The following is a 72,089-nucleotide window of genomic DNA, read 5'->3' as shown; positions in this document are numbered from 1 at the left end:
ATGTGGCACTCTATATTTCATAAGTTACAACTATATTGTAAATGTATCTTATTTAGAAGAATATTTCGAGCGTTCTTCAATGATACAAAAATTACAATATTCTAAATTATGTAGCAAAAGTTATACAAAATTTACCTAATATGATAATTTAGGTTGTTCAATCAAAATCAAATTCTAATTTTCGCTTATCTAAAATTCTTTATATGTATTTAAATATATGTATTTTTTTTTTTAAAAAAGTAAACATACAAAATTATGAGGTGATAATCCTGTGTGGCACGCTCTATCAGCTTAAAATCTCGAGGAGCTCTCTCTCTCTCTCTCTCTCTCTCTCTCTCTCTCTCTCTCTCTCTCTCTCTCTCTCTCTCTCTCTCTCTCTCTCTGATCTCTCTCTTCTATATATATTGATTGAACTATGAGGCTTTGATCAGTTTACCTTATTTTTCTTACTTTAGATCAGATTATATCAGATCAGAGAAATTAAGTTCAGATCATGCTTATATTTAAAAACTTAATATTATTTTCATTATTATTTTTGTTATCATTGTCATTGGAATGATTATTATTATTATTATTATTATTATTATTATTATTATTATTATTATTATTATTATTATTATTAATTTTATTATGCTTATTAAAATATTGTTAATGTTTTTATTATGGTTATTATTATTATTATTATTGTTATTGTTATTAGCATTACTTTATACGATCATTATTACTATTAATAATATTATCTACTAGTACATTTGTTCAAAAGAACTATTTTTTGTTGTTGTAATTATTAATTACTAATATTCACAATTATTATTAATGTCGTTGTGATCAGTATAAATATCATATATGTCGAGCTATTTTGTTGTTATAAAATATTGAAAAATAAAAGTGATCGTTAATATTTCAAGCTATTCTTTTATAACTATACTAGGTTTTTGGCCTGTGCAAAATGCACAAAATTTTTTAATTTATAAATTTTATTATTTTATGATGTTTCTCCCGAAATCATAGTGTGAATATTATATCGTGATTTAAACTTTTTATAATCATATCGTTTATTAGGAATATTTTAAAACTAATTTATAATCCGTGCGTTCAATGACTGATGCAGTTAATATTATAATGTGACGTTGACTGAAAAATTCTTTGCTCTACCATTGTTACACTTTGGGGATTAAATAAAATCACAATTCGTTCAACTATTGGAATTCAATCATGCAACCAATTCATCTCCCACTTTCTGTAGTCCCTACTTTCCACGGTTCCGCTCACCCCCACTCTTTTGTTGTCTTGAGATCCCATGATCATTATCACTAATTAAAATTTCAAACCCTAATGTTGGTAACTCTTGATATGGATAATTGAACCCGTGTAAATTGCAAACCAAAAATGGACATAACTAAAAAATATTATATTTAATTGAATCTTCTCCTGAATTTGGGCAATATTATTTTTTGATATCCAATTTTGGGCAATATAATATTTAAATAAAATGGAGATTTATTCAAAAAATTGCTACATTCAATCAATTGAATATTCTATTATTAAAGAAAAAAGTTCCCATTCAATACCAGATTCATTCAAAAAAAGTTATCCAAATATTTTTACCACAAATTCATCGAACACACTTGATATTGTGAAAATGGAGAAAAAATGAATATGATTTTATTTTTTATCCATTGACATTGGGTGTGTGAGTTTCAGATGTTATTTACACGAATTTATTATATGAAAATGATGATTCACTCTATATGTTCAAATTGAGATGGAAAAAGGCAGAATTCTTATGGCAGTAAAGACGGAGAGTTCTAAGTACGGATTTGTTATATTTTGGAACTTTATTAGCAAACTTAGATTTTGCTAAGATTATATTCGGCTTCTAGGTAGAAGTATTATTCTACGCACCTCTCTTAGAATTTAAAGCTTGTAAGTTTCATACTATTTGACCCATTTATTTATTTATTTTTGGAAAGTAAAATATAGAAGAAACTGTATTGTCAATTATTTGTTACATGCACAATTCAACCTTTTGTTCATTTTTATTGTGAGTTTGTGATTAGCTCACTAACTCAGGTTAACAATACTTGTTCCAAATGAACGATAATATATAGAAAGAAAAGTTAATTTATATCTGGAAATATATTATATGACATTTTATCTTTTCTTTTAGATGAACACCTAGAAATTATGAGATCCCAAATTCATATGTATGGTAATATTTTTTTTTAGTTATGATTTGGTTGTTGTGAATAAACTGAACAATATATATGACTTATAAATTTCACAAAGATACAACTACACGAAAATTATGGACAATAAATTTCACATAAGTTCTATATGTAATTTTAATCTTTAACCTTACATAGAGATGACATACAGTTAATAGTTAAGATAGCATATTCTTAGCGGACTTTATACTAAACTTTAAGACATCTCATGCTTGTTGTTACAATTAGACTACTCTCCTTTAAGTTTTACAAAACTCATGAGCCAAGTAATATTTACCTTTTGTTGAGAATTTATTATCTTTCCTTATTTATGTGTTTCGGGGATTTTTTATCGTATATAATTGGTATCTTTCATCGAAATGAAATTTGTATATTGGCTAATCCGTTAATATCAGGTGTTAGTACATAAGATGTTTATACTTTTGTGTAAATGTTAGTACATAAGATATTTATTCTTTTGTGCAAGCTAAGTGTTAGTACATAAGATGTATATTTTTTGTGTTATACATGAGGTGCTAATATCAATATTGATTTTATCGTGGATCGCGTTTTATATTGCTAATCACATTGCAACTCATTAATTATTATCATCGTTTTATAGGATACACCGTATAGTCTTTGTAATATGACGACCCACGATCTTATAGTTTGCAATGAACTTATAATTTTGATGGTGTCGATATGTGGTCAATGATCTTATAGTTTGAACTTGTTAAAGAAAACTTATAATACAACTTATTGTATGATTAATACGTTCCTTTGTAAAGTTAATTTTTTTTTTTGTTTAAGAAGATAGTACAACATGTTTATTTAAATAGTTGTAATACCTTAAGTAGTGCCTAAAGTATCAGTTTCTTGCTATAAATTTATTTCTTAATTAGTGCCAATATATATGATTAGTATGTAAAATATCAAATATAGGGGATATGAATTTTAATTAGTTCCTAAAATACCGTATTCTAGGGAATATGTTTTTTTAATTATTGCCTAAAATATCTAATTTAGGAGATATATTTTTTTTGGCAGTTTTATGATGCATAAGTAATTCCTAATTCATAGCAATCGATTCATAAAATTTAGTTGATTTACATTCCATAACAGTGCCATTTTCCTAAATAGCTTTTTAATTATATGTCTAAAAAAATTGCATAACAGAAATATTTAGAGACAAATAGAAATGGCAAAAAGTTGTAAAAGATTTTACAAAGGATTGACACATCAGCAATTCAATATGCTCTTGACACATAAGCAAATTCTTATTGCTTTATAGTATTATATAAATGCTCCTTTAATTTAAAAGGTATATTCTTTTGAATTCAAAAGGTATGTGCTTTTTTATATAAAAGGTATGTTCTTCTAGTTATTTTATGTTCTTTTTAATTAAAAAGGTTTTCGTATCTGTGATCACAAGAACCAAACCCACATGTTCTCATGAACCCTTGACCCAAGTTCTTATGTAAACAGAATATATTAGCTTTGAACTTAACTTTTTCAAATTTATTAATTCAATAAATTTATTACATTATATGATTTTATTGATCCTGAGCACTCATTAAATAATTTATTTAGATCCATTTTCCTAAAATAAAAGGCAATATATAAGATTTGAAGAACCAGCCTTAATTTTAGGATATATACCCCTATTATCATATGTAGATAAAATGCATATATTTATTTTGTGGAATTTTAATATTGGTGACTAGTACTTACTAAATTTGGAATAAAATATGAATCTATATAATACCATAAAGCAATAAGGATTTGCTTATGTATCAAGAGCAAATTGAATTGCTGCTGTGTCAATCCTTTATAAAATATTTTACAATTTTTTGCCACGTGTATTTGTCTCTAAATATTTCTGTTATGCATTACTTTTATTTGGGCATATAATTGGAAAGCTATTTAAGAAAGTTCTCTATTATGGAATGTAAATCAACTAAATTTTACGAATCGATTGCTATTAATTAGTAATTACTTATGCATCATAAAACTGCCAAAAAAATATATCTCCTAAATCCGATATTTTAGACAATAATTAAAAAAAATCATATCCCCTAAATACGGTATTTTAGGAACTAATTAAAAATTCATATTTCCTAAATTCGGTATTTTAGTTACTAATCATATATTTTGGCACTAATTAAGAAATAAATTTATAGCAAGAAGCTGATATTTTAGGCACTACTTAAGGTATTACAACTATTTAAATGAACATCTTGTACTCTCTTCTTAAACCCAAAAACAAAAGTCTTAACAGATTATAATATTAAACTTAAAGTTTACCAAGGGACGTATTAATTATACAATAAGTTGTATTAGAGGTTTTTTTAAAAAGTTCAATTTATAAGATCATTGACCACATATCCATACCATCAAAATTATAAGTTTATTACAAACTATAAAATTGTGGGCCATCATATTACAAAGACTATTGTATATCCCATAAAACGATGATAATTATTAGTGAGTTACAATGTGATTAGCAATACAAAACACGATCCACGATAAAACCTGTTGTATAATATGAGCACTATAAGAGGGATGGGTGAATTATAGTGAGAGAATAAGCTATACTTTTTGCGGAATTAAAAGTAAACTTGGGAACAAACAATGGGAACACAAGAGATTTTAGCGAGGAAAAACTTCCTAGGCCTAGTAGGAAGAAACAACCTCGACCACAAGGGATTTTAAACAACTTTCCACTATAATAGGCCAAAACAACTCTGATTACAACCTATTACTTTTCTCTCGATTCTCAACTTAAGTCACTCAACTCAAGTTCCCAACGACAGTTCCCACAACTGACGTTCCTCTCAAACTTCACTAGAAGTTCCTTTCTCTTTCTCTTTCTCTTGCTTCACTCAAAGCTTCTCACACTTACAAGAGTTCACTCAAACCCTTTTCTCAAAAATACACTTTGTAAAACAATGGAAGAGTAATAAACTCGAATAATGTAACTATGAATTCTCTTAAGGAAAAGGCACTGACTCTTTTAGACAGTTAAGACAAATTAGCTAAGTCAGACACAAATTATTCTAAGGTTTTAGGCGCCTATTTATAGACAATTAAGACAAGATATTTTATCCACTAATTAATCCATTAACCCATGATCTCCATGACTTTAATTAATTTAATCAATTTAAATTAAATATTCTTTGATAATATAAGTAATTAACCCACTAATCCACTACTTCACTAAATAAAAGAAGCAGTAACAAGTTACGTGGTTTTACAAATTTGGGGAATAATTAAACTCGTTTAAAATAATTAAATACTTGGGAGATAATTATCCAAGCCACTAAACCCAGTAACTACATAACCATGTAGCGATAACTTTAGGCGTGTAATCTCATTTTAGGAAATAAATAAAACAATTACTTTTAGTTAGATTTTAGGAAAATATCTTTTCAAAATAACTTTAATAAAATCGAAAACCACTTTTATATGTTAAAACGAAATCCTCATTTTAAAAACCGGAAAGATATTTTACTTTGAAAACAAAATCTTTTACATAAAATATAAAAGATAACATGTTAGATATTTTTCTAAATAAAATCCGAAAATCAGTTTTAAAATCTTTTCCTAACAAACTAAAAACAAATTCCCTAAAATAGTGGATCTTAATTAAAACAACCCTAAAAACTCTAACTAACATATTGGGCGCATACTTAGAGTTAGGCGCATAACTTTAGAGACTCTTAGGTGTTCCGAAACTAGTTTTAAGTCTTGTTCCCTAACAGTGTCAGGTTTGTTCCTATCATGGGAGCAGAACCAAGTTCCTTTGAGAATTCACCACGAACTTAATTGAGCTTACACTCAACCTTAACATGAAGATAATAAATACACCCTAATGTATTCTAGTCTTCATTCCATGCTTGATTCTTCATCACTCGAACATGTTTACTTCGATCTTTGATTAATTCTCCATTTTAATCTTCAATTAAGAATTCTCTTTGCTCGAGAATGAATTACCTTGCAACAACATAAATAAAATACACTATGTCTTTTGTGGTTAAGTCATCTTCAAAACTCAAGGGTCAACCATTTCCCCCTTTTTGAAGATGGCAACAAAAGGCATATAATATAATAATATGTAATGCACATAAGTCATATAAAACTATTTTAACAAAGTATGCAACCAAGTTAAATTAATTATTATAGACTCGTTATTTTTATTTTTGTAAAGCAACATGAGATCATAAACCATAACTATAAAAAAATTCACTCTGATTGCCTTTCTCTTTCCCCCCTTTGGCATCTTCAAAAACATTAGTCCACGATTTCAAAAAGATGAAATCATCTACTAAAACACATCACACCACCAAACTTGTGAGAAACAATTTGGTTAGTATAAGTAAAGAAAGCATTCAACTCTCAAAACCGCAATCCAAGAATATTAGCCATTCAAGAGACGCACACATGCAAAAAGATTAACCATAGAATTATCAAATTAACAAGGTTCCATTGTAGCATGATTAAGAGAGAAGGATAGAAAAGACAAAGATTAAAAAGTTCAAGTTCCCACAAAAACTAAACTAAGAAAGGTTTTAAGGTTTAGGAAAGGAAGGTTGCTCTATAACTTCTTCCACCACATCATTTAGCTTAGCCATCACCTCCTTATGATTTTCGGCCATGGTGTGATCAATCTTGAGCACATCATCCTCCAACTTCATCAATCTTGAGTTCATCATTTGGAGAGATGTAGACATTTCACCAAGTCGTTCCATAATCACTTGTTGACCTTCCAAAGCTTTGTCAACTTTGTTCATCACCCCTTGTACTAACCCATTCAAATCCTTAGCTTCGGTTGTAAACTCCATCATAGTTTCCGAATGACCCATAACCAAAGTAAACAAATAATCCAACCTTTTAGCATGAGCTAGAGAATAGGTAGAACCAATGGTAGGATTTTTAGAAGAAGAGGGTGTATTTGGAGAAGGATTTAGTGCGGCAGTGTGTTCCTTAGATTTGGGAAAAGCAGGTTGTTCCTCTGGGATGGGAACAACAACTGTTTTCTGTTCTTTGGGAACAGAACATGAAGGCATTGAGCTATAGGGAGGGATAAGATTATTTTGTGGTGCAATGGGAGATGGAGAGGCAGATTTTTGTGGAGATAAAGGAAAAGGAGGAATTGTTTCCAAAGGAACAGGAGTCTGTCCCCTAGAATGAGGAAGGCAAGACTCACATGGTTCCTCAGCAATCACCCTTACTTCATCTTCATCAATATTCTCTTCCTCATCATGAGAAGGAGAGTTAAGCACTTTCAAATTTCTTACTCTTTGACTAGTTCGAGTGCTTTTTGTAACCGGTTTCATCACCTCTTCAACCACCTTCTTCCCCTTCTTTTTTGCTTCTTGTTTTTCTTTTTCATTTTTCTTTCCTTTTTCTTTTTCTAAATTTTCTGTTTTCGTTTGTTCCATTTCTTTTTCAACTCCAATTTCCATCTCTTTTTCTTCTTCTTCCACATCATCACGTTCATAATCATCCTCATCATCATCAATGTTAGCCCTTCCCTTGATTACTTCCCCATTCACAACACACACATTTAAATTATTCAATGCACGCACATTCAACATATTCCCAGTAGATACACCAATGGTTTGAGCCCCCGAAATCTTCACATTAAACTCAATCAATATTTCGGTTATTAGAGCCCCATAACCAACTACAAATCCATTTTCCATACAGTGACTGATATGTTGAATCATTAAGGACGGAAAGTTTATGTGTTTATGAGAAGCTAAGCAATGGATATAGATCAAGTCCAACATGCTTACTTGAGCACGTTTTGAGAGACGAGGTAATATAGCTTTCTTTAGAATGTGGAACAGAATTTTGTGGTAGGGAGAAAGAAGATTGTGATCAAGAAATGTTTTACCCTTTTGACCACCATATTTCACAATCAATTCGTCAAAAGTGATATCAGAAAAAGGATGGGAACCTCTTTGTTTCTTAAAGTATACATCGGTTCCTCTCAAGAAATGTTTTGTGGTAGGGAGAAAGAAGATTGTGATCAAGAAATGTTTTGCCCTTTTGACCACCATATTTCACAATCAATTCGTCAAAAGTGATATTAGAAAAAGGATGGGAACCTCTTTGTTTCTTAAAGTATACATCGGTTCCTCTCACAGGAACACCGAGTAATTTACCCAAAGTTTCAGAATTAAAAGTTAATTTGGGTTCCCTTCACAAGTGTAGAACAATTCCCTTCTTCATCAATGGAAAAATTCTCACAAAATTCATCCATAAGTTTAGGAATTAAACTTTGACTATAACAATTCACAAAAAGATGTTCCCAACCTTGAAACTTGATCATGTTAAGCAATTGACGAAAATTCACTCTCTTACACCAAGAGATATTAATGCAAAGACCATGAACATACCTAGTTGTCGTGGTATTCTTTCGCGCAACTCTCTTGTTGTTCCTTTCTCAAGAACATCGGATTCCCCCTCACTTGTTGCATGTTGTTCCTCTACTTCCATCTCCATAGTTTCTTCAATTTTCTTCCTTTTCCTTAGGATCCTTGTTGACGGATTGGGAGAAATGTCCATGGGAGTAGGTGATTCGATGTTAATGGAGGAAGGAGAGGGGTTTTCGGATTTTTGGGAGGAGAGAGAGTGAGAAGTGTGTTTGGGCTTCATGATTTTGTGGAGGTGTTTTCGGGTTTAATGAAAAATAAAACAAAAGAGTTATTTTTTGGTTTAAAGAAAGCTAGGAAATAAAAGAAAAAAAATAAGATAACCGTGTATAGTACACGTTTTAAGGAAAGGAAAAATAAAAAATCTTCCAACTAATTTGAGAGAAAATATCTTCCAAGTAACTTGAAAGATATTGGGAAAAAATATCAGATTTTTAGGAGAAAAAAAATCTGAATAGAATATTTTTGGATTTTTGAATTTTGTAAGAAAGAAAAAAATCTAAACACGCTAGGAACAGCATTTGGGAACAACGAATGGAAACAAAGAAATTTTGCTACTTTGGAACACCATTAATTCTTTTAATCCTTTGTCATCACTTAAGGCATAGAATTGTCTTATGAACAATAAGGGGAATATTATTGGACATTGGTGAGCAGTTTTCAGACATTTTTACTCATACACATGAAATAATCATATAAGGATTGTGATGTATTTAAGCAAATAAAAACATCAAATATGCCTCATCCATACATAATGCCAAAGAATTCAACACAAAGGGAAAAATTGTAGCAATCATTTCAACTTGATAAGCCAAGTTCAAGTCTCAATTTTCAAACCTATCTCTATTTAAGGGCTTTGTCAAAATATCAGTAATTTGACGTTCAGTCTCACAGAATTCCATTTTAATAAGACCCTTTTCAACATTTCTTTAGAAATGATGTCCTAATATGGATGTGTTTGACTCTTGAATGATGCACGAGATCTTTAGAAATACTAATAGCACTAGTATTATCACAATAGATGGGAACACATTCAAAGTAAATTCCGTAGTCACGTAGTTGTTGTTTTATCCATAGCATTTGGGAACAACATGCTGCTGCTGCAACATATTCAGCCTCAGCAGTAGATAAAGCAACTGTGTTTTGCTTCTTGGTGCTCTAAGAAACTAAACTATGACTAAGGAACTGAACCATACCTGATGTACTCTTTCTATTGACCAGATCTCCTGCATAGTCAGCATCTGCAAATCCTTTTAATTCAAAGGTATCACTTCCTGAATAGAATAGGCTTAAATCGTCTGTTCCCTTGAGGTATCTAGGATTCTCTTCACAGTTGTGAGATGAGATTCCTTGGATTGGCTTGAAACCTCACAACATAACCCTACACTGAAAGCAATATCAGGACGACTTGCAGTTAATATATAGTGAGCCAATCATACCTCGATACTTGGTTTGTCCACACTTGTTCCTATAGAATCTTCATCCAATCTGGTTGAAGTTCCCATAGGTGTATGATTACTTTGGATGCTCCAAACCATACTTTTTCAATAGTTCCTTTATGTACTTTTGTTGATGGATGAGATTCCTTCTTCTTTTGCTTGATTTGCAACCCCAAGAAGAAGTTGAGTACCCATTTCTCATTTCGAATTCTTTACTCATGAGATTAGCAAAGTCCTTGCACAAAGATTCATTAGTGGCACCAAATATAATATCATCAACATATATTTGAACAACTAATAAATGTTTTCCTTTTGATTTTAAAAACAAGGTTCGATCCAATTTTCCTCTTTTAAACTCATTTTCAAGAAGGAACTTAGAAAGTCTTTCATACCATGCTCTTGGAGCTTGCTTTAACCCATAAAGAGCTTTGTCAAGCTTGAAGACATGATTAGGAAAGCTTTATTTTCAAAACCTGGAGGTTGTTCTACGAAAACCTCTCATTTAGATAACCATTTAGAAAAGCACATTTCACATCCATTTGATACAATTTAAAACCCATGAAAGCAGCAAAAGCAACAAAAATTCTAATTGCTTCCAATCTTGCAACAAGTGCAAAAGTTTCTTCATAATCTATACCTTGCTATTGATGTATCCTTTTACAACTAACCAAGCTTTGTTTCTTACTATGGTTCCAAACTCATCCAACTTGTTTCTAAACATCCATTTTAAACCAATAACCTTATTGTGTTTAGGTTTAGGTTCAAGGTGCCAAACTTTGTTTATTTCAAATTGATGAAGTTCATCTTGCTTGAGTTCCCTTGTTAATATCACTGATTATGAGTTCCACTGGATGGGAACGATGAGTTTTCCAAGGCTTTGGTTGGAAATCCTGGATGGAAACTTGATTTCTTTGATTATCTTCACTTCCCTGTTCTTGGGAACCAGGTTCAACAATAGTGGATTCATTCACTTGTGTTTCCTCACCTAGTTCTTCTTCTTCTTCATTGGGAACAGGAACATGATGTTGTTCCTTAGGCTTTGTTCCCATGACTTCTTCTTCCAAAGTCTCCTCAACAAGACTTTGATCTTTTTCCAAACCTATTTCGAAGTCATCATCAACCTGGGTGCTTACAACAAATTTATCTGTTTCATCAAAGATAACATGCACATTTTCTTCTACACATATAGACCTTTTATTATAAACTCTATAAGCTTTGCTACTAGAAGAGTATCCTAAAAATACAGCTTCATCACTTCTAGCATCAAATTTTCCAAGATTTTGTTTCCCATTATTATGAACAAAACATTTACATCCAAATGTTCTGAAATATGTAATATTGGGCTTTTTACCAAAATACAACTCATAAGGAGTTTTATTTAATAAAGGTCTCACCATGGCACGATTTATAATATGACAGACAGTATTCACAGCTTCGGCCCAAAAATTCATAGGAAGACCACTAGCTATCAACATAGTCCTAGCCATTTCCTCTAGTGTTCTATCACTACTACAAAAAAGGGCAAACATAACACCCCTAAATTAACTCTTATTTAAGCAAACGTTATGTAAAGTCTAAATTTAACATTTTACCCGTGTAACTGTTATCTTAAATTGTATTGAGAATATATCACTTAACACTTATTTTGATGTCTGTTATCTTTGCTTGTGATGTTTCAATTTTTTTTGATGAGAATAATAGAAAATGTTATCTTTGTTTTATTATTATTAATAATAAATTTGTCAAAATAATTAAATTGAAAAAAAAACTACCCACCAACTAAAAATTAGGAGCACTTATACGTATCTTTTTCAAGTTCAGTTGCCAGTTGCTGTGTTCCCCTCACCATTGCTACCTCCGGTTCCCCTTTCTACCTTCGGCTCTCATCTCCGACGACAATTCCCGTGTCAACTTCCATTGCAGCAGACAAATTCATTCGGCCCGTGACAAATTCCATTACAGCAGACTTCGCAATTCGCAATTTCTACCTAGCAAACTGTTTTGGGAGAAATCAACTACTATAATCGCCTTTGTTGCCAGCAATTTATAGGTAATTCTTAATTTTCAAGTCCTAGTTTATTCCTAATACATAAAGAAATTGATTTTGGTGGCTTTATTGTTCAAATTTTGTTAATTGAATCAATTTTCTTGTTTCTTGGATTGGTAATTTAAAATTGAATTATTTATTTACTATATTGATTGTCTGAACTTGCGAAATCTGTATATAAAATGTCGTATATAGATTTATGGACTTTTGAAAGAGTAGAGTGGGGAAAAAATTCAACTTTAGGTGCTAGTGATGTTCTACTGTATAATTGATTTTTTTTATGACGCTTTGTTTATTTGGTATTGGAGAAATCACCAGTGTAAACTTGTTTGTTATTTTTGGGAGAGATTTGGGCTGGATTTTACCATCTCTATTATACAATTAAAGGGATTAGATGGCAGAAAGTTGCAGACATGAGTGATAATATGGGAAGGAGGAGAGAGAAATTAGAAATCATTAAATAATGACTTGTTTGTAAGCAGATCTCTGTCCATCTACACATCGTAAAAGCTAAGGGCCTCTTAGAAGATTGTTAGATAACACCAGATTGTTCAAAGTTTGAAATGGTGGATGTGCAAGGATTCATTATTTTTAGTCTGTGAAACTATATATGGGTATTCAGTGACTTGAGTATTGGAATTCGAGTAAATAGTTGGGAATCTGCCATTGGCTTTTGCGAGCTCATTGAAGGTAGGTGGGCATTGGCAACTAGTTATGAGATCAATGGAGAGTGGATAGGTAAAGCTTTAAAAACTCCAATATGCTTGCAATAAATAATTATTTTATAGACATTGGTATACCGGTTCAAAATTTAATTTCTTGTTTGTTTGAACCTCATCATATGTAGAAGTGATATCTTCTACATTTTAGTAACCGAAATCTAGTCATATTCAGTTGTTGCCAATAACTTGTATACAAATGGGAGTATCTATAACTTGTAAGACAGAAAAGTCACCCATATACTCATAAGAGTCGTCCTTTCCCCTTAAGCTGCCTCAAAAAAATTACCCGAGTCATAGCGTACAGTAGTACACCCCACCTTATGCAAGACTTGCTTTTCAAGAGTCATCCAGCCATGCCTGTACTAGGTCTGAATTTAATTATTCGAGTAATTACATGTGTTAATGTACATAGTTTGTGTTCTAATTATGCCATAGAGATATTCCTCAACTTGATTATGGCTCTTTCTATTATTGGTATCTATAACTACCTCTTGTATCTTTTGCAATTATTTTCAAGGTTTATGACTGAGATGGTAATGGAAAGGTGACTTTCAATGACATCTTAGAAGTGCTAGAGGACATGACTGGTTCATTTATGTCTAAGGAGCAAAGAGAGGTATTTATAGTTTTACCAAATACCACTTGATTCGATGTTTACATTTATATAGTGAGATCATTTGGCAACTAATTAGAAGACTCTTGTTTTAATTTTTCCATTATGGTTAAAATATGTAGATAATTGAAGGAACTCCTTTCTGCTTTATTCTGTATTAGTTGCTTCTTTCATCTCACAATGACCATTGTAGTCAAAAGACGCATCCTAAGAATAGTTAAATTAACAAAAGTCATTGATGATTGCCATCAGTTGAGCTGAGTAATAAATGCACCTACGGCATTAGGTGTGTTTGTGGAGCAGAGGGCATAGTTCATAGTGAAATCTTTACAGTATGGTGAAACGGTCTGTTTGATGGCAGGTGGGAGAGCAAAAGATTTAGAAGCAAAGCAACCCTCACCCAGGTGAAAAACTGGGGCAGAGATTGCTTTACCCCTACCAAGCCTTTTTCTCTTTGACTATATATGATTGCCATACTGGCTTGGGGCTCGTCGTACACTCCAAGTCCTCCAGGGCAATTAAATAACGTGTAAATACAATTAATTATAATACTGCCTTCATTTCTATCATAGCAGAAGGGCTTTACTAAGGCCTTTTGTAGGAAATAGAAAGGCATGGTCTTTTTGCTGCTTTACAACTAATATAGTGGCACATACTTTATTGTGGCATTTGATTTTCTTGAAAACAGACAAGAGAGATGTCATTGATGGGTTCTCTTATAAGAACAAGTTTTGTTATCACTGGTGTGTTCTCTTATACTGTGGTCATTAGTTTCTGAAACTCATAGCTTATTAATTTTTTGGATCATCCATGAGATTTGATGAATTCTGAAGTTGTTCTCTTTGAACTTTCTTTGGAATTGTTTTTTTTTTTTTTGCGTGGCTTTGTTGAGTTTAGTGCGCAACTGGCCACATATTATATATAATCTTTCTGCACTGGCCTTTTCCTTTTCCTTATACCATAATGTCTTCCCTTACAACTCTCTAATATCAAGGTACTGAAATACCATCCTTTAGCTCTTCTCCACCATGATCTATAAGACAGCAAAAAGAAAAACGAAAAAAAAAGTTGCTTCCTTGGACATAGGCTTTAGTCCTGCCTGTGATGTCCCTATTGTTTACCTCATTTTGTAGAATCGTACTTCCGATTGAGCCATCCTTGATATAGTCAATTTGAAATGAGCTATATGGCTTTTAGTGCCACTATTAGGTCCATCTGGTACGTGCTAAGGCAGCTGTTTGATGGAAGGTGGGAGAGCAAGAGATTTAAAAGCAAAGCCACCCTCACCCAGGTGAAAAACTGGGGCAGAGGCTGCTTGGTGTGCAACGTAAAAGAGATATTAGTAGTAGTAATTAACAACAATGTTCTAAGTCCTTTGACACCAACGACAACAGAAAAAGGAGATCCACGATCTGATTATTTCGCTTGTACCTTCGCAGCTAATGATGGCAAAAATATCAATCAACTCTTTTTTTTGCACCATATAATGAGAAGTAAGTGTTGTGTTTAGTCTATATGAATTATTATTTGAGTACAAAAGTTATGGTGTTATTTATATTTATAATGATTTTGTTTTCTTCATCTTAACTTATTCAATTATATTATATAGTAAACATTGGATGTTAGCTGTTATTAGTGCTTGGAGCGGATTGGTGTATTGGTTAGATCCAGCAGGAGCAGAAAATGAAGTTCGACCATTTGCTAAAAAGATCATCAATGAGTAAGTCTTAAATGACTATCTAATGTTTTATTATTAATATACGATTTTTTTTATTTGCCTAAACTTGTTATGAACACATAGGAAAATTATCAAATTTAGCACGTACCATCGAAAAGATATCAAGAAGATCCAAAATAATCCCGAAATGAGATGGAATCAAATAGAGGTATCTGACTTTCATTTCATTATTTTGATAACACAAAAATATTTTTCATTGTATATATTAAAGTATTTGTGATTTCTTGTGTATAGCGCCCTCGTCAACCGCTTGGTACTCTAGACTGTGGATATTATGTGTGTCGCTACATGCTTGAGACGGTACAGTTGAGACGACTAGTTATTCTTGATAAGGTACTTGAACATTAGTTATAATTTGGCTTTTTTTAATTTCTATATAATTATGAATCTTTTAGACGGTAGATTTGTATCTATATTATATTAGAGATATGAAGAGCAGTTTGGATAAATTGGTTGAAAATACTTGATTATTATTTTATATCTGAATGATCTTGCCAACAACTATGATAAATTAATTTGTGCATGATTAATTATAAAGTTTAATTACTTTTCAAGTTTTTGTATATGAGTACTTATTTTGTAATTACCTTTATTGTAGTACTATCAAGGCATTGGTCCAAACTATTCTCAGGAGAAAATTGATGAACTCAAGGAGTTGTGGATTACATATGGCGGAGATCAAGACGAAGCACAAATGATGAATGAGTTATAACTTTCCCCTAATTTTTTTAACCTTAAACCACTTTTGGACATACATTATATTTTTGGATTTGAATATTGATATCATGTGGATGTGGCTATAGGATAGATTTGATCTTGTTTATGATTTAGATTAATATTGATATGTATATATAGTAGTTTTTTTTAGAAGTTTAGATTTATGAATATTAGTTGAAATATTTTGTAATATAAAGAATTTTGGAAGTTTGGAATATCAATTCAATTTATTGGTTAAGATTTTATGAGTTGAGTATTAATTATACAACAGATACAGGTATTGTATTGTCAATGTCTATGTGCTTCCTACGGCCAATAATATATGCGTGAAATGATAATTTCATTATTTAAAAAAAAAATCATAGATAACAGTTATAGGTAATATATGTTATATATATTATAGGAAAACATAACAGTTATTCAAGATAAGTGTTATATATAAATAGAAAACATAACACTTATTTTAAAATATGTTATCTAATGACATAACATGTATTATAAATAACTGTTATGTTTTCTCTGGTAAACATAACACTTTCGTCAGGTGTTATATTTACTTTACATTACATTGACTTGGATAACACCTCAAAACTGTTATGTAAAGCCTTATTTAACAGTTATCTTTGCCCTTTTTTGTAGTAGTGTATTCTTCCTTTCAACAACACCATTTTGTTGAGGTGTTCTAGGGGCGGAGAAATTATGATCTAAGCCATTGTCTCTACTAAAGTCATCAAACTTAAAGTTCTCAAATTCTTTGCCATGATCGGATCTAAGGTGTAGCAAATTTTGACCACTCAAATTTTGAACTTTCTTTGCAAAGACAAGGAACTCATCAGAAGTCTCGTCCTTGCTAGAAAGAAAAATAACCCATGTAAATCTAGAGAAGTCATCTACAATAACCAATACATATTTCTTGCCACTCCTACTTTGAATCCTCATAGGTCCATATAAATCCATATGATTCAATTCTTGGATTTGAAGGAGGATCTAACATGCTTACCTTTAGCGCACGCATCACAAACATGATCCAAATGAAACTTAATTGAAGGTAAACCTAAAACTAGTTCTTTAGAACGAAGTTTGTCAAGCAAAGAAAAACTAGCATGACCTAGACGCATATGCCATAAAAAGGAATCATCATCAATAACACTAAGGCATGTAAATTTGTTTTTGGGAACAAGGTTGAGATCCACAACATATGTGTTCCCTTTTCTGGTTCCTTCCAAAACGACATCCTTTGTGCTATTGTTGACAATTAGACATTTTTCACTATTAAATTTCACATTGTTCCCTTTATCACAGAATTGGGAAATACTCAACAAATTATGCTTCAAACCATCAACTAGAAAAACGTTATCTATGGAATGTGACGATGACTTACCAACTTTGCCCATGACAACTATGTTACCTTTCTTGTTGTCACCAAAAGTCACACTTCCACCATCATAGGCTGAGAGTGAGAGAAATCTTGATTTATCTCCAGTCATATGCTTAGAAAAACCACTGTCTAGGTACCATGTGTTGTTTCCCATCACTCCAACCTGCAAGAAAACTAATTGTTGGAGTTAGGAACCCAATCTCTCTTGGGTTCCTTTCCTTCAGGAACAATAGATTTATTTTTCCAAGTTACTCTACTTGTTTCCATGTTCTCGTTAATGCGACCAAGTCTTTTAGGACAAGAGTTCCTATAGTTACCAGTGTTCCCACAAAACATACAAACTTTATCACTTGGTAAATCAACTCTCTTTTTAGGGTTTTCAAATTTCTTTTTGTGATTAAAGGCAAGACCTTCGGTTCGTTTTGTTTAAGGGTTCTTAATCCAATTTTGGTATAGGTAGCATTTTCTTTTCATTCCTCATTAGGTGCAGTTCCCCTACAAGTTCATTGTTTTCTATTTCCAAAAATGAAACATGATTTTTCAGTTCGTTTATTTCAGATTTGAAACTTTGCAAGGGAACTAACTTAATGTCGAAGGAACTCACTTTAGGAACAAACTCTTTTAATTGTGACAATTCAAGGCTTAACAAGTAGTTCTCATTTTTAAGATTTTCGAAATCCTCTTTTAATTTAAGAAATCTGTCAAACAACTCAAAAAATCTTTTCTCAATATCTATATATGCGTATACTTTTAAGCCAAGAGGTATGTTCCTTCGCAATAGTTAAAGCATGTTGACATTGTTTTAGTTTAATGGACTCATCTTTGCAATCATTTACAGCATCAACAATAAACTCAAATAACTTCTTTACTTAAAGAATTAAGACGAGTTTTAAGTGTCTAGACTTGCCTCAAGAGATTCAATCTCTTCATCAGATTCGGAATTGTAAGAGCCATAGACAGAAGTTTGCAGTCTCCTCATTATTTGAGGATCATCTTCTTCTTCGAGTCGAGTCTCCCCATGCAGCAACCATAGCTTTCTTCATATCAGATCGAGTATAGGAACTTTTGTATTCCTTGTTCCTATCTTTGCTTCGTTCCCTTCCTTTGCCTTTTTCTTGTTCCCATTGGGGACATTCCTTGATAAAGTGCTCGGAACTGCCACACTTATGACAAACAAGTTTGTTAGAATATTTCTTATTCTTACCTTTGTAGTCTCCATTCTTCATGTTCCTAAACATTCTTTTGAATTTTCGGACCATGAGAGCGGATTCTTCTTCTCAGTTTCTGAGTCTCCACTTTCATCAGCTTTTAAGGCAATCGATTTTGTTTGACATGTCTCCATTTCATTGTCCAATTGCAACTCATGAGTCATAAGGGAACCAACAAGTTGTTCCAGATTGAACTTCGTAAAGTCCTTAGTTTCCTGTAAGGCAGTTACCTTAGCCATTTATCGATCCCTAGGAAGGCTCCTTAGGACCTTTCGTACCTGTTCCTCAGATGTAATCACTTTTCCAAGAGATGTTAGCTCATTAATAATATTAGTAAAGCGTGTAAATATGTCTTGGATAGATCTTTTGATTTCATTTGAAAAAGTTCATATTGGTTCATCAAAAGATCTATTTTTGATCTCTTAACTTCACTCGTACCTTCATGAGTGACTTCAAGAAGATCCCAAATTTGTTTTGCGGTTTTGCATCCCATGACACGATTGTGTTCATGAGGTCCAAGACCACAATGAAGAGTTTTATAGCAAGAGCATTAATTTCCATCTTTTCGAAATCTCGCTTTATCAAAATCAGATATAGATTTAGGAATTACCTCATTCTTGTCATTAGTGGTAGTGACTTCAAAATCACCTACCTCTATGACTCTCCATACCTGGTAATTGTCGGCTTTGATAAAGATCTCCATTCTGTTCTTCCAGTAAGTGTAAACTTACCATTGAACATTGGTGGCCTCTGCGTAGAGTACCCTTCTTCCAGTTTCTCTCTAGTATTCATATTTTTCAAGATCTTGAACTCAACAGGGTTTCCTGATTTTTAGAGTTCCCGCTCTGATACCAATTGTTGTATAATATGAGCACTATAAGAGGGGGGTGAATTATAGTGAGAGAATAAGCTATACTTTTTGCGGAATTAAAAGTAAACTTGGGAACAAACAATGGGAACACGAGAGATTTTACGAGGAAAAACTTCCTAGGCCTAGTAGGAAGAAACAACCTCGACCACAAGGGATTTTAAACAACTTTCCACTATAATAGGCCAAAACAACTCTGATTACAACCTATTTTTCTCTCGATTCTCAACTTAAGTCACTCAACTCAAGTTCCCAACGACAGTTCCCAAAACTGACGTTTCTCTCAAACTTCACTCGAAGTTCCTCTTCTCTTTCTCTTTCTCTTGCTTCACTCAAAGCTTTCTCACACTTACAAGAGTTCACTCAAACCCTTTTTCTCAAAAATACACTTGTAAAAACAATGGAAGAGTAATAAACTCGAATAATGTAAGTATGAATTCTCTTAAGGAAAAGGCACTGACTCTTTTAGACAACTAAGACAAATTAGCTAAGTCAGACAGAAATTATCCTAAGGTTTTAGACGCCTATTTATAGACAATTAAGACAAGACATTTTATCCACTAATTAATCCACTAACCCATGATCTCCATGACTTTAATTAATTTAATCAATTTAAATTAAATATTCCTTGATAATATAAGTAATTAACCCACTAATCCACTACTTCACTAAGTAAGAGAAGCAGTAACAAGTTACGTGGTTTTACAAACTTGGGGAATAATTAAACTCATTTAAAATAATTAAATACTTGGGAGATAATTATCCAAGCCACTAAACCCAGTAACTACATAACCATGTAGCGATAACTTTAGGCGTGTAATCTCATTTTAGGAAATAAATAAAACAATTACTTTTAGCTAGATTTTAGGAAAATATCTTTTCAAAATAACTTTAATAAAATCGAAAACAGTTTTATATGTTAAAACGAAATCCTCATTTTAAAAACCAGAAAGATATTTTACTTTGAAAACAAAATCTTTTACATAAAATATAAAAGATAACATGTTAGATATTTTTCTAAATAAAATCCGAAAATCAGTTTTAAAATCTTTTCCTAACAAACTAAAAATAAATTCCCTAAAATAGTGGATCTTAATTAAAACAACCCTAAAAACTCTAACTAACATATTGGGCGCATACTTAGAGTTAGGCGCACAACTTTAGAGACTCTTAGGTTTTCATAAACCAGTTTTAAGTCTTGTTCCCTAACCTTGTTCCTAACAGTGCCAGGTCTGTTCCTGTCATGGGAACAAAACCAAGTTCCTTTGAGAATTCACCACGAACTTAAATGAGCTTACACTCAACCTTAACATGAAGATAATAAATACACCCTAATGTATTCTAGTCTTCATTCCATGCTTGATTCTTCATCTCTCGAACATCTTTACTTCGATCTTTGATTAATTCTCCATTTTAATCTTCAATCAAGAATTCTCTTTGCTCGAGAATGAATTACCTTGCAACAACATAAATACAATACACTATGTCTTTTGTGGCTAAGTCATCTTCAAAACTCAAGGGTCAACAAAACCAATAATAATTGATATTAGCACCTCATGTATAACAAAAAATAAATAAACATCTTATGTATTAACACTTAGTTTGCATAAAAGAATAAACATCTTATGTACTAACACTTAGCTTGCACAAAAGAATAAACATCTTATATACTAATACTTGCACAAAAGTCTTAACATCTTATGTACTAAAACCTAATATTAAACTATCAACTAAACAACGGATTAGCCAATATATAAATAGATAAGGAAAGATGACAAAGTCTCAACAAAAGTTAACTTTTACTTGGCTCATGAGGTTTGTAAAACTTAGTTTAATATTATATTCTACTTTTATAATTAAATTAAATTGTAAGTAATTAATTTGTAATTCGAGTTAATTAGTAACTAATTAAGTTGTATAATTAGTTTAACTATTAATCTGATTTATATTGTGAATCTGGTTTTAGGATTGTAATTAAGTAAGATGGAAAGTAAAGAAATTATATTATTGTTATTAGTTGGAAGTACAATTTTTTATGCGAACCTGATTTTGGACATAAGACTTGGTTGGACATAAGACTTGGTTGGACATATGACTTGATTGGATTTGGTAAGGGTAGTGGACTATTACACAAACTAAAATCAGTTTTCTCACTAACATTGACTCCTAAAAAACGCTAAACCCATTGGAATAGAAAAGAAAAGGAAGTTCATGAACAATAAGTTTAGCTATCGTTTATATTTCGAATTACTAAGTCGTTATAGTTAGTTACGTATTAGTTGATAATATTATCAAGGACGTAGCACTAAAGTATTTACTTAATCGTTTAGGTCCCAATTTCATAAGCGACACGTTTGGTTAATACAACGAAAATTCTCCGTTACAAGGTACGTACGCGTACCAGTTTAGTTGCAAGTACTAGTATCGTGATTAAGTTGCGATTTATTCTTTTGGAACCTAGAATCATGATACGGAACGTTTTGTTTGTTGAGATTGTTTGGTAGCATGTTTATGAATGGAAATTGATATGTTGCATTGGAATGCGAAATTCTATCGTATTATGAACATGAGCATTGTATTCATATTAATCTGATCCATAGTGTAACAAGAGTGTTACAAGAGAAAAGATTTGAGTACTGTAACTAAGAGAACATGTTAAATGATTCTATGTTGTTGTGGTATGAATGTACAATATTTAAAAGGGAAATTTTATACGGTGACCCTCAATTTTTTTAATTTCTATTTGGTAGACAACTTTTATCTTTCCTCTATTTGGTAACCCTCTAATTTATTTTTTGTATTTTCTTTGACCTTTTTACATTTTGAAATTATTTTTTTAATAAAAACTAATTTTTTAATTGCAAAAAATTGATTTTAAAATGAAAAAAAAAAACTCAAACCTTCCCCACCCACCATAACCACCCATCCTACCACCCCCTCTCCTCCTCTAGCCAGCATCACCCCCTTCCCCCTTCACGGCTAGCCACCATCACCCCATTTCCCCTTCACTGTCACTGCCAGACCACCCTCTTCGTCAGCGTCGAGGCTTCCTCCCTTGCCGCCAACCATAACCCAGGACCCACGAACCCTTCTCGGCCCTCTTTCCTCCCACCGACCAGCCGCCGTACCTCCCTCTCTGTCCTCTGACAAAACCGAAACCCACTACCTTCCACACCATTTCCAATCCTTTATCTCCTCTAGCGCATAACCTGTTGCAATTTAGGTTCGGATGGGTGGTAGAAATCGAAGGGGATAGGTGGGTGCTGGAAATAGGAGGGCTAGAGGTTGGGGGTCTGAAATGGTGTGGAAGGTGGTGGGTTTCAATTTTGTTAGAGGAGAGAAAGGTAGGTGCGGCGGTTTGTCGGGGTGCGTGGGAAATAGGGTCAGGGTGGGTTCGTGGAAGTTGGGTTACAGTCGGCGGTACAGGAGGAAGCCTCGGCACCGGGGGAAAGGGTGGTCCGGCGGTGGCAGTGAAGGGGGGAGGGGGTGATGGTGGCTGGCAGTGAAGGGGAAGGGGGTGATGGTGGTTAGGGGAGGAGAGGGGGTGGTAGGATGGGTGATTATGGTGGGGGAGGGTTTGGGGTTTTTTTAATTTCAAAATGAGTTTTTTGTAATTGAAAAATCAATTTTTTAATTAGAAAATAATTTTAAAATGTAATAAGGTTAAAGAATATAAAAAAAATAGAGTAGAGGGTTACCAAATAGAGGAAATATAAAAATTGTTTACCAACTAGAATTTAAAAAAGTTGAGGGTCACCACATAGAATTTCCCTATTTAAAAATGAACTATGGCAATAAGCTTGTAGTTGGACTCCCTACAAGTGATGAACAATGGGGGAAGTGTGGGACTTGTTCTACACTCCTACGCAGGCCTACTGTGACGATAGTAGTGTCCTTATAAATTTTGATAACTCAAGTAGGCGGAAGGTTCTGTACGATCTTGGGGGTATGCATACTAAGGTGATGGGTGTGAGACAGAACGAAACCGTATTTGCATTTCATCTAATAGACCATGTTGTCTATTAAGGATTAAGTAGCTCGTATGATTCTATAATATGACGGTACCCGTTCGGTGCCAACTAAATAAAGAGTAAAGGATGTAACGTTATTGTAGTATGATGCTTAGAATTGTTTATTATTGCTTTGTTTATGTTTATATGCATTCAATGGTTTATTATGTAGTCAACATAGCTGCTTGTGTGTTATTATGTGTTTGTTGATCTGTGATGAACCATTGATGCCACAATGGAGAGCAGACTAGGTATACAAGTGTTGTTGCATGATACCGAGCATACAGGGGATACTCATTAATCTTTGAACTTTAAAACATTTTAATTAAGTATTATGAGATTACTATGATTTACTTAATTGGTTTGTGGTTTGAATAAAAGGGGTCGTTGATGATTCCCGAGTTGTAGTTGTATTCTTATTTCCACTGCATTTCAGTCTTCGATACAATGATTTGAGTTAACGTTCTTTCTTATTAAGCCTTGCGTTTCATCGCGGCGGTAACACTCCCAAAGTCGATGCGACGTAGGTGTATACGTGTATGGATTTTGGGGGGTGTTAAAGCAACAATCTAACAGTCATTGCATTTACTTTCATTTTTTCAAAATCAGCTTTGTCATATTCAGAGAAGGGTTTTAGAATTAACTCATTTTTATAATTAGTAGTTATGACCTCGAAATCACCAACTTCAATGACTCTCCATACCTGGTAGTTTTCAGCCTTGATGAATATCTCCATTCTCTTCTTCCAGTAGGAATAGAATTTCCCATTGAACATGGGAAGTCTTTGCGTGGAGTAACCTTCCTCAAGTTTCCCGGTGGTATTCATTGTTCCTTGGATGTTTTTCTCAATAGGGTTTCCTATCTTTTGTGAGTTCTAGCTCTGATACCAATTGTTATTTCACTAGGAACAATACAAGAGGGGGTGAATTGTATGTGTAGAAATAAATGTAACTTTTGCGGATTTTAAACTTGAACAAAGAAACAAGCTAAAGGAACACAAGGGATTTTTACGAGGAAAAACTTCTTGGGCCCAACAAGAAGAAACAACCTCGACCACTAAGGATTATAAACTCAACTCTTTCACTAGTTAGGCCAAACGAATTTGTTACAACCTAATTCTACTCACAGGCCACACCTTGAGTTCCTAAACTCAAGTTCCTGAACAACTGTTCCCTTAACAATTGTTCCTCTCAACTTCACTTGAAGTTTTCTCACTTTAACTCGCTTTACTGAAAGCTTCTCTCTTACAGAACTTCATTCAAAGTCCCCTTACCCCCAAAAACCAAAATACGATTGATCAAATAAACTTAGAGGAATTAGAGTAAGAAGGCAAAGAACAAATGGCTTTTATGAGAGAATGAAGGCACCGCCACTTTACTTAGTTAAACTCACTAAATCACTTAGTCAGACACAAATTGGAACTTAATTAGACATTAGTATTTATAGTGGTAATAATTTAGAACTTGGGATTAAAACATGTATTAGTGGTAGAACCATTATCCCATGATGTTCCTTACCTGGAGGAACGCGTTCCTCAATCATCCCATGATCTCCATGATCACTGTTAGTGGGAGAGAATTAAGTTACTGCTCCTTAATTTTATCAACCACTTTAAGCATTAATTCGAAAATCTGATTTAATTTAAAAAAAATTAATTATTAATACAAAAATAAAATCCTTTTACCAAAAATATTATCTTTAAAATATTTCGATAAAAACCGAAAAGATTTTTTATTATCTTTAGAAAAATAAAATCTTTTCCTTGAAAAGATTTTCCTTAAAATCATATTTTTCCTCAAATAAAAATATTACCTAGAATCTAGGCATAATTAACTCAACTGACATAAATGAACTATTGTAATGCTTCATCCTGAGTGTAGTTCCTTTTAATAGTTAGTTCCTTTAACTTTTTAGTTCAGCGTTAGTTCGTCTGTTCCTTACAAAGGAACAAACGAGCATTCTCATTCTAAATTGCCATAGTTTCTTACCATTCTTACTCGTTGCTTTACAATAGAACTAGAAACAAAAAGCCTCGCTTTAGTCTTCTTGCTTCAATGCTGCTCCAGTACCAAATATTGAGTGATCTTTACTTAGTCTTCAAAATCCATACTTGATTTCTGTTGAACCCTAGTTTTGATGATGACAAAGGAACAAAGATGCAAACTAAGTATTGGACTAACAAGTTGTTTAAGTGAGTGAATTTCAAGGTATCAGTGAAAGGAACAAAAAGAATACTAAGTCAAGGAAGAGATCAAGTTTGGATTTTGAAGACTGAGTGAAGATGCTTCTATATTTGGTACTAGAGTAGTATTGGAGCAAGAAGACTAAAGCAAAGCTTTTTGTTTCTAGTTCCATTGTAAAGGAACGAGTGAGAATGGTAAGGAATTATGACAATTTAGAATGAGAATTATCGTTTGTTCCTTTGTAAGGAATAGACGATCTGGCGCTGAATTTATAATGTTAAAGGAACTAATAATTAAAAGGAACTAGACTTAGGATGAAGCATTACAACGGTATATTTATGTCAGTTGAGTAAATTATGCCTATAATCTAGGTATCCGTTTTATTTAAGGAAAAATTTGATTTTAAGGGAAATTTTTTTAAGGAAAAGATTTTATTTTTCCAAAGATAATAAAAATTCTTTTTGGTTTTTATGAAAATATTTTAAAGATAATATTTTTAGTAAAAGGATTTTATTTCGGTTTTATTAATTAAAATGTTTTTAATTAAATTAGATTTTCGAATTAATGCTTAAAGTGGTTGCTAAAATAAAAGGAGCAATATTTGAATTCTCTCCCTCGTTTAACAGTGATATTGGAGATCATGGGATGATTGAGGAACGTGTTCCTCCGGGTAAGGAACATCATGGGATAATGGTTCTACCACTAATACATGTTTTAATCCCACGTTCTAAGTTATTACCACTATAAATACTAATGTCTAATGAAGTTCCATTAAGTCTGTCTGACAAAGTGATTTAGTGAGTTTAACTAAGTAAAGTATTAGTGCCTTCATTCTCTCATAAAAGCCATTTGTTCTTTGCCTCCTTGTTCTAATTCTACTAGTTTATTTGATCGATTGTATTTTGGTTTTTGGGGTAAGGGGACTTTGAGTGAAGTTCTGTAACAGAGAAGCTTTGAGTAAAGCAAGTTAAAGTGAGAAAACTTCAAGTGAAGTTGAGAGGAACAACTGTTAAGGGAACAATTGTTCAGGAATTTGAGTTTAGGAACTCAAGGTGTGGCTTGTGAGTAGAATTAAGTTGTAACAAAGTTGTTTGGCCTAATTAGTGAAAGAGTTGAGTTTGAAATCCCTAGTGGTCGAGGTTGTTTCTTCTTGTTGGGCCCAAGAAGTTTTTCCTCGTAAACATCCCTTGTGTTCCTTTAGCTTGTTTATTTGTTTAAGTTTAATATTTCGCAAAAAGTTACGTTTATTTCTACACATACAATTCACCACATCCCTCTTGTATTATTCCTAGTGAAATAACAATTTCTTCCTTGACTTAGTCTTCTCTTTGTTCCTTTCACTGATACCTTGAAATTCACTCACTTAAACAACATTAGTCCACTACTTAGTTTGCATCTTTGTTCCTTTGTCATCATCAAAACTAAGGGTTCAACATAATAGAAGAAAAATAAAAAGAAAAGGTAAAAATAATTTAAAAGAAAAAGAAAACAAAAAAATAGAGAAGATTAATCTAATTGAGCGCACGAGCAGAGCTCGAGCCGCAAATTATAATCACGAGCTCAAGCTGAGATCGGCTCCCCCAAGCGCGGTGAGCTCACGAGGCGAGCCGAGCCCATGAAAAGTTAAACGAGTTCGAGCCGAGCTTAGTGCTATTCGGGCTCGGCTCGCTCGATAAGCACCCCTAATCTCGGCGCAACTCTGATGTTTACAACAGAAGCTTCAACAAAGCTTTAACTCGATCAACCGCATCTGGACTCCCTCTGGCAGATAACACCACATCATCCAAGACATCATCCCTCCTACAACATTCTCTAGTTGGAGCATAAACCATATCAACCGTGAATCAAAGAAGCTAGTTGATTAGATCGCCAACATAGGTCATCTAGTACAAGCTAGCTTCATTGAAGATTAATTTGGCACATAGTGTCATCCTTGTAAATAATAATGTAGAGGTTCTCGCTAATACGAAGCTCTACTTGTAACATCCCGTCCAATGCAAAGAATAGTAGAGACTAAAATAAAAGAAATAGTGCAAATAGCGCCAGCGGAAATACCAATATGACGGAGATGCTACTCTAAGGAGTAGAATATGAATCTATAATAAGTAAAATCCTTCAAAGACAATATTCAATCTCCAAAATCATATATATAAAAAGGGAAAATGAGGTCCCATACCCTCATTCCAACAAGTCTCAAAACATCATATGATTTCCAAATGAAACCTCAAAATAGAGAATATCCAAACCAAAAGACCACTAAAATCCGTAGTTCAAAACATGTGACAAAACAAAAGAGACATCTACTTAAGACCAACTAGTTCTAATTCCTGTCTGAAAGTGCTCGTCCACTATGACTAGCACCACTTTCTTGCTCACATGGTTATAACGCACAACCCCGGTCCAAACCGTGACGATCCTAAATAGCATCACCATCTCCATAATAAATCAACAACTTCCACAATTAGTGGGGAGTAACTAGCAGTTCTCCCATCTCAAATAGAAACAGATAATGAACTAAAAAGTAATTAGAAGCAACATCAAAGAACACATTAACGAGTTACCAATCTCACCAAGAGGTACAAATAATCACAAGTAACCAATGAGGAAAATCCAATATCACACCAAGTCCCAATCAACCATGCAACAAATGCGGTCAACAAGCTCAAACATAACAGACCATACCATCTGTGAGTAGACTCATTGGAACATGCCGCCCAAGGCCTAAATTGCATATTCGAGGAACCATACCACCCTTTTCGAATAGCTATAATCTACGGATCATACCACCTGTAAGTGGACCAATGGACCATACCGCCCAAGGTTAAGTCACCAAGTTCCTAGGACCATACCACCCTTAGGATAATCAAACTCAAGTTCCTAAGACCATGCCGCTCTTAGGATCATCAAACCCAAATTCCTAGAACCATACCGTTCTTAGAATCATCTAACACAAATTCCTAGAACCATACCGTTCTTAGGATCAATCAAACTCAACCAACACAAGGTATACACGACAAGGTATACCCAAATCCATCTAATCCACCCCTTCCAAGGTATACGCAACAAGGTATACATCCAACAACGTTCTCATGTAAGTATACAAATCAAGGCACAAGCCCTCCTCACATTCCAACCAAATAACCATAAGCTACCCAAACAAATGGGCCCATACCCTTAATATAATAACTTAAACCAACCAAAACTTACTCTAACATACTTACCATACATGCCTAAGACCAACCAAGCAAAGATATTTATGCTGTAAGTCAAAAAGGAAATTAAACCAAGGTTACACAATCGAGGGGACAGGCCCTCGTCGCGAGCTGCGTCTGCTCATGGCTTTCGTACGCCAACCGAAAGTCCAACGATTCTTACACCTAAACTCCCACGTCCATACCAACTCCATTTCATGCCAAACACAACACCAATCACCCTCACATGAGGCTAAACTTCATCAACAACAACAACTACTCAAATCCAAAGATAATTAAAGTGAACCAAAGAATCAATCCAACCCAACAACAACAAGAAGACAACTAATCACCAAGACTCAACAAGATGATCATAGTAACAATTCAAGATGTGAAAACAACACTAACAATCAAGAAACTACATGTAACTTCAATCATACAATCCTCTAAGTTCCACCTAGCATGATACTACGTTCTCTAACGCAACTTCTAACAACCTAAGTTCAAAATCTATAGTCTACCGAACTAGAATAACGCTAGTTACCTTTTTCTTGAAGAGAGAAGTAGTAGAACGCTTCGAAAGTACTCTAATTGCCCTGTGTAATATCACCACCTTCGTCTCCTACGAACACAAATGCAACGAACTCAACACGTGCTTGAAAACCGGTGCAACAACGGCTTGAAATCAAGGAACAAATGACTGATTTTTGTGTGAGAAATGTGAATGAAGAACAAAACTTTTCCTCTCCCGTTTTTCTTTGAAGTAGGCGTGAGAAATGAAGGTGACAAGGGAGGTATTTTTCTGATTTTATTTTCAGAAAAAGAATGTGAAGAGATGGTGATCAAAAGGGGTATTAAGAGAGGTAAGTGAAGAGATGACTCTTGGTTAACTTAACGTTACAAGAGTTTAATAAGGTTGTCCAAAAACCGTTCATATACGACCAATAAAAATCAGAAATTAACGCAGATATAAGTACTATACATCTATCAAACAATGCCACACATAAAACACATTATAAACACATTAAAACAAAATCGATAAAAAGAATGTAGGTGTAAAAGTATATATATATATATTTATACTTTTCGAAAATATATTAGTAAAATATAATTTAACACTCAAATAATAATAATTAACGCACGAAAATTTCAGAGAAATTTTTGGGTGTTACAATCTCCCCTCCTTAATAGAAGTTTCGTCCTCGAAACTTAAAATAACAAGAAAATACTTGGGACAAAAAGCTCGGGATACTTAAGCATCATTGACTCTTCCGTTTACCAAGTGGCTTCCTCGTACTTTTGGCTTCTCCAAAGTACCTTAACCAAGGGTATCACCTTTCTTCTCAGGGCACGATTTTGACGGTCCAAGATCTGGACAGGTCGCTCTTCGGAATTCATATTCGGCTCAATAGAGACCGACTCTATAGGAATGACATGAGACGGATCACTGCGATATCTTCGCAACTGCGACACATGGAACACATCGTGCACCCTCGATAACTCGGGTGGCATAGCCAATCTGTAAGCTACCTCCCCAATCCTCTCGAGAATTTCATAGGGACTAACATACTTCGGGCTTAACTTGCCTTTTTGCCCAAATCTCGCCACACCCTTCATCGGAGACACTTTCAACAGCACCCTATCTCCAATGGCGTAAGAAATAGGCTTCCGACACAAGTCTGCATAAGACTTTTGCCTATCTTGAGCAGCCTTTATTCTAGCCTGAATCACCTTTACTTGCTCAACGGTATCTTGGATCAAGTCTAGTCCCAATACCAAAGAGTCACTTATGTCGCTCCAACAAGTGGGACTACGACACTTTCGCTCATATAAGGCTTCATAAGGAGCCATCTGAATGCTAGCATGATAACTGTTGTTGTAAGAGAACTCTACTAAATTCAACGACTTCAACCAGGACTCTTGAAATTCCAAAGCACAAGCACGAAGCATATCCTCCAAAGTCTGAATAGTCCTCTCAGTTTGCCCATCAGTTGCAGCATGGAAAGCGGTACTCAACTTCAACTTAGTACCAAAAGCTTCTTGCAGAGCAACCCAAAAATGAGACAAAAACCTAGGGTCACGATCTGAGACTATATCCTTCGAAACACCATGCAATCGAATGATTTCATTAGCGTAAGCTTCCGCTAACTCTTCCATAGACCAAGTATTCTTCATCGGAATAAACCGAGCCACCTTAGTCAACCGGTCTACGATCACCCATATGACATTCTTACCACCAACAGCTCTCGGAAGACCCATAACAAAGTCCATCGAGATAGAATCAAACTTCCATGCGAGAATAGGTAATGATTGTAGCAAACCACCTGGTCTTTGATGCTCGATCTTGACCTTTTGACACACCAGACACCTAGCCACAAATTCGGCCACTTCCCTTTTCATACAAGGCCACCAGAAATTAGCCTTTGAGATCTTTGTAAAGCTTATCACCCCCAAGATGAACAGAATAGGGAGTGCAATAAGCTTCTTCGAGAATCTTCTTCTTAAGCTCTAGGTCATTAGGTACACACCAACGACCCATAAATTTCAGTACTCCCTCAGAATCCACTTCAAAATTTTCAGCTCGACCCTGAACCTTAGCTTCACGGATCTTCTCCAACTTAGGATCATTCTTCTGCTTCTCTCGCAATTCTTGGAATAAGACAGGCTCGACACTCATAGCACAAAGAGTTTCCACCGAACCCTGAGGTACAACCTCGATTTCTAGCTTCCGAAATTCATCACACAAGTCCCTCGGCGGGGTCCTAACCGCATTAAGAGAGTGCTTCGACTTACGAATGAGGGCATCCGCAACCACATTAGCTTTACCCTCATGGTAATCCAGCTGCAAATCGTAATCCTTGATCAATTTCAACCATCGCCTCTGTCTCAGATTCAAATCTCGCTGAATGAAGATATACTTAAGGCTTTTGTGATCAGTAAACACTCTACATGAGACTCCATACAAATAATGTCGCCAGATTTTAAGGGCAAACACCACAACAGCCAATTCTAGATCATGAGTAGGGTAGTTCCTTTCATGCACCTTCAACTGTCTAGAGGCGTAAGCCACCACCTTTCCTTGTTGCATAAGGACACAACCCAAACCGTGCTTCGATGCGTCACTATAAACTTCAAACTCAACCCCTTCAATAGGTAAGGTCAGAACAAGAGCAGTAGTGAGGCACTTCTTCAATCCTTGGAATGCCTTTTCGCACTCTTCGGACCACAAAAACTTGCTCTCCTTTCTCATCAATTTGGTCAACGGCTAAGCTATCTTTGAGAAATCCTTAACAAACCTCCGATAGTAACCAACAAGACCTAGGAAACTTCGTATCTCAGAAATATTTTTAGGACTTTCCCAATCCACCATAGCTCTAATCTTGGAAGAGTCTACCATAACACCATCCTTGCTGATGACGTGGCCTAGAAACGACACTTTCTTAAGCCAGAACTCACACTTGGAGAACTTCCCAAACCACTTTTGTTGCCTTAAAATACCCAAAATCAACCTTAGATGCTTCTCATGCTCTTCTTCATTCTTAGAGTACACCAGGATATCGTCAATGAAGACAACCACACACGTATCCAGGAACTCATGGAAAGAGCGGTTCGTCTGGTCCATGAACACAGCAGGAGCATTTGTAAGACCAAAGGGCATAACCACGAACTCATAATGCACATATCTTGTACGGAAGGCGGTCTTAGGAATATCCTCCTTCTTCACCAGAATCTGGTGATATACTGACCTCAAATCTATCTTAGAGAAAACTCCAGCACCCTTTAACTGATCAAACAGATCCTCAATGTGGGGCAAAGGATACCTATTCTTGATAGTCACCCTGTTCAATTCACGATAGTCGATGCAAAGCCGCATACTCCCATCCTTCTTCTTGACAAACAGAATCGGAGCACCCTACGGTGAAACACTCGGCCTAATGAATCCCTTATCAATCAGTTCTTACAACTGAGTCTTCAACTCTTACAATTCAGCAGGCGCCATTCTATACGGGGCCTTAGATAGAGGAGCAGTACCAGGAGCGAGGTCAATGCTAAACTCGACCTCTCTTTCGGGAGGGATACCTGGTAACTCATCAGCGAAGACGTCCGGATACTCACGAACCACGGGGATGTCCTCTAACCTCACCTCTTGAGTCAAATCTTTAACCATGTAGAGGAACACTTGCTCTCCTTTCTGACGAAGCTTTTGCATTTTGAGAGCAGACACGAACTTTATCCCTTTCTTCAACACCACTCCACTATAGGAGATACGCTTGCCACATGGACTACGAAGAGTCACCTTTTGATCGCGGCAATGAATCTGAGCACGATACTTAAACAACCAATCCATACCCAGGATGACATCAAACTCAATGATGGAGAATTCCTTGAGATCGGCAGAAAGATTAGTACTCAACATGAAAATAGGCACATCACGATACTCGGCAAAACAAGGGTAGTTCTCACCAAAAGGCAAAGATATAAGAGTTCGAAGAGGAGAACTCGAAGACAGGTTAGCTTTCTTGGCAAAAGAGTTAGACACACATGACACGGAAGCACCAGAATCAAACAACACAAAAGCAGGGACTGAATTAACAAGAAAGGTACCAGAGATGATGTCAGGATGAACATCGGCGTCATAATGAGTCATGCTGTAAACTCGATTCTTCGGTGGAGTAGAAAGACTAGAAGTAGCAGGACGTTTAGCTATAGCCCTTGGATTCTTAGGACACTCATAACTCTTGTGACCCGCTTCCCTACAGTAGAAGCAAACGATAGCAGATCCATCACAATCCTTCCCCGGATGATTAGGCTTCTCACACCTCCGACACTTGGACAGATCAAAACTCGGCCTAGAACTGGAACCTTGATATCCACCACGGAAATTTGGTTCAAACCTCGGCTTCTTAGCCGGACCAGGAGCAACAGATGGGACAGGCTTCCTCACAGATGCAACCTTAACAACTTCTTCTTCCTTTACTGACGCATGGACACTCAGGTCATTTCATACGCAGCTTAGAAAGTGGTAACTCCCGAACACAGCACAAGGGTCCTTACCCTAGGATCCATCTTCTTTATGTATCTCTTAACCCTCTCAGCTTCTGTGGGACTGACAGTACCAGCAAACTTAGACAGCTCGGTGAAGCGGTCGGTGTACTTTTGGATATCCATATTCCCGTGAGTTAGAGATAGAAACTCTTCCTGCTTTTGCCAGCGCAACTCATCAGGGTAGAACCTCTCCTTCAGCTTGGCGGAGAACTGAGTCCACCCAAATCCAGCAGTAGCCATACATGCAGCCTTCACCGTACCCCACCAATTATCAGCCTCTCTCTTCAAGTAGTACGTCCCAATAGGTACCATTTCAGCAATAGGGCAGTTTGTTGCCGTGAAGAGCTTCTCCATTTCCCTTAACCAATTCTCCAGAGCCACAAGGTCAGCAACACCATCATAAGTAGGAGGCCTATGACGGTCAAATCGGTTGAAAGCAGACTGCCCACCAGCGGAAGTAGTAGCTCTGTTAGCCAAGGATATGAAAGCATTTTCTAGGCTTACACGGCAACGACGAGCGGCTTCCTTTCTAGCAGCCAATTATTGTCGTGGAGGCATTCTACAAAACAGAAGCTTTCACATTAGTTAACTAAATTCACATGAGAAAGCATTAAATCGATAAATACGGTAAACGAAAATGATTCCCAAGGTTTACTTTCCTACCTAAGTAACTCTCAATAAGCACTAGACTTGAGGCCTAAGACACTAGTAATCCTAGTCACAAGTCTACTCATTCTCTGGAAATAAATAGCAACTCAAAGAGAGCTTCTGGAATGTTTTGCTCTGATACCAACTATAACATCCCGTCCAATGCAAAGAATAGTAGAGACTAATATAAAAGAAATAGTGCAAATAGCGCCAGCGGAAATACCAATATGACGGAGATGCTACTCTAAGGAGTAGAATATGAATCTATAATAAGTAAAATCCTTCAAAGACAATATTCAATCTCCAAAATCATATATAAAAAAGGGAAAATGAGGTCCCATACCCTCATTCCAACAAGTCTCAAAACATCATATGATTTCCAAATGAAACCTCAAAATAGAGAATATCCAAACCAAAAAGACCACTAAAATCCGTAGTTCAAAACATGTGACAAAACAAAAGAGACATCTACTTAAGACCAACTAGTTCTAATTCCTGTCTGAAAGTGCTCGTCCACTATGACTAGCACCACTTTCTTGCTCACATGGTTATAACGCACAACCCCGGTCCAAACCGTGACGATCCTAAATAGCATCACCATCTCCATAATAAATCAACAACTTCCACAATTAGTGGGGAGTAACTAGCAGTTCTCCCATCTCAAAAGAAACAGATAATGAACTAAAAAGTAATTAGAAGCAACATCAAAGAACACATTAACGAGTTACCAATCTCACCAAGAGGTACAAATAATCACAAGTAACCAATGAGGAAAATCCAATATCACACCAAGTCCCAATCAACCATGCAACAAATGCGGTCAACAAGCTCAAACATAACAGACCATACCATCTGTGAGTAGACTCATTGGAACATGCCGCCCAAGGCCTAAATTGCATATTCGAGGAACCATACCACCCTTTTCGAATAGCTATAATCTACGGATCAACCGCCCAAGGATAAGTCACAAGGTTCCTAGGACCATACCACCCTTTGGATAATCAAACTCAAGTTCCTAGGACCATGCCGCTCTTAGGATCATCGAACTCAAATTCCTAGAACCATACCGTTCTTAGAATCATCTAACACAAATTCCTAGAACCATACCGTCCTTAGGATCAATCAAACTCAACCAACACAAGGTATACACGATAAGGTATACTCAAATCCATCTAATCCACCCCTTCCAAGGTATACGCAACAAGGTATACATCCAACAACATTCTCATGTAAGTATACAAATCAAGGCACAAGCCCTCCTCACATTCCAACCAAATAACCATAAGCTACCCAAACAAATTGGGTCCATACCCTTAATATAATAACTTAAACCAACCAAAACTTACTCTAACACACTTAGCATACATGCTTAAGACCAACCAAGCAAAGATATTTATGCTGTAAGTCAGCGCTCGTACGCCAACCGAAAGTCCAACGACTCTTACGCCTAGCCTCCCACGTCCATACCAACTCCATTTCATGCCAAACACAACACCAATCACCCTCACATGAGGCTAAACTTCATCACAACAACAACTACTCAAATCCAAAGATAATCAAAGTGAACCACAGAATCAATCCAACCCAACAACAACAAGAAGACAACTAATCACCAAGACTCAAACAAGATGATCATAGTAACAATTCAAGATGTGAAAACAACACTAACAATCAAGAAACTACATGTAACTTCAATCATACAATCCTCTAAGTTCCACCTAGCATGATACTACGTTCTCTAACGCAACTTCTAACAACCTAAGTTCAAAATCTATAGTTTATTGAACTAGAATAACGCTAGTTACCTTTTTCTTGAAGAGAAAAGTAGTAGAACGCTTCGAAAGTACTCTAATTGCCCTGTGTAATATCACCACCTTCGTCTCCTACCAACACAAATGCAACGAACTCAACACGAGCTTGAAAACCGGTGCAACAACGACTTGAAATCAAGGAACAAATGACTGATTTTTGTGTGAGAAATGTGAATGAAGAACAAAACTTTTCCTCTCCCCTTTTTCTTTGATGTAGGCGTGTGAAATGAAGGTGACAAGGGAGGTATTTTTCTGATTTTATTTTCAGAAAAAGAATGTGAAGAGATGGTGATCAAAAGGGGTATTAAGAGAGGTAAATGAAGAGATGACTCTTGGTTAACTTAACGTTACAAGAGTTTAACAAGGCTATCCAAAAACAGTTGATATACCACTAATAAATTCAGAAATTTGGACTTCCTAAAACAAATACTCCCTCCGTTTCACAATATAAAACACGCACGATATTCGAGGTCGAACTTTGACCGTTAATTACTCTCAATTTATGTTGATATAAAATTTTAAAAAATAATATTATTATAGTATTTTTCAAGACGAATCCAACGGTATAATTTTTATAATTTTTATAATTTTTACTTATCGTATTTGAGATATATGTGTGGTCAAAGCAAATTTTCGTAAAACGTGAACGCCTTATATTTTGAAACAGAGGGAGTAATACAATGTACGAAAACACTAGTACAGTGTACATTGAGGCACTGATATGATTACTAAACTATGAAGTCTAATAATCAAGTTATGAACTCCAAGATTTTCGAAACAATAAGGAACACTCGAACCAAGATATGAATTTAATCAAGAACACTCCTGAACCTTGATTAAAGACTCTTAAACACCCTTAAAATCACTCCTGAAATTAAGTTGTTTAACACTAAGTATTCAACACTCCTGAAGAATAATTAATGGTTTTAATTGTAAGCAACTAAGCACACAATCAAGAAGAAAGAAAATAACTCTAAAAATCTGTAAGTTTATTGAGAATTTCGGCCCCTTTATATAGGGTACAATCTAGGCTAATTCAACTAGGAAACATAAACACTTATCCTACTCCTACTCTACTTTAGACTCCTAATTAGACTCCTAAAGATAACATGTACAAGTCACATGTTTATCTTTTTAACAATTCTATCTTTTTAACTACTTAAACATAAAGATAAAGATAAACATAGCAATCCTAATTCTACTAGGATTCTATGTAGCAAGCTAGGAGTAATCCTAATCAGAGTAGGACTCCTCTTCACTTCCTTTCCCCACGCCATGAGTAATCCTAAATAGATTAGGATTCCTCTTCCACGCCATCCTCACACTTCCATGTTAGCACACAAGCCAAGACTTGGTTCTTGTTCTTGATTTGGAACCCTAAAGTCTCAATGGTCAAGTCAATAGGCTCATGGCTAACCAATGCCTTTGCATCCATATCATTCTCCCCCTCCACAAAAGAATTTGCCCTCAAATTCTCATCATCATAGTAAGGAGATAGATCACCCACATTGAAAGTAGCACTTACACTTCCATATTCATCTGGTAAATCAATCTTGTAAGCACTATCTCCAATGACTCCAACAACCTCAAATGGTCCATCAGCTCGAGGCATAAGCTTGTTTTTCCTTTTGCTAGGAAACCTTTATTTCCTTAAGTGTATCCAAACAAGATCACCAACCTTGAACTTAGGTTGTTTGCGCCCCTTATTTGCCCTTGTCTTGTATTGGATGTTCATCTTTTCAATCCTTGCTTTAACTTGCTCACAAGTTTTGTTGAATGCTTCCAATCTCTTCTTTGCATCCATGTGTATCTCATGTTTAGGTATTGCAACAAAATCAATAGGAAGTAAAGGATTAATACCATACACTACCTCAAATGGTGAATGAGATGTAGTAGAAGAATGTGCCCTATTATAAGCAAATTCTGCATGAGCAAGCTTGATATCCCAATCCTTTTGAGTCTTACTCACCAATCCCCTTAAAGGTGGAAGTCCTTGTGGTAACTCCTCCGGAAAAACATCTTTGAATTCATGCATCAAAGTTTCAAGTTGATTATTGTTAGGTACCTTGATACTTGTAGTCACTTGCCTCACCACCAAAGCATAAGCATAACCTTCTTCCTCTACTTCATGCTCAAATTCTTTTGCATTTAGAAAGTAACTTGGTGCTTTAGGTGGTTGCTTAGGCGCCACTTGAGTAGGGTTTAGAGGATGTAATCTAACCCTTTTTGAGCCAACCAATACAGAATAGACATTGGTGTCCCCTTCATGAATAACCTTCCTATCAAATTGCCATGGTCTTCCAAGTAGAAGATGGCATGCACTCATAGGTAAAACATCACACCATAGATCATCCTTATAGCTTCCAATGAGAATGAAATAATGATGCTTGTTTCTTCACTCTCATTCCAGTGCTATCATCTAACCAACTCAATTTGTAGGGTTTAGGGTGTGCCCTTGTGATTAGATTGAGTTTAGACACCACTTGATCTGCAATAACATTAGTGCAAGAACCACTATCTATTATGACATTACAAGTATACTCACCTACTTTGCATCTAGTATGGAAAAGATTCTCCCTTTGAGCCATATTAGGTGTGTGATCCACATGTAAGGTGCGCCTAATGACTCCAAGAAGTCTTGAATCATCTTCTGCAAAAGCATCCTCTTCTTCATCATTTTCCTCCATGCTTTGCTCCTCTTCAGGGATGAATTCATACCTCTCTTCCTCTTTTTGCAAGTCTAAGTATTGCCTCATTGTAAGAGCTTTCTTTGTAGGACAATTACTTGCTATGTGTCCTCTCCCTTGACACTTAAAACACTTTCTCAATTCTTCAAATTTCTCCTTAGGTACGGCCATTTTAGTTTTCTCCATGTTAGTGTCTTCCTTAGGTGGAAAACTAGGCTTAGGGTTTTCGGACCATTTAGTATAGGAAGTAGTAGCTTTACCTTTTGAGTTAGGATCATACCTAGGTGTGTATGCTCCTTTAGGTCGTTCTTCCTTGTCATGTTCTTCAAACTTCATAGCTAGCTTGGTTACATCCTCAAAAGTATGGTAGGAAGAAACTTCAACTCTCTTAGCTATGCTTCTATTCAACCCTTTAATGTATCTTGCTGTTTGTGCTTATCTTTCTCCACTATGTCACATATGAGACCTAGTTTTTCAAACTCCATAGTGTATTCATGTACACTTTGGCTACCTTGGCTCATTGATGTAAGCTTTATGAATTGCCTTTGTTCATAATCATCTGGCAAAAACTTATCTTTGAGCTTCCCTTTACTTCTCCCAACTACATAGCTTAGGTTTGTTTTTCTTGGCTCTTTGTGCGTGCAAGCCTTCAAGCCAAATCCCAGCATTTTGTGAGTCTTATGGCAGCAACTTTGAATTTTTCGATCATCAAAGCCCCTATACTCACTTACTTTCTCTAGTTGGCGAATCCACTAAAATCCTCAGGTTTGCTTCTCAGTGTAATCCTCAAGTTTAACCCTTTATCATCTGGATATGATCTTGGTGGGCGTGATCAGCTTCATCATCCCTTTCATCCTCTGAGTGTGCGCCTATGTATGACACACTATTGGGTTTAGTCTCTTGTTGATGATGTCTGCCATAGCATCTATGTGCATCCTTCTTGTTATGCTCACTGTCATGCTTCTAGGCGTGCATTATCTCCTTCATAGCCTTAGCTAGCTCACTATTCGGACATAGTAGGTATCTCAAGCACCTCCTACAACTTCTTTGATGTTTTTATGGATCTTGGATCCTTTTCTTTCACCAATCACTAATAATATTGTAGTACTTTGATGAAACTTTATGAAAAATCAAGAATCTTGGAAAAAAGATTGGATCTTTAAGACTTTCTTGAAGATCTAATACTCCCCCTATAGGAAAAAATTTCGGCCCTTCAATGGATGTGTAACCTTTGCTCTTGATACCACTTGATATGATTATAAACTATGAAGTCTAATAATCAAGTTATACTCCAAGATTTCGAACAATAAGAAACTCGAACCAAGATATGAATTTAATCAAGAACACTCCTGAACCTTGATTAAAGACTCTTAAACACCCTTAAAATCACTCCTGAAATTAAGTTGTTTAACACTAAGTAATCAACACTCCTGAAAATATTAATGGTTTTCAATTGTAAGCAACTAAGCACACAATTAAGAAGAAAGAAATAACTCAAAAATCTGTAAGTTTATTGAAGAATTCGCTTTATATAGGGTACAACTAGGCTAATTCAACTAGGAAAACATAAACTTATCCTACTCCTACTTATTTGGACTCCTAATTAGACTCCTAAAGATAACATGTACAAGTCACATGTTTATCTTTTTAACAACTCTATCTTTTAACTACTTAAACATAAAAATAAAGATAAACATAGCAATCCTAATTCTACTAGGATTCTATGTAGCAAGCTAGGAGTAATCCTAATCAGAGTAGGACTCCTCTTCACTTCTTTCCCCACGCCATGAGTAATCCTAAATGGATTAGGATTCTCTTCCCTTCCTCCAGCTTCCATGTTAGCACACAAGCCAAGACTTGGTTCTTGTTCTTGATTTGGAACCCTAAAGTGATCCATGGTCAAGTCAATAGGCTCATGGCTAACCAATGCCTTTGCATCCATATCAGGCACCAAGTAAAACGTTCAAAAATAATATGTATAAGTAAATATTTTCATAATTAAAAATTATAATAATTAACGTAATACAAATACATACTTACCACAATTTACAATTTGCACAGACACGAGCACTACATTGTTCGTTTCATATAATTAACGCAGATACAAGTACTATACGTCTATCAAACAATGCCACACATAAAACACATTATAAACACATTAAAACAATATCGATCAAAATAATGTAGGTGTAAAAGTATATATATATATTTATACTTTCCCAAAATATATTACTCCCTCTGTCCCATAATATAAGTCCTGTTTCCTTATAAGGTGTCCCAAAATATAAGTCTTATTTCTATTTTCAATCAATAATTATTCCCAAAATACCCTCATGAAAATAGTTTAATTCCCAAAATGTCATCATAATTTCAGTTTCCAATGCACCATTATATATGACAAAATGGAATCTTTTACCCTATTGAACTCCTCTACACATTAAACCATGCAACATTAAATGACAGTTTTTATTTTTTGTTAAAAAGAAAAAAACAATGCAAGTGTTTCTCAATAAAAATAATTTTTTTATTCAAATAAAACAAGATTCCATTTAACCTTAATTCCCGCGCAAAAACAGAATCAGGACTTATATTATGGGACGGAGGGAGTAGTAAAATATAATTTAACACTCAAATAATAATAATTAACACGCGAAAATTTCAGAGAAATTTTGGGTGTTACACTACTAATTTTTTTCTTTCTTACTTTATTAACAAAATAAAATAAATAAAATAATCCTTTTGGTTTTGCTTCTACCAAGATTTGAACCTTGGTCACCTTGGTCTCCCATGTGAAAAATAAGAAGTCATACCATTAAACTCAAAGATCCTTGATAAATAAATAAGAGTTTGTCTTGTAAAAAATCGCCTATTTTTAAATTAAAATTAGATAATGATAAGCCTAATATTAAAAATAAAATTAGCCCAACGATAACTAGTTTAATGTGTTTCAGTGATTAGTTATATTAAAATTAAACTATCTCTTTTAACAATTTTTAAATAAAATAAAATTGCGGTCATCATTTCCAACCAACATACACATAAAGCGTACACCCCAAGTCCCCAACCCACAGAGCTAGGAGAAAGTGAGAAAGAGAGAGAGATCGCTTGCGAATTGCGGCTAAAACAGCTTCTTCAGCTCTCGATTTCTCTACTAATCACACTATCACCCGTCCTAATTTAATTCCAAAATCGCAAATGCAATTTCAGTATTGAACAATCCCAACTCTTCCGATCTCTGATCCCTCATCTTCAATGATGAATCATAGATCAATTACACTAATTTGAAGAGAAAATCTAAAATCTTAGGGTTTCCAGAAGAATTAGGGAAAAAATGTTGTCGAATCATTTCCAGAATGGTATGGAAACTGCTAGATTAGTCTGGTCTCGTTTGCCGAACTCAGAAGAAGGTGAATTAGATGAAGTTGGAATTTCCAAGAAGAGTGATTATAGTGGCGTCGAAAGCCTTGATTATGAAGTCATTGAAAATTACGCTTATCGAGAAGAACAGGTTCTCTACTTCAATTCTCATCAGTTTCTTTTTTTCTAAAATTGTCATGAAACTTTCCTAATTTTGTCCATGGCGATTCTTATTTTTGCAGGAAAAGAGAGGGAGGTTTTTTGTTGGTTATCAAGTGTCTTTAAAGTGGTTTCTCGCGCTGTTAATTGGCATTGGTGAGTCTGCTTAATATTTTTGTTGATTTTCTTTATCTGTAATTACTTATTTCCTTTATGTTGAAACTGCTATAACGCCCTGTAAATTTATAGAACTGCTATGATTTTTCGTTTTATGAGATTTTGAGCATGTTCTTGTTAGAAAATTGGTTTCGTTTGGGATAAAAGTTGTGAATTTTAGTTATTGCTTGAGTAACTGAGTTATTGAAGTAGCTGTATTGAGTGAGGAGAAAATTTTTAGTATGATTGTTCTAGATTGATGACCCCAAACTTTTTTTTTGCATTGTTAAGGGTGATCAAGGGTGGTTGACGATGTTGGAATGGAATGGAATGAGTGTGTTGCTACTATAATGAAAAAGTTGTTTGGTTGAAAAAGTTCTTCTTCTACCTGTTCATGTTCATCCTCCCCATTTTCTTTTGCCTTTTCTTGCTTCATGGCATTGCATTTTCTTGTTACTTACCATAAAGCAACGCTGAACTTTTTTTTACAAACTCTACTGTGGAGAACATGCCGAGTACAAAGCAAAACAGAGAATAAGATATCATCCTCAAAATTAACAAGAAATCACGCTAATTATGCTATATATGGGAAAGCAATTTTAGGAAAAACACCATTCGGCGGTCCCTAGATCACACTGAACTATGGAAGCTAAAAAGGAGTCTTGAAACACCTACACTTCTATGCCGTTTAGGGGCTTTACCTGGACTAACCAATAAAAGGCCTAGAGCGGGAAGTGATCTTAGAAACCAATCGCGTTCCGGGAAAAGATCTCAATATTGTATTCGTCTAGAAGAAGAACAAAAATTGCGTTCATTAGCCTTATTACCAAAGGTGTGGTCCTAATGCTCCAATGCTCCAATGCTCCAATGCTCCAATGCTCCAGCAAAAGCGTCTAAAACATAGCTGTTAACACACACATTGGAAGCACCTTATGATGTTTTCTCCTCCCCAAAGCAAACTAGCTCTCCTGCATATTACCCAATAAAGATACGTCTGTGTTGGGGATATGTTGTGCCTTGACACCCTTTCTCCAAGCATTTGCAACCCTTTCGTCCAAATCCTGTAATGAGCTACATAGTGTTTACTTGTCTTTGTAATGATCTATATATGGTCTAATGTCTTATATTGAAATCAGGCACTTTATAAATATGTTGATGGTTATGCCTCTTTGTATACATTGTCAGGCACGGGACTTGCTGCGATATTTATAAATATCTCTGTGGAAAACTTTGCCGGATGGAAATTCGCATTGACATTTGCAATAATTCAGAAGTCATATTTTGCTGGGCTATTGATATATGTGTTTTTCAACCTGGCATTAGTATTCTCTTCTGTATATATAGTTACCCATTTTGCACCAGCTGCAGCTGGTTCTGGTATTCCAGAAATTAAGGGCTATTTGAATGGTAAGTAGTTTGTGTCAACTAAGTTCTGTAAAATCCTTCTGGTATCTCATTAAGTTAACACACTATTCTGAATGCTTTTTTCAGGAATAGATGTCCATGGCATACTTTTGTTTAGAACTTTAGTTGGAAAGGTATGAAAGAATTATATACGACTGCCAATTTTCCACATTGTTGTCCAGTGTTAATCTGTTGACCTTTATTCATCATTATCTCTTCTTTTTGTTTTTCTATTGTTTGAAGATCTTTGGAAGCATTGGTTCAGTGGGAGGAGGATTAGCTCTTGGTAAAGAAGGCCCTCTTGTCCACATAGGTGCTTGTATAGCTTCTCTCCTGGGACAAGTATGTGGTACTCGATGTACCTATAATCTTCTTTCTTCTCTATATTACTTATGACACTTGCAACTTAGTTTTTTCAGTACACTTTCTGACTTTTATTAACCTCTAATTGTCTACAATGGGTCCTGGTGTTTATTTATTGATTAGATTTTGAATTTGCTGTGTAAGTGAAGACCTTGATCTTGATGCCTTCTTCTTGGTATAACGTTGCTGGGGACATTAAATTGTGGCGGATTCGTAGAATAGGTTGAAGAGGATCATGTCCAAAATATCATTCAGCTTATTTCCAGATGGAAAACAAAGTGTAATAATCAACATACATGGCAGACCATAAAAAGTAGATTAACGTCAGAATAGAGATTAAGAAAGTGAGAAAGATGATTAAGGAAGAACAAATGATGATATGATTGAATAGATAATTAGATCACCGAGTACAACCTAGTCAGTAGTCACTCTTTCGAGAGGAATGACGCTTTCCCAATGAAACTAACCGACCACATTTTCATCAATATTCAACTTATTTTATCTCTCCCTTATCTATTCTATTTATAGAGTTTCTTCCCTTCTAACTTTCTAACCTGTTTTTCAGGTTTAACCAATAACAAAAAATGTGCATTACCAAAAGGGCCTCTTCCCCTTACAATACTCACCGCCCAAACTTTCACCTTGTCCTTAGGGTGGATAGAAATTTGTAAATGATTCTCGTCGTTGGTAGCAGTGGTTACTAGTTACTACCATCTTTAGAAAATTGACCAAGTTGTCGTTTAAGCTCCACATGTTTTTGATCGAGTGAAGTGGGTAGAAGTCAAATTGAGAAGGGAAGTTTGCGAATTGTGGGGAACCGAAGGGAAATTTGGTGGAAAGGCTTTGATGAGATTAGTAAACAAGTGGCTGGGTGGAATAGTGAGTTGCTGGTTAGAGAAACCTGGATGAAGAATTCAGTTAGAAGCCTTTGGGTTTATGACCAGAATAAGCAACTCTGGTCCAGACTTATATCTCTTAATAGGGGTGAAGTAAAGAGAAAAGAAAGTTGGAATAAATGGGTTTTAAAATCTGGGTAAAAAACCAAGTGGAGCTGTGGGTGTAAGTGTTGAATAATAGGGGTTGAAGAATTGGGTGGGGTAATTTGGTTTAAAATTAAGTTGGTCAGATTTGAGCACTTCCTCGTTGTACTCAAGTGGGCTGTAGTTTTTGGGCTAAAGAAATTACGGGGTTTTGTTGTAAAAGATTGGTCAAAAAATAAAAAATGAGTGGGGCTTAGTGGCGGGGTTTGAAATTGATGCTAGAGAACCGAGCTTAACATGTAAAAGCCCATGACCGCCTCATGAGTTGAAAGATAGGGGGTTTGAATCGATGGGCCCAACTCCATACCATGCCAGATTCATAAACGTAGAACTAGGTTTCCGAAAAAATTGGAACAAGGCACGTGCCTTGCCTAATTATGTTGTCATCTTTTATGGTTTTGAGAAGAACACACTTACTTCCCTCTTTTAGATTTTTTCCCATTGTGGAGCTTCTCCCCTGGACACATCCTAATAACCTCTGCTTTCTTACGCCGGCAAGGTCACCGGTTTTTGCTTTGGCCGGACCACTGAGATCACCCATAAAGTTTGGTCCACTACCTGACCCACTGCCTCCAACACCACCACGCACGAACAAGCTTGAACCTTCCATGAGGCTTGTTGGTGAGGATTTCAGATCCACCACCACATCGATCGCCGTGCTAAGCTACGCTGACTTCCATATGTTCCCAAGAAGTTATGAGCAACACCACTAAAGCTAGCTACTGTAGGATCTAGGGGTGCTTATCGAACGAGCCGAGCCCAAATAACACGGGGCACAGCTCGAGCTCGTTTAACTTTTCATGGGTTTGGCTCGTGAGCCCGATGAGCTTGGGGGAGCCGAGCTTGGCCTTAGGTCGTGATTAGTTTTTGCTGCTCGAGCTCGGCTCGTGAGCTCGATTAGGCTCGAGCTCGTTTTGAGGCTCGAGTCGAACTCGGGTTCGATTATGGGCTCGAGCTCGATTATGGGCACTTAATATAATTTTTAATATATATAAATAATTTTTTAATATAAAATATTTTTTTAGTATGAAATAATAATCGAGATGTTCACGAGCTTTTCAAGCTAGTCACAACGAGCCGAGCTATGATCGAGCTTTGACCGAGTCGAGCTGACTTATTGTTCGCGAGCTTGTCAGGCTCATTATCACCTAGTAGGATCCACCTACTTCTAAATGATTGGGTGCGATACTACCCCCTGTGGTAACCAAACTTTCGACGTTGACGCCAAAGAAACTTGTACCACCGTGGCACCCCCACCTTCTTCAACAGTGAAGAGGCCTTAACCATCACCGAAACCACTACCTCCCGTGCCCCCTCCTTTGAACAATATAGTTGGTCTGTTGACTATATTACTCGACTTACCACTTAATATACCACCACATAAACCACGTCGACGTCCAGCAATACCTCACCTTTCATCAGCTTCACCAACGTCATATCAAAAAAAATTTCTTGGAAGACCACCGTCATTATATATCCCGGGATCAGATGTCTTACTCGCAAAAAACCACTCCTTTTTCTGCGATGCAATTCCTTTCTGGAGGATTGAAGGTCTTATTTCACCATCTTCTTCTCTTCCACCTTTGGATCCTTGTGGTTGTCTTCATCCTCCATCTGGTTCGAATAAGATTCAACTCCAATTTTGTTGGAGCCAAAGAGTTACTGATTATTTTCTGGAGGTCGTTTTGGAGGTCTTATTGAGATTTCTTAAAACCCTTTCTGATTATTTCATTCAATCTTCAGCGAATTTCTTTGTCTCCTTATTAGCAAACTCCATTGCTTTTTTTTTGGGGACTAAAACTGAAAATCAGTGGGCTAATCTCCCAAAATTACTGCTGTGGTACCATTTGTAATGAATCGACATACCTGGGACCATAAACAGTAGACTAATGGCAGAAAATAGAGATGATGGAAGTGAGAAAGATGATTAAGTTGGAACAAGTAAAAATATGATTGAATTGATGATTAAATACAACCTAGCAACTCTTTCGAGAGGAATGACACTCTCCCAATGAAACTAACTGATCACTTTTCACCAGTATTAAACCTATCTTATCTCTCCCTAATTTATTTTATTTATGGAGTTTCTTCCCTTCTAACCTTCTCACTTATTCCTCAAGCTAACCAATAACAAACTAATGTGCATTACCAAAAGTGCCCCTTTCCCCTAGGCCAATCTATAACATGGTGGTGGTATCCAATCAAATTTAATTTACCGGCCAAAAATCAATGCTGCATAGCCTTAATTACCGAATGCAAATTGTTTAGGAACTAGGCCTAAAGGGTTGGTTTGGTGCAATTGGGGATACCAGTGGTTACTTACCTATTGTTATGGGGTTGAGGGTAAGGGGTTTTTTTGTGTGAACAAAATATTACCCAGTTCTTTGTTGAAGTAGTTTAATCTAGCCAACACCTAACATATGTTGGTCTTTGCTAGTTGCCATGTTTTTCCCAAAGTTAAGCTTATGTGCTCCGGCGAGACTTTAGTAGGAATTTTTCACACATAAGGTACATTCATCCGGGTTTGGAGTTTTTTTCAATTCATACCATATGTGTGCTTAGTGTGCTTAGTCTGCTTAAGCAATTTTCTACTGCTACCTAATGTTTTCTGAAGTAAGATGTGAATCTAAAAACACCCTTCCAAGAGTTGGACGATGTTTTAAACTCAAGAACAAGAACACTCACATCGATTATAGGATAAATGACCAAATCAGAAGACAAACTCAGTGATTTGGGATCTTAGGCTAGAGACAAGACTCACTCAATCTCCCATAATCTTATCACTCAAGACTCACTCAAAGTAATAAGGGCTAGTTTCAAACTTGAGACAAACTCAAAGCTAAAAACTGAAAACACAAAGGTTTTTACTTCAAACTGGTTCCTGTTACAATGTATCCTGAGCATACAACACTAGGAGTCATGAATACACATTTCTCAAGCTTGCCATACAACTTCATCTCCCTTAATTTTTGAAACAACCTCCTCAAATGAATTACATGATCTTCACTGTTTTTACTATACACAAGTATGTCATTTAAGTAAACAACAATAAAATCATTAAGGAAAGGACGGACGACTTCATTCATCAACCGCATCAAGGAGCTTGGGGCTTTGCAAAGCCCAAATGGCATAACTAACCCCTCATATAACCCTTGCTTTGTTTTGAAAGCCGTTTTCCACTCATCTCCCTCCCTTATTCTCATTTGATGGTATACACTCCTTAAGTCTAGTTTGGAAAAGACTAAGGAACCAAATAAAAAGGCTCTACTTTGAAAAGTACTCCCTTTAGAGTTGAAAGGAGTACATTTTGAAGTACCCTTGAAAGAAGAAGAAGTTTTGGGCTTCTCTTTCTCCTTTTCCTCCTTAGCTTGTGCCTCATATTTCAAAGCAAGTTTACAAACATCACTAAAAGTAGCATAGTGAGTCACTTCTACTTTCTTACTTATCTCTTTGGACAAACCTTTAACAAATCGAGCAATTTTAAAGGTTTCCTTTTCTTGCAAATCACAAATCAAGCACAAATTTTCAAACTCTTTCATGTACTCTTCCACACTCATGTTATTTTCTTGGGAAAAGTGGGTAAGTTTTAGGTACTATTCTTGCTCATACTCCTTACTAACCCATTTATCCCTCATCTTTTTTTTCAACTTAACCCATGAGTCTATCTTTTCTTTTCTCTCTCTCCTTCTATTTGACTTGAGGTTTTCATACCACAAGGCAGCAAGTTTAGTGAGGTTTAATAAGACAACAAGTTTAAACCTTTTCCTATCATCATACCCCTTATAATAAAAAACGGTTTTAATTTGCCTCATCCAATCAAGAAAAGCCTCACTATCATGTCCCCCATCAAATTGAGGCATCTCAATTTTCAAACCCCTATCTTCATCAAAGTTTCTAGGTGTGTTAACCTCACCATCCTCATTTTCAAGAAAATTCAGTAATCTACTTGATTGCGTCAACATTTCGGACATAGCATCAAGTTGAGGCATCTCAATTTTCAAACCCCTATCTTCATCAAAGTTTCTAGGCGTGTTAACCTCACCATCCTCATTTTCAAGAAAATTCAGTAATCTACTTGATTGCGTCAACATTTCGGACATAGCATCTAACCTAGTCTTTTGTTGAGCCTTATCTTCATCATTTGCTTATGGTTTTCTCTCTAAGTTTTCTAACATCTCAATACTTACTTGTAACATCCTAGCAAGATCACCATCCGCCATGATTTCACTATTTTTGCTAGACTATTACAAATACAAGACGCAAACTGTCGTAAACTTGAACAATAAAACGAAATTGTAAATGGCCTTGAGACTTTCAAAGGGTTAAAAATTAATAAAATTCAGGAAATTTCAAGCGGAATAAAAAAAAAAGAAACTCCTGAAAAGCTTTCCGGATGAAGGAGGAATCGTCGTTTGAAGTTCTGTGTGCCAGATTTGCTCCGTTTTGGCGTAGTTGCGAAAAACGTGCCCAATTTAATATCTAAAAAATTTACAAAAATTTGAACAATTCTGTGAGTATTTTAGACAAAAGGTTATGTAGAATAAAAAAGAATCAACCAATTTGGACTCTTGAAGATGGAGAAATCGTCCTTCAAAGTCGGATGAAAACCTGGTTGAATTCTGGCAGTTTCGTTTCTTCTCCAAAACTCGAGTTTTCCGTTAAATTTCTTCGGCAAGGTTCTGATACCAGATGATGTGAATTTAAAAACACCCTTCTAGGTCGATGTTTTATACTCAAGAACAAGAACACTCACAAGAACACTTTGTAACTCACGATTATAGGATAAATGACCAAATCACAAGACAAACTCAATGATTTGGGATCTAAGGCTAGAGACAAGACTCACTCAATCTCCCGTAATCTTATCACTCAAGACTCACTCAAAGTAATAAGGGTTAGTTTCAAACTTGAGACAAGCTCAAAGCTAAAAATCGAAAACACAAAAGTTTTTACTTCAAACTCAAAAACTGATCTTCTTATAGCTTAAGCTCTCCTTATATAGGAAATAGGAGCAGCTAAATGAAGTTCCAAACACACAAATAGAAATCAATCCTAAGCTACGGTTTTAGGAGCTCCAAATGCTCCTTGATTTACGCCCCTAGTAACTCCACTTCAATGAGGCTGTTACAAGGAGGTTACAAGTTACAACAACATTTCTTAACCCTAATCAGATGCTTAGACTTTCCCTAATAATCATCAAACCACACGCCTAACATTAGCTTTATTTGACGAGTAAGCTCATGATTTATTACAACTAAAAAAAAAAAAAAAGATTAAATAGGAATCCAAACAAAACTTGGACTTCCTTTACAGTCATGCTTGAAACCTAAACAAAACTTGGGCTCTTCAAAATGTGTTGCACGCCTCAATTCACCATCCAAGTTAAAGAAGTAACAAACTCGGGCTTAAGAACAAATGGAGTGAAGCCAAGAGCTTCTAAAACAAGTGCAACTGGTTCATGAACTAAAGAGCCTTTAAGTGGGCTTGACTTTGGATCACCTTCTTCTTTTCCCGTGCCTCTAATGAAATTGGTATGGTACACCACTTTGCTTCCGATAAAAGTTATTATCTAATATCGATGAAGCGAAGAAACAAAATGCGTTTGGCACAAAATCGTGTTGAGTGGAAAAAGCCATATCATAAAAGGGTCAGCCACTTGTAAAAGATCCATTTGACTTTGGGTGCGTTCTCTTCAACTTATTCGCCCTGAATTTATCTGAACTGAACTTATTGAACCTGAAGTAAACTGATTGGAACTTATCAAACCTGATTGAATCTGATTCAACTTATTGGACATGATTGAACCTGATTGGAACTTATTGGACCTGATTGAAACTTATTGACTTAATTGAAATTTATTAGACCTTATTGACCCTGATTGAAACTTATTAGACCTTATTGGACATGATTGAAACTTATTAGACCTTGTTGGACCTGATTGAAACTTATTTGACCTTATTAGACAAAAAAATTGATGAGTAATGACATAAATATTACCCCTAACATAAATACTACCCCTCATAATTTATCATGAAGTAATAATTATTAAAATTCGTCCTTTAAAAAAATAATTAATATTAATTATCTCTTATGATAAATAATTTAACAAAAAAATTTTACTCCGATGAAGAAAGATACTTCGGTGATGATAATGAAGCAATCAATTGATAACATTTATATTGTTATTAGTAACAAAAACATGTTATCTTTAGTTATTTAAAGACAAAATGCAAAATATTGTAATTATAATGATTATTATTGTTAACCTTATATAACCATGATTATAATATTTTTTAATAATAATATAATCAGCTAATAGTAATATGAATAATCAAATAATAGACAATAATACAAGTATAATACTATACATTGTGGTACTTTAATAATAACATGATCAGCTAATAGTAATATGAATAATAAAATAATATACAATAATACAAATATTTAATTAAATAATAGACAATAATACAAATATTTAATAAAATAATAGACAATAATACAAGTGTAATACTATATAATAATTATGGTACTTTAATTAAAATCTAATAATAACATAATCAGCTAATAGTGATATGAATAATAATAAATAATAGACAATAATACAAATGTTTATTGAACATTAAATATTTGGACCTTATTGGACCTGATTAGACCTGATTATAACTTATTAGACCTGATTGGAATTTATTGGACCTTATTAGACCTGATTGGAACTTATTTCACCTGATTAGAACTTATTGCCCTGATTGGACCTGGTTGCAACTTATCTGAACTTATTGGACGTGAAACTTAATTTTTTAAGTTGAAGAGAACGCACCCTTGGAGTGAACCTCAAAAATCATTACTCTAGGGAAACTTCCGGTACTTATAACATTCACCTATACCATTATTACAACATAGTCACTATAAGAGCATGTTTCGCTGTACATTTTTTGGGCTCCAACCTCCAAGAAATGAAATTAATCATCTATTCACTTTCTTTCTGTTTGGTTCAACCTCTCCTTAATCCATTACCATTATTTGGTGGTAATAGACTCCCCCAGTTGTTAGTTTCCCTTCCCTATTTTCAGGCGGCGATGGCTACCATTCCTTCTTTTCCATGGTTGAACCAAACATCCAATGATGGTAATAATTTTTGTTATCATTCCTCTTCTCTATTTGATTTCATTCCTTTTTCCATCCCATTGCTTGAAACAAAAAAAGACTTAATTGCAAAGCTTATGACTTTAAGACCAATGACAATAAGAAGTAAAACATTTGGAGAAATTACAAACTATTCGAGCACAATTTTCTGACTTATAAAGTCTTCTTGATATTGCATCACTAATTGCAATTTTTTACCTTTCACCATTTATTTGACCCTTTCCATTGTTGCACTATTAAAACAAAGCTTTTAGTGTTTATTCACTTCAATTCTGCATTGTGTCGTGCTTGTGGTAACACGTCAAAGATAATACCTAAACTACCAATATTAGTTAAGTAAAGGGTTAAACCTACTTCTGGGTTTTTTTTGGAGGATTAGAAACTAAGATATAAAATCTAAAATAACAAGAAAATCAATAACTCAAATTAACCTAATAGAATGAGGGAAATAAACTAAAGATAAAGGAACTAGGGGATCAGGCTGATTCACAAACAATTGATCCAAATATCCAAAATCAAGCCAAGGGGAAATATATAGGGGATTTCACAAGGGGAAAGATCATTCACATAGGAACCCTAATTACTCTCTCGAGCTAATTAAAGGAGCTCAATTGGTCAATTATGATATTCTCACGGCATGAGCAACTAATCTAGCAATTTCAAGAATAAGATGATTGATCAAGCTTCCCTAGATTAAGAAATACTTATTCTCATGGAAATCCTAGTTAGTAACCAAACTTAGTCCCTAGCTTCATTTCTCGATTCTTCACTAGTGGTTCCTAATATACAAGCTAGATTCAGGATCTAAGGACCAAATGGAAGCTACATCCCTTACCCTAGTAGGTAACTACTCACCAATCATGTTGAGAAATCAAATAAAAATTTCAAGAAATTTCATCGTCATAACAATGGGGGAAAAGAAAAAAGGGAAATCAATAAACTAATAAAACAATATCTTATTAAAGCAAAAAAGATGGATGAAATGAAATAATTATGAAATACCACCTTTTAATCTTCATAGAATCTGAAAATGGAGTTCAAAAGCTCAAGCTCAACTTTCTCTTTCCCAAAGTTATAAGAATTTGAAATGCTAAATCAAATAAAATCTCACTTAATTATAATTTAATGTAGCTTTTTCCTAAAATGACACAGATTTGTCTTGAATGGTGCTAAAATAAACTAAATATAATTACAAATAAACCCAGTACAAAAAGAGGATTGTCAAAAAATAAACAGACCCAGGGGAGTAGGCTTGGGCCGGGCGCTCGGGTTGAGAGTGACCCGGGCAAGTCAGACCAACAGAAGTGAAATTTCAACTTTTCACAAATCAACTTGGGCGGGTCAGACTGGCAGTTCATCTTCAAATGGCCATATCTCACTCTTTTTTTCATCGAAATTGGGCTTGTGACCTCGTTGAAAAGCTATCGAGCCAAGCTTTCACTGAATCAATCAGAATTGTTTTGTGTGCTAAAAGTTATGTCCATTTGAAGTTGACCTTGTGCGTAAACCCTTCCAACACTTTTCTATTTTGCCGCCATTAACTCTTTTATGCTCTGTGATGCTTCCTTGACCTTCCTCTTTGATTCCTTATGTACGGAGTTATGTAAGATCCTCCGAGCATTCTCCTGAGCCTTGAAATGAGACAAAAAAACCCAAAGAAAGAGCATACAAGGAGGAGAAATGCACAATTCAAGCAATGAGCTAATTAACAAAACTAAACTAACTCAAAAGCCCTAAAATACTAACTAAAAACCACTAATAAGTAACAAAATAAACAAGGGATCACATTGCCATATCAGGTACACTAGGTTTGAGGGTTGATGAGGTCTAATCACTAATCAGGGATGTGTATAAACATAAGGTGATTGAAAGGTTGATCACTCAGGTCTAATAAGCACAATTCAAATAAGCTCAAGTAAATTGAATGTTTACCACAAGGTCGCAACAGTGATAATGCACACAGCTTTTCAAAGTTTGTCATTATGGATCTCTTGTCGCACCATAGCCATGTTCTCCTTAAGTCAGAAACAGATAACCTTGCCTGCAACCACAATTTTACACCTACTGATAGTTAAAGAAATGAGATTGCCTCAGGCTCAGAATTACACGTATGATACTGACTTACTGAGTCATCACTAGCACCAATTTTAGCTAGGAGCTCCTTGGTTCACAACCTTCCTAGCATGGCTAATTAGCAAATAAAATAAGGTTTAGAATCTTCATTTTATATCATCCCCATTCCATGCAGAGTATCTCAATGGGCCTATAACCTCTCTATGGTTTAGTTATGATTTGGAGCATGTAACTAGACACTATCGATACGGAAGCAAAGTTGTCTCACTTTGCATCTTGTTTTCTATTACTACTGGAAGCAAAGTTGTTTTCTATTACTGCAGGTGGATAATAACTTCACCAGTGCTAGCCTTCTAAATTTACATGATCCACTTATCTACAACTTTTTTTTATATGAAGACATTTTGTAGTACTATAAATAAACAATATGAAGATAGTACTTGAGGAATCGATTCCGTTTCCATGTAATAAATGGCACAATGTATATGGGTGGTGTTTAGGATGCCAATGGATTTAGCTTCCAATCCAGACCCATTTGGACCTAATGCATTATAGTGGTTCTAGGTTTGGTCTTCTTACACTCATTGTGATCTAGGTGTGCTCAAAGCAGGTGTAGGTAATATCTTTAGACCTTTGCAACCCATAGAAGTGTTGACTTTTTTCTTTAATTAGAAAAAGAACATATCAATAAAATAATCTGAGAACTCTATACAATAAAGTAAAGCCTTAGCAATACTTTCTTCTTTTGAAGTTGTATCTATGCTTCTATGGTATGTTGTGATTTGTGTTTTCTAAAAGCCTTGTATTTATCACTAAAATTTGCATGTGTGATTTCAGGGTGGATCTACAAAATACCATATAAGTTCAAGATGGCTTCAAGGTTTTAATAGTGATCGAGATCGCCGTGATCTTGTAAGTATATCGACTATGTATTATCTTCAATATAATGGCCTCTTACTTCCTTGAATCATCTAAGTAACATGAGATTGACCTGTGACTCTCTCTCTCTCTCTCTCTCTCTCTCTCTCTTTGTGTGATACTTTTACTATTAAAACTACGACTTATTCTTGCTCAGAAGAACACTTTAGTCATAGCTTCACTTGGGTTAAAAGATCCTTGATGTCTCCCCTATCAACATAACAGTCCCATAACTTTATGTGGTAGTTGGTACAAGGGTATGACTTTTTTGGTCTTATGGTGTCAAGATTGACGGTTTATGTGGTGGGAACATGTGTAGAGAGACAGGAGAGAAGGGAGGAGAAGAGTCATGGGAGTACATCAATTGAGACTAATATAATGGCTCCCAAGTGGTTAGTGTCTAAATATGTTGAAGGTACTTGAATTAAGGCTAGTAACAATGAACTCAAAGCTTCAAGCTAAGAGAGGGAAATAAGAAAGGGCGAGTAGGCAGCCACTTATGAGTTATGAAGCAATAAAAATCGACACCAAATATGAGAATTGTGCTACAGATGTATCTTTAGCTGTCACTTATCTGCAGATATGTAGGCATTTGGAACTTGCCTATCATCACTTATGAAATATGAGGGTAGTTTTGGTGGACGTGTGCCATACCAGGTACGATACCAATATAGAAGGGGTATAGGCTGGTTACGTCATGGGGACATTCCAACAAGTGGGTATGAATGGAAAATTTGGGGGATGGCTGGAGTTATTCTGACAACGCTTTGATGGTGGAAATCGGTTGGACACTCTTTTCAGGGTGCTTTGGCTGTGCAGTTAGTAGTGGCCTGGCAGGAATAGAGTTGTGAAGGTGGTTTGTTGAGTGGATTCGGGTTTTTAAGGTTGATCTGACTCATCTGAGCTCATGGTAGTGGTGGGGGTTATGTTGTTTTGTTGGCAGTCTGGTTTTGGGGTTTTAAGGGCTACTACTTCAATTGCAGGTTAGAGGTGAGGGTGTGAGGGCTTGGTGGTGGTTTAGGGTTAGGGGGTGAGGGTGGTTAAGAATCATATTAGAGGAGCTTTTAGGAAGTCGCAAAAGAAAAGAATCCTGACTAAAGATCAGTTGAAGGGGAATTAGGGTTTTTGTTTCCCCTTGAAACCCGTTAATCAAACAGCCCCTTAATTTCGGTTGAGATCAGTTGGGTTTCGGTTATCATGAGGTCTCAGTAGCTTTGCATCCGTTTTGGTTCAATTCATGTTATTTCAATTTGAATTTAGGTCTCAGTTTGGCTCATCGGTCGAGGTAGTTGTGGACTGAGGATTGAGCACAGGAGGCTAATGAGAACTGACCACATTGATGTAGGGTATCCTCCTTTACTCAATAGAGGTTGCTTATCCTTTATTTAACCAGAAAAGTGGAAAACGTTACACAGCAAGTTCTTGCACCCACTCATTAGTTGGCAATTCTTCGCAATTTTTTTTCTCTATGTTGTCGAGCTGGTTTTCTTGGTAAGTTAAATAAAAAGGCATCAACCTATGGCTACTGCTCTAAATTTAAACTCATGAAAATGAAGCGGGGAAGGAGCTTTGATCAAAGGGCCATTACTTGATTGGCTTTGGCAGTGTACTTATATGATAATATGTCTTGACAGCTCCATGTTTTAGGCAACTTTTATAATAAATTTAACTTCAGATATGATGCAATCTTTCAGTAATAAATAGCAAAGAGAAAGAAGAAAGCTTGTCTTGCAGCTTTTCCTCGATTTTGTTGGTATATGGTACATATTGGTTGATAATTAATTATGTAGTGTAATAATTCACTCTCTAGATGAAATTTCCTATGCCCTTGTCCAAAATGAAACTTGATTTGGAAGGTTATTGACGTTATGTAAGCCTTATTTTTTTTCGGGTTTTAGTGCTCTATTTAAATTGTATTTTATTTAATTTTTATCCCACTTTACTAGGGATCTTTCCTGTTTCCTTGCTGCTTAGAATAATTGTTTTTGGGAGTGTTACTGTTCTTACTTTTTGAAGTTTATTTATTGAATCATCCTTATTCTTTTCCATGTCATATTTTGAAAAGGTCACATGTGGCTGTGCAGCTGGGGTTGCAGCTGCTTTCAGAGCTCCTGTTGGTGGTGTCTTATTTGCACTTGAGGAGGTTACATCATGGTAAATAATCTTCTTATCTCCAGATATAATTACATATTTGCATCAGTATATAAAGCATATACCAAACATTATATGTGAAGCTCTTAATACTCCATATTTACCGGACTTTGTATGCTTTCTTGAAGGTGGAGAAGTCAGCTTATGTGGCGTGTCTTTTTTACTTCTGCTGTTGTTGCGGTTGTTGTACGGACTGCAATGGCATGGTGTAGGAGTGGAAAATGTGGACATTTTGGTGCTGGTGGTTTTATCATATGGGACATATCAGAGTTAGAACCTTAACTTTTCTCAATTATTTGGGTTATCAGTTGTTTCTTTTATCTACTCTAGTTTCTAATTAAGCCAATTTTGTTAGTGGTCAAGAGGATTACTCGTTTGTAGAGTTATTGCCAATGGCAATTATTGGGGTGATAGGTGGTCTTCTTGGTGAGTATATGTGTGTTATTTTATTCTATCCTATTTGTTCCATATTCTGTATGTCAGGATCTCTTCTCTTCATCAAATGACAACTTCTGAAATTTCACAGGGGCATTATTTAATCAACTTACACGTTATATTACTTACTGGCGTCGCAATTATTTGCACAAGAAAGGGGCACGAGTTAAAGTATGTTATTGTTAATCCGTATGAGTTTTTATGTGTTCTATCTGGGTGATCCTTGCTCACATTCTGTTTAAGTTGATTTCTGATATTGATAATCTTTTCATCAACAGATGATTGAAGTTTGCCTTATATCAATAATTACTTCTGCAATTTCTTTTGGGTTACCACTACTAAGGAAATGCAGCCCCTGCCCTGCATCTGAAGTTGATTGTCCCAATCCCCCAGGGATGTATGGAAATTATGTAAATGTAAGTATTGTTGGTCTTTCGGAATCTTCAATCTTGGTCTTTGTGCAAGTCCTTGAAAGATGCCAATTTGTTGAGCTTATCTTTTGAAATATCATTTGCAACTAAACTTTATCTGTAAGACTTATGTGTTTCTATGGGCTCATAGTGACATCTTTACCTATTGAAATATCCTTGAAACATGAGTTTCTATGGGCTCATAGTGACATCTTTACCTATTGATTTTATGATGGATGCATCTAGTATTCACTATTCTTTGTTGGTTTGAACACTTCTTGCTAACATGTGATAACTGCAATTGTAGGAATTGTACTGTAAACATAAGCTTTTTCTGTTGTTTGGATGCTCGTAGTGTTACATAAAATAAGAGTAAATTGATTGTGCATACTAGTGAGTGGGTAAAATATCACTTTTTTCTTTTCTTTCTGGGTTTGTCGGATACTCTGATGAATCAAAGGTGAGGAGAGGAATCACCATCGACGGAGAATAACAAGGGTGTGGAAGATTTCTATCGGTGTCGTTTCTTTATTGAACTGAAAGAGGATATAAAATACCCTTTACATCTCCCTACCCAATATTTGCAACCATCAGCTCCTCTCTTCTCATTCTCCTATTCTCTTTTCTTACATTAGGGCACGCCTCGTATCCATTTAACAATTAAGAGGGCATAATTTAGGAGGTTGATTATTACACAGAAGTATTTTAGGGATGAAATTTGTCATTTTATGTAGTTTGGGATCATTCATAGGGTACAAAGAGCTCCAATCATTGCTCCCTCCTTCTCTTCCTTCCTTTGTCTTCTGGTCGCAACAAAGCAGAACTTATTTGCTGGAGACAGAGGGCTTTCGAGGAGGTGGGCCAGAGGCAGTATCAACTTTTTCTAGAGAAAGAGAGGGTAATTATTACCCTAGGGGGGATGTCGGTAATTATTACCCTCATTTTGGGAGTAATGGGTTCCCCTTTGTAATTATCACCCTCAAACCATACCCAGAAAGATTCCAGAATTTATCACCCATGAATCTTTCCCCTCCTATCTCCCTTGATCCAGGCGTGCCCTTAGGGATGAAACAATCTCCTCCTCCTCCTCCTATCTCCTTGAATCCCTCATTGTTGAGGATGTGGTTGATTGTTCTTTGGTTGTTGGGTGATGCCTCTACTTTCATTTTCCCGCCTCCCCCCCTCCCCCCTCCCCCCAGGTTTCACTTACCCTTTCTTTGACTCATTATTGAACATCTCTTTAACCACCACTTAACCAAACCACCACTTGACCACCCAACCACCACCATCTCCCACACGACCACCATAACCCGACCCGACCACCGCAATCTGATTTGATCCCTCCACCCCAATGCTCCCCATTCAAGCCACCAACCATCACCTAAACCACCACTCGCCTCACAAGGCACAAACCTTAGGAGAAAAAAGGAAGAACTACGCAGTGGCAGCGACAGGAAGAGAAGGGGCAGATGGCGTAGGGAAGGGGAGGGGGAGAAACTACGCGCAGGGGAAGGGGAGAAGGCCACGACAGGCTAAGAAGGGGGGAAGGGGAGAAGGCCACGACAGGCTAAGAAGGGGGGAAGGGGGATGGGCAACGATGCAACGATGTACTAGGGTAGGGAGAGGCGGCGGGGAAAAGAACAAGAGAGGGAGGAGTGGTGGTGCTCTAGTGGAATAATGGTAAGAGAAGGAATAAATAGGAATGATATTTACCAACCAAACAACACTTTAAACTCTCTCGTTTCGTTACCGAACGATTGTTCTGTAACGGAATTTGGATTTGCCGTTTCGAGAATTCCCATTATGGAATGCCATAAAAAAATCACATACTTCTCGCTGTGTTCCTCGTTCCGCAACGCGAACTCGCCGTTACATTAGTTCTTTTCAAATATTGGCCAAAAATATTTCATGATTTAATTGTATAGCTAATGTAACATGATATTCTAATAGATTTGATTATATTATGTTGTAATTATGCTTCATAAACTAAAACAAAGCAAATAAGGTAAGAACATATTTATGTGAATTTTTTAAATAAATTTCACGCCGCGTCGGCCGCAAAACGTTCTATTTCCCCATTACAAGCCGTTTGCACGACGACGCGACCGTTCTTGCGAACGTGAACTCGTAACCGTGTTTTTTCCCCGTGATGTCAAGTAAATAGATGGCTTATGTTGGTGCGAAACAGGCTCCAAAACTTCTGAAATCCCGTAATATCTGGAATCAGGGAAGAAAAACTCGGCCGTTTCGTTCTAGAACGGGCACTTTGTAACGGGTTTGAGAGTTGCCGTTCCAAGAAAACCCGTTTTAGAACGGTGGAAGGAAATTCACCCCAAACTCGACCGTTCTGCCGTTATGTAATGGATTACTGGCGTTCTAGAACAATTTCTTGGCTACTATATGTTAAAATGCGAGGGAAAGAAGGAAAAATGAGAACAAAAGCATAAATCTGACTAAAATTTCTCGAAGTAAATCTTACCAGGCTTCTTCATGCTCTAATTCGATACAAAACCCTCAAGTAATTTCATTTAATTACTTCAAATTGCAGTGTAAAATGAAACCCTAACTTTAAAGAAACCCTAATTTTTAAAGAAACCCTAATATGCGTATGGGAGGTAAATTATGGGCCATGCTTCACCGGTCACGACAGAAAATGCCGGCGATATACCTTCGGATGCTTTTGGCATCATAGCCGCCGATGGATGGCGATCGTTGTTGAAGGAGGTTAGTTCTCTTTTATGGATTTGATGATTCTTCTTTTCTCTCTCTTCTTTTTTCTTCTCTTTTTCATTTTATTTTGTGACTCTTAGTCACGTGAGAAGTGAGAAGTGAGAACTGAGAAAAATATCTTGCTCGTTCTTTGTCTTCTTTTCTTCCTTTTTTTATTTTTTATTCCCTTTTTCTTTTTTGTCCCCTATTTTTATTCTCTTTTTCTTTTTATTCCCACACTTAGTCACACCTTTACTATTGCACCAAAAAAAAACATGAGTAATTTCCATCTAAAGTACCCCAAATGTTGTATTGATAACGAAACAAAGTTAAAACGCTGCCTATGTTAATTTGTTCACAAAACTCACGCCGCTACCGCCGCGAAACGTTCTATTTGGCCGTTACGGGCCGTTCCCGCGAAAACACGACCGTTACCGCGAACGCGACCACGTTTTTTTTCCTTGCCTGGAATGATAGAAGTACCCCTGATAACACAGGAAAGTACATCAGACATCACAATTGCACTCTTGGATGTAAGTCGCATGATATCACAATACGTATATCTTAGATCCTCTTTTTCTACTTTCTCTCTCTAGAAAGTACGGGTGATCTAACTTGACCATTGAAGCAGATTTCAAGGGATTTGACAAACTCTTCTTTTGCAGGAGTCACTCATTTTTTACGGGCAGTTTAACTCTCTGAGCTCCTTGAAATACTCTCTACAAATCGTTTTTGCAAAAAATACCTCTCTTTCACGTTTTATCTGCTTCATTGATTGAGTTATTCTTCAAGTTCCATCAAAATCTAAGTTGTCTTCATTTATTTTTGAATGTGTCACTTTAAGTTTTATCCGACGAGATTCTTCAAAGAAACACCCACATTTTCTTTTTCCTTTATATCCAAGCTTGAGGGGAAGAGTTTCAAACTTGGGACCAACTGATGTATGAACTGTTTGATTATTAGTAATTTAACTGTGTTTGATTATATTTTATGTTTTACATGCTTTTTCCATGGTTTCTGGTCCAGGTGATCAGTCCTTATTTTTTCATGCTATCATTCAATATCTCTGTTTTCTATTAAAATCCTTTCTAAAAAATGCTTAAAAAATGTTTTAGGTTTGAGGTGGTGTGGCAAGGAGTTTTGTGAATGAGATAAGGCAGAAGTGCTGGAACTAAATATACGCTGAATTGTGAAAGGCTGATTAAATTGTGAAATTTTGTTCACAAACCACATTAGAAACCTTAAGTGATAACTCTTTGAAAAACAGCCCCTTTTGACCCAATCAACCTAAGGTCCATTAAGTAAACAGACACCTTCCCTTCACTTTCATGGATGGTAATTGAGGTGAGTGAACCAGCAACTATAATATAAATATGACCCTTGATGTCTAAGCTAATTTCTCTAAATCTTGACAGGTAGTTTGGAGAGTTCCTAGTGTATCTAACTGCTAACCTAAAGATAGGTTGTAGAGGAGCTATGTTACTCAAACTTAGCTACTAGTGTTAGTGCAGCAGGTTTAAACTGCCATTTTACATAAGTTTTGGATTTGCCTCTTGTCTTAAATGAAGCATCAAATGGCCATATCCATGTTGGGAGTGTTGAGATATCAGTTCTTAAGGTGAATGAAATAAGCTGAATAACTTCACAAACTAGAGGAGACCATCATGATTTAGTATAGGGGTGATTTGATTGCTTCGTTAAGGGAGCTATGAATAGGAATTAGGATGACCTTTCTAATGGTGATGCATTTTTATAAGGCGAGGATTAACCATAGGAGAAATGCTAAGGCTAGAATGATGGTATCAAGTCCACAATTATAAACTGTCTCAGCATTAGTTGTGATGATATATTTCTGAAATTTTTCCTTGGTTCACATACAGTCTTGTTTTGTTTGTCACTTGCAGTTTTACTGTCGTAATGACAAGGAATACAATGACCTAGCTACCATTTTTTTTAACACTCAGGTGATTACTATGTGAAAGTCTTCATGCTCTCACTTTATTGCTTTCTATCTTCATTAATTTAGTTCAAATTTCATGAAAGGTTCCAACAAAATTTTGGTTTTCCATGCAGGATGATGCCATAAGAAATTTATTTAGTGCCAAAACGATTCATGAGTATAGTGCTCAAAGCTTGTTGACTTTCTTGGTACGTCATGTTTTTGTTTATGTTTTTAACCTTCATATATCTTTAGCTCAATGACTTGACTTCATTTAGATAGTGTTTAGCATTCGTGCTGCTAATTTCCTTAGCTTGAAGCTGACAGGGAAAGGGTGTTTTCAAATTCAGTGTTTTATATCTTTTAAGCTTCGAATTAGAGAACTCTTATGGGGGGCATTTTCCTAATCTATTGCAATGCATTTCAAAGTGTTGGTACTTAAGAAGGTCCATTTAACTTGTTTGAAGTGCAGTGTAGAGTTACAAACTAAAGACAGGTTGGCTCATTCTTAAGATCAGTCTGCTAAGCAAGTGGTAAGGAAAATAAATAATAGCCCTTTTCCACTTTAGAAACAAGGCTGTTACCTCATGTAAATTATATGCAAGCTATATGACGAGGTTTGTGCTAAAGTGAGTTCTAAAATAACTGCAACTGCATGTTGTCTATTATAGAATAGAATCTGGTGAGTAGGAAATGTCCCACAAGGGATGCTGGCTGTTGAATCTTCACTTCTATATGAGCAAGCATATGATATGCACGAAACAAAGACAAATATGGTCTGAAATAACATAGCATCTGGACATTTACCACAGTTGTGCAATTAGCTTTACGAAATATGGGCCTTTTGTTGATGAGCGGATTCAACTTTAGGTGACTGTATCATCTTTCAGGTATCTAGATGTGTCCCCCCGAGTCCCGACCCTTCTCTTTGACGTCCTTTTTTATGGAAAAAGACTTACGGGGATCTTTCACCCACAAAATATTTTTGAATATGGGGGAGTGGGGGGACTGACTCTATAATGATTTTTCTTTTGAATGTATGCTCCCGTATTCTAATACGTATTCATGAATAGCATATATGTCTTTAATGACTAGAGCATTATGGAGCCGGAGTTGTAAATAAGGAACAAGTTACCTCTATACGTGGCTGAGAACAACAAAGAACAAAAGAAGTCTTTACTTATTAGCTGGGACGGCTAAGATGAAGATAACGTTTTTTATATCAAGTTAGTTCATAGTTCCGTTGCCTTTGGGAATTGATTGATTTTCTTGTGCTTTGCAGGTTATGTTCTATAGTCTGGCAGTGGTCACATTTGGAACAGCTGTACCTGCTGGTCAGTTTGTTCCTGGAATCATGATAGGATCAACTTATGGTCGCCTTGTTGGCATGTTTGTTGTCAGCTTCTACAAAAAGCCAAATATCGAGGAGGGAACGTGAGTAATCATTCTCTCTGTGTTGCTTCTACCTTTCTATCTGGATAAACAGAATTCATGCTCCCATAGTCCCATGTCATATCATTAGATTTGCTTAGAACATGTGAAGTAGCCAATGGTCATTGCATATCTAAATATTGGTATTGGTTCAATATAACATAGAAAGTAGCGCATATATTTCTTGTTGAACAGAAAAGGGGTATAAATTGTCTTTTAAATATCCATAGTTAAAACAAATGGTAAGAGTTGAACAACTTTTCTATAGCTAATATAAAATATTTAATGCTGTGGTGGCCGTGTCCCGTCTTTATGTCCAAATCTCGAATAGAGTGCCTGTGCCAACCCTCTCACGTGGAGTTTAGGTAACGTAGCTATTGGGGTCATTGTTTGGGAACTATGGAGCTAACAGCAGTCTTAGCAATGGCATTTCTGAAGATGGAAATAATCTGATGCTTGATCAGACCTTGAAATTGTTTTACGCTGCTCATAACCAAACCTGAATCTTATTAGAATTATCTGTTTTGCTTTGTTTTGGGCTTACTGAATAATCAAGTGTAACAAAACTGTTACCACATCAGCAACTTCTTTTGTGGTGATTCCTCCTTATCCTAGATATCTTGCTAGCTGTATGGATTACTCATGAGTGTTGGGTCTTGGCAGCCTCGTACCCGTAAAGATGATGGTCATATCATACTTTACGCTGCAGATGTAGTTTCCGTATGACTTTTATATATAAAACGATTATCAAATTTTCCTGTTACACTCGATAGCCAGTATAACATTCTTGATTTGATGAATATTATTTCAGGAATTTCTGTAGGCCTCAATTAATGGACTTCAGACATTACATTTTGTCAAATGTTCCATTGAAAGAATCGAAAGAATCACTCCGTTTCAGCTTTAGATTAAAGTAAACAATATCAATATTTGCTTTTGTGCCATGGAGTCTTAGTGTTATTAGTGGTTTTCCAATCATGTCTAATGATCACAATGTCTAACCTCATGGCAGGAAAGCTCTGTAAACGTTTCATCCCTATCTAATTATTTAGAGTGAGCATAGGTAATGACTAGGCTGATTGATTTTGTTTATGCTTCCCACTGACCGTTTAGGCAAATAGGCAATGGTGGTAATGACAGAAAGTCTCATCCCCTTATCCATGTTAATGTTTCTTCATCCTCACATCTCGTTTTCATTATAAATTTTTACTACCATCCATGACTACTATATGGAGGTTGTATTGACTTGAGTGGTAATGAAAATTTATGAAGAAAATAACATGTTTGGAATGAAATTTTATTACCACAGGCAGTGACACGAGATTTTCTTTACACAAATACATATGATTCTATTACTACTTACTACCGCCGTTAGTTTATTTGGAAGAATGTTTTTAGTCTATCTGAGAGATTTCTTGTGAATATTCTTCTCTGATTACTTTTGATGAGGAATTATATTTGCCCATGACTGTATTTGGTTCCTTTAATGCAGCTTTTCTAAGGCATTATGATTTTGTGGTTACAGATATGCTCTTCTGGGTGCTGCTTCGTTTTTGGGAGGCTCAATGCGTGTGACAGTCTCCCTTTGCGTTATTATGGTTGAAATTTCGAATAATTTGAAGTTTCTTCCTCTTATCATGCTAGTTCTTCTTATATCAAAAGTATGGTTTTCTGGTTGATGGAGTTTGTGTGCTGGACAAAAATTTTCTCATTGTAACTCGAAACACTGAATATTCTGGAATGCTTTCCAGGCTGTTGGTGATGCTTTTAACGATGGCTTATATGAAGAGCAGGCTCGGTTGAGGGGTATCCCTTTGCTTGAGTCCAGACCTAAATATCAAATGCGGAGTATGACTGCACAAGAGGGTAGGCGGAGTCGAAAGGTCAGTCTTGAATAAGCATTGTGCCCACCTAACTCTCCGTTTTAACTGAGTAGTACGAGTTATGCATAGGTTTTGACTTTTGGGTGACTTCATGCTTATTTAATGCTTTAGCGTTTTCTTCTTGAAGGTCATCAGTCTTCCCCGTGTTATCAAGATTTCAGATATGGTTTCTATTCTGAGAAGCAATAAGCACAATGGCTTTCCGGTGAGTCGACTAAGTTTTTATATCTAGCATATTTATAAATAAGCGGCCTACTTATTCATTTGAGTTTGACCCTACCAATCAGGTGATAGATCACACAAGGAGTGGGGAGACACTTGTCATAGGATTGATGCTTCGCAGGTATGAAAAGGGACACACTTGTTCTTACTTATGGTTTCTCATTTAATTTGTTGGTAGTTGTAATTTTTTTAAAATAAAGTCAGAACTCAGAACTGATATGATGTGTCAAATACAGTCATCTATTGGTGCTTCTTCAATCCAAGGTGGATTTCCAACATAGCTCCTTGCCCAGTGATTCAAGAGGTGGATCCTTCCCAATAAGGCAAGTCATAGTCTCCTGTTTAGTCTTTGATATTATTCTATGTAACTGATGAATTGATGAATGCCTCTATTTATCTTTTCAGGCATAATAATAGTGAATTCATTAAACCAGTTTCAAGTAAAGGGCTCAGCCTTGATGATATTCATCTGAGTCATGATGACTTGGAGATGTACATAGATCTTGCCCCCTTTTTAAACCCAAATCCGTATATAGTCCCTGAAGATATGTCTTTGACCAAGGTAGCATTTTAAGCTTTCTTCTGTCTTCATATTTTTGATAATGTTGTGATGTTTGTCAAATTAACCTTCTATTGTCATGTTTCAAGCTAAATCCTCTACTTAAAAGAACTGCTGTAAACGTATCTCATTTGGTATTTTCAGGTCTATAATCTGTTCCGTCATCTGGGATTAAGGCATATATTGGTTGTCCCTCGGCCTTCTCGAGTATTAGGTTTAATTACGCGAAAGGATTTGTTGATTGAGGTATGTTACTGTGATATCTCAGCGTGTCTCTTCATGATGCGGACATGCTTGAATCATGCTTAAGAAGGATTGTTGGATTTTATATAATTGCAGGATGACGATGATTCAGAGATGGAACTCCAATCGACTAGTGTAAGGTCTCTTACTGTTGATGTTTGACTCTTGTTTATTAGCTTGCAGAGTGACATGTGTACTCCAGCCAGTAGCTTAATAGAGTCTTCTGGTTGAGCCATTTAAGTCCTTTGATCCTCATAGTCCGTTATTCTCCTATAGAGAAATAAACTCCCTGAATTTTAGGGCTTTGTTTCTGACCTTCTATGACATCTGTCCTGACTTTAGCATGTCATTGCGCCTCTAGTAGAAACTTCTTCCCATTTCCAATGGCATTCATCTTAGGTGGTCTGAGGTAGGAAAGGAATATTGTCTAAGGATAGAAAATGAAAGACAAATCTTAGGGTGTTGGAGGCTTGGAGCATTGACATCCATGACTTTTTCTCATGGAACTATGGAAGTTGGTCTCGAAGCATGACCAAATTTTGAATCCCACTCATGACCAAAAGCATAGTCATAAGATCACCAAATTCATTTTTAGTCATGATATGACCCAAAATAGAAGGGTTCATGAAGTGGGCCCAACTTATACATGCAACATATTTTATCTTCTAAGGAGTATTTTGATGAGCTTATACATATAATATTTTTCTTTACTTATTGTGGAGGATAGATAGAGAATTTAGGAAATTTTCAGGGAAATATATAGGGATTCGCTGGAATGAAAAATGAGAAAATCCAATCATGAGCTGACAAGGGCATTGTTCATAACCGAACATATAGTGGGGGATTTTAAAATATATGCAAATTCCACTTGAAAGATTGTGATTACCTTTGTTATATTTTCATTTCAGAAAAAAAAATCTAGGAATATGATTACGTGAAAACCATTTTTTATGTTGATATGAAAAAATAACATAAAATAAGTAAAAAGTTTGTTATAATGAGCAACAACATAAAATGAGCAAAAATTTCTTAGAATGAGCAAAAACATAAAACGAGCAAAAAAAACATAAAAATAAATTTGTAAAATGTGGAGAAGTTTCTTACATGAGCAAAAATTTCTTAAAATTAAGAAAAACATAATGTGAACAAAAATTTGTAAAATGAGTATAAATTTCTTAAAATGAGTAAAAAGTTCGGTTTTCAATTTTCATGGATCCTAACTATATATATATAAGTCGGTCTTTCTCTCTAAAATATCTGAGCCCTATCTCTACTTTTCCTTCCTCTCAATCACATCTGCCTCCCGTACCCACCACAACCACATATCCTAGCTACTTTTTTTTATGACCAAAACTACCACGTAAATAACATTAGAGAGAGAAAGAATCATCCCGTAACGATCATTGACAACCACCAGACTTAGATTTAAAAGGTGCTAGGTGCACCGAGGCACAAGCGCAGGACGAAGGGAGGTGCAAGGCACAATGCGAAGGCGTGCACATTTCGTACTCTAGACGCCTTTATTTTTATTCTCAAAATTTTTGTGTGGTTTCTAGAGAGTCCCATTTACTTGAGTACAATGGATAATACTTAAATTTAAATGATTTATCTAAAAAGAGAAAGAGAGAGAGACAATTAAAACTGATGTATTATACTAGTAGTCAGATGTACCTCACTGGTTAGAGGAAACTAAGGACAAAAAGGAAAAAGGTGGAAGATTTAAAAAAACAAAAGGCTTCTCACACTCTAGATTCAGAGAAGAAGATACCTTCGGATCAAAGAGAAAGACAGTTGGGAAGAATGAGAGATTGATAGAATGAAACGATTAAGAGAGAAGAGAAAAGAAGAGAAGACCAAGGAGGGAGAAGAGAGCGACGGAAGAAGACATGAGAAAAAGACTTGGAGAGCTTGATTCGCAACGAATGCCGGCAGACCTGGTATCAGGATCCACCGGAGATTGATGACCGGCAACCTTTGTCATACCCAGCCATCACTAGTTTCTGAAATGCTTCACAACCCGTAAATTAGTTTTTTTCCAAAATCAGGGCTATTAATAAGAGGTTAAATTGAAGTAACATGAGATTAATTGAGGTTTGCTCAAATTTATATTTTAAGGCTTAGCTAAGCGTTGACTTAATTATTTTGGTCTTTTTTATGTTATAAACTTAGACATTCTCCTTCCTTCACTTCTTAACAAAAACTGGCCTAGGCGGTGTGTCTTGTGCCTTGGCAAAGGGAGCTTTAGGTGCGTGCCTTGCTGCGTCTGATGTACTTGGCCTCACCTAGGTTAGTTAAAGAGGTGCAATTTTTAAAGCTAAGGCAGCACATCAAGAGACTGAGACTTAGAGAGACCACGAGCTTAAATTTTTAGCCCATTCACTCATGTTCGTGACAATAATGAAGGTTACAGAGGTATTTATGGTGGATGTGAGCTTTCCAAGCCAAGGGGAAGGGTAGGGCTTGCTGTATTCATCAATCCAATTGAGTAAATTGGTGGAGATGTGGGCATCGTTGTTGGTGAAGGTTTTGGGGGATGGTGGTTTATAGGAGAGAAACAAAGGTGAAGGAATCTTTGGCCAGCTGGGTGGGTAGGGGTGTTTTTAATTTTTGGTTGGTTTAGTATATTGGAAAAATTATTTTAAATAAGTCGACCTTTGCCTGGTTTTCCCAAAATAAGTCATGTTTTGGATTATTCTTGATTGAGTCAACTTTCTACCTGTTTTAACTCTAAATGAGTTTAATTACAGGTAATACTTCTTTCCCACCCAAAGTGGTCTTAAGGGAGAGGGAAGAGAAAGATGAGAGGAGGAGGAAGGGAGTAGAGAGAAAGTTAAAAAAAAATAATAAAAAAATAAAATAAAATAAAACAAAATAGCAAACTAATCATATTGCAACTCAGAGCGCATGTAACCTACTAAACAAGTCACAAACACGTTAAATAGCCCTACAAGCTTAACGTAATCAGGAATAATCTAAAGCTTGATTTATTTTGAGAAGACCATGCAAAGGTCTGTTTATTTAAAACAAGTTTCCTATTATATTTATTACAAATTTATACTAAGATATTAAAAGATGTTCTTAACCAAGGAATGGCGCCACGTGGCGCTCTCCTTTAGGTTTTACTACACATATCCATATTCAACAAAAAAATTAGTAAATGAATTCTATAGAATTTGATTCCATGACCTTCAAGTTTATATACTAAAGTCTTAACCACTAAACCGAATGATACTTGGTGATATCATTTTAAAGTAAATTATTAATAATGATAACTATAAGTATATCATGAGCTTACAAACTAGTTTATCACTAATATAAGGTTTTTAAACATTTATTGTGCCATTAGGGGTTTAGGGAGGTGGTAAAATGTCAAAAAGAGGGGATATAAATGGTTTATCTAAATTGTTCTCATTAGGGGCGGGCTTGGGAAAGGAGGTCTCACGGAAAGGTTTTTGACCAAAAAATCCAGAAAGACCGATCGATAGTTCTGTCCAGATTGGCTAATAAAGCAGTTCTGACTTCTGACCATGATGCTGCTTAACCTAGAAAATGTTGTTAACATATGAGTCAAATTTTGTTTCATCTGCTGGCAATCTCTTGACTTTTTCTTGGTGGTTCTACCAGAGCCCAACGCCGTGACAGAAGTTTAGCATCGAGAACTGCAGATGTGGAGCAGCCACTTCTAAATGGTCTTTTTGTGCATAACTGATGATTGCACTTACATCGCTGGCATTTTGGTGTTCTCTGAAGGCTGAAGTTTATCAGTGTATCATCCGCATTCTCGAACATTTTGTTGATTACAGTTTTTTTTTTTTTTTTTTTTTTTTTGTGAAATATTACAAGGTTTAGCACAAGGGGTCTGTATTAGCTCATAGGGACCTAATCACGTCCATTTGTTGTTGTACAGTGTAAAGTTGTAAAAATAGACGGACAAGTCTAATAGGGAGAAATTATATGGAAAAGGTTTGAGTCCATCTGAGATGACTTTGCAATGTTTGAGAACCAGCTTTTCCATAGATGAAAAGCAAGGTTGATTCCAGATTTCCACATGAAGCTAATAAAGTGCTTATATTAGTACTGGTTTTATCGATAAACAGGACTATATTAGCTATCGATTCTTCTCTTAGTTTATATTACTGCAATGTAACATGGATAGCATTACATCATGGATAATTCTTGAATCAGGATACAAAAGTTTGTGGTGGACAGATACTGGAAAAAAAGTCTTAAAGAAGTAATAAATACAATCATACAATAATGGTTGTCATAAGATGGCCTTTAGAATCGAGTGTCATTTACCTCTCTGCAAGGTCTCATGTTCCTCTGCGTAAAGTTTCTTATTGATCGTATTCTCTTTGCTCTATAAAGTCGTTTTGAAGATGTAGCCAATTTTATCTGTGTTATTTCTTTGAGAAAATGCAACTATTTTCATTCAAGTTATTCCTTTTGAAAGTGTGACCACTTGTGTGATAAGAAAGATGAAATTATTTGGCCATTATATGAAGTTTACACGGAAATTTCCCATCCCTTCTCTCGTCCTT

The 72,089-nt window shown here is 35.7% G+C and overlaps 2 protein-coding genes across 3 annotated transcripts; one reads left to right on the top strand and one right to left on the bottom strand.

The window, feature by feature from the left end:
* Positions 1-32,740: 32,740 nt before the first annotated feature.
* LOC125495585 (uncharacterized) lies at positions 32,741-37,878 on the bottom strand. Its single transcript, XM_057393338.1, has 3 exons — positions 37,792-37,878; positions 33,817-34,248; positions 32,741-33,733 (listed from the first exon to the last, which is right to left on the bottom strand). The coding sequence occupies exons 1-3, from the start codon at positions 37,876-37,878 to the stop codon at positions 32,741-32,743; spliced, it is 1,512 nt and encodes a 503-aa protein (XP_057249321.1).
* Positions 37,879-41,987: 4,109 nt separating this feature from the next.
* Positions 41,988-71,642, top strand: LOC104884476 (chloride channel protein CLC-d). Of its 2 annotated transcripts, none has more exons than XM_010669128.4 (23): positions 41,988-42,461; positions 42,553-42,625; positions 43,811-44,032; positions 44,117-44,163; positions 44,273-44,371; positions 55,486-55,560; positions 57,632-57,720; positions 57,846-57,986; positions 58,073-58,143; positions 58,244-58,323; positions 58,431-58,568; positions 63,176-63,235; positions 63,345-63,419; positions 64,493-64,644; positions 66,167-66,302; positions 66,393-66,524; positions 66,652-66,729; positions 66,812-66,867; positions 66,983-67,069; positions 67,152-67,308; positions 67,450-67,551; positions 67,645-67,683; positions 71,173-71,642. In XM_010669128.4, exons 1-23 carry the CDS (start codon positions 42,285-42,287, stop codon positions 71,185-71,187), a joined length of 2,301 nt encoding a protein of 766 aa, XP_010667430.1. In that variant the 5' UTR covers positions 41,988-42,284; the 3' UTR covers positions 71,188-71,642. The 2 variants fall into 2 exon arrangements, with proteins under 2 accessions (XP_010667430.1, XP_010667429.1); XM_010669127.4 differs by having other exon boundaries at positions 67,645-67,688.
* Positions 71,643-72,089: the final 447 nt, after the last annotated feature.

This window comes from Beta vulgaris, chromosome 3 (assembly GCF_026745355.1).
Source record: "Beta vulgaris subsp. vulgaris cultivar EL10 chromosome 3, EL10.2, whole genome shotgun sequence".
Lineage (NCBI taxonomy): Eukaryota > Viridiplantae > Streptophyta > Magnoliopsida > Caryophyllales > Amaranthaceae > Beta > Beta vulgaris.
The sequence above is the reverse complement of the archived record's forward strand: the minus strand, read 5'-3'. Positions and strand labels throughout refer to the sequence as shown.

Coding starts and splice junctions, on each gene's coding strand:
- LOC125495585 (XM_057393338.1), bottom strand. CDS start 37,878: ATGCCTCGAGCTGATGGACCATTTGAGGTTGTTGGAGTCATTGGAGAT. Junction 34,249..37,791: donor TACCAGATGAATATGGAAGT/GTAAGTGCTACT, acceptor GCTGGTGGGCAG/TCTGCTTTCAACCGATTTGA. Junction 33,734..33,816: donor TAAAGAAGATGGATCCTAGG/GTAAGGACCCTT, acceptor GCGTCAGTAAAG/GAAGAAGAAGTTGTTAAGGT.
- LOC104884476 (XM_010669127.4), top strand. CDS start 42,285: ATGTTGTCGAATCATTTCCAGAATGGTATGGAAACTGCTAGATTAGTC. Junction 44,164..44,272: donor TTAGAACTTTAGTTGGAAAG/GTATGAAAGAAT, acceptor TATTGTTTGAAG/ATCTTTGGAAGCATTGGTTC. Junction 66,525..66,651: donor AGGGTAGGCGGAGTCGAAAG/GTCAGTCTTGAA, acceptor TTCTTCTTGAAG/GTCATCAGTCTTCCCCGTGT.